Here is a 71,232-nt window from a genome sequence, read left to right as displayed (position 1 = left end):
GGGTGCAGTCGGTTGAGCACCCAACTCTTGGTTTCAGCTCGGTCCTGATCTCAGGCTCATGAGATGGAGCCCCGCCTCCGGCTCTGCGCTCAGCGGGGAGTCTGCTTGGGATTCTCTTTCCTTCTGCTTCTGTCTCCCCCCCCCCCCCCGATGCTCGCTCACTTTCTCTTAAATAAATAAATAAATCTTTTTTAAAAAAAAGTGTTAAAAGCAGAGCCAGGGTTTAAACTCAGATCGGTCTGACTCTAAAGTGAACTCTTAAGGGAGGACATGTTGGGAAGTAATTGCAAAATCCTGACCAGTTGGATGAACTGGAAGAAGAGCAGGAGGGAAGGAAAAGAGAAAAGGGATGCACAACTGAACTGTGGATACATGACAGACATGACGGAGCAACTGGGGGACTATTGGAGAGACAGAGTGGTCAAGGATGGCCCAAGGTTTGGAGGATGGGTGACCAACAGAAAGGAGGCACTGTAATGAAAATGAAGAACATAGGAAGTAAAGCAAGTTAAAGGAGTTCAAACTATGTCGAGTTTGATGTGTTGATGGCATTATCATGTAGAGATACCTTGCAAGCATTTGGAAAACCCACCTTATTCCTTACACCTTGTTCCTCATTTATAATGTCTCATTCTTAAGTGTCTCATTCTTTTCTTTTTTTAGATGTTTTTTTTAATTTTATTGTGATAAAATATGCCTAATATAAAATTTACCTTTTAACCATTTTAAGAGTCTTATTTTTTGGGCGCCGGGGTGGCTCAGTTGGTTAAGCGACTGCCTTTGGCTCAGGTCATGATCCTGGAGTCCCGAGATGGAGTCCCACGTTGGGCTCCCTGCTCAGCGGGGAGTCTGCTTCTCCCTCTGACCCTCCCGCCTCTCATGCTCTCTCTCTCTCTCATTCTCTCTCTCAAATAAATAAATAAAATCTTAAAAAAAAAGAGTCTTATTTTTTAAACTAATAGGACTTCTGGTTACTGCTCCAGCATGGAAGGAGCTTGGAAGTCATCAGTCCATCCACCCAACAAGTAAAAAGCTGAACAAACGGAAAAAATCAACTCTTCTTAGATCTATCAGAACACTGTGGTCGCAGAACACACTGCTGCCCCCCAGAATGGAGAGAGAGACAGGTACATACAAAGAATCGCAACTTTGTGTAGCAGAAACGTCCGTGGGAGTCAGTCCTGGGGGACGAGAACCTAAACTGTAGCTGACAAGTTCCTGGAGGCTCAGTGCGGACAAGTCTGAGAGTGAAAAACTCCAGGGGGCAATCATAGAGATGTATCAGGTTCTCGCTGAGCATATCAGAGAAAAATCCCCTTGTACTTCCTTCCGGCACAGAAAGGGAAAAAGTGACCATTTTGAAATATGCCAGAGCATTCCATTCTTCTTAATGGAGGCCTGCTCCCAAGAGAAACTATTTTACCACAGCCTAACCTGTTGGGGTTTTCTCAGAGCTTAGTCCTTAACTAAAGGAAGGGAAATACCCAACTTTAGCCCCTGTTCCACCTAAGGGGAGAGAAAATGAAGAAGCCTATGTGAAGTTCACAGCCCAGGAACATAGCCTCACTAAAAGACCGAGACCTAATCATCAGACTACAGAATGCTTCCCCTCCCCCCGCACCTGACCACCACACCACTAAAGGCCTATTTCCCAGAGTTCCTTTTACCCAGTACATCATGGCAGGCTTTCAATAACCAAAACACAGACAAACACAAAAACAAAAAACAAACAAACAAAAAACTCTGCAAGGCATATACTAAAAGGCAAAAACCACAGTGTGAAGAGGCAGAGGAAGCATCAGAACCAGATTCAGATATAGCAGGTGTCCTATTATCAGCCTGGGAATTTAAAACAAGTACGAATAATATGCTAACGGCTCCAGTGGAAAAAGTAGACAACATGCAAGAACAGATGGGTAATGTAAACAGAGAGATGGAGAGTCTTAGAAAGAATCAAAAAGAAATGCTAGAGATAAAAACAACAACCACAACACCACGGTAACAGAAATAAAAAATGTCTTTGATGGGTTCATTAATAGACTGGAGACAGCTGAGGAAAGAATCTCTGAGCTAGAGGATATGTCAATGGAAATTTCCAAGACTAAAAATCAAAGAGGAGGAGTGCCTGGGTGGCTCAGTCGTTAAGCGTCTGCCTTCGGCTCAGGTCATGGTCCCAGGGCCCTGGGATCGAGCCCCGCATCGGGCTCCCTGCTCGGCGGGAAGCCTGCTTCTCCCTCTCCCACTCCCCCTGCTTGTGTTCCTTCTCTTGCTATTTCTCTCTCTGTGTCAAATAAATAAATAAAACCTTTAAAAAAAAAATCAAAGGGGAAAAAGATTGAAGAAAAAAAATGGAACAGAATATCCAAGAACTACAGGACAACTACAGAAGAGGTAACATTCGTGTAATGGGACTACCACCAGAAGAAAAAGAGAAAGAGCAGAGGAAATATTCGGAACAATTATGACTGAGAATGTCCTCCAAATTAATGTCAGACACCATACTACACATCCAGAAAGCTCAGAGAACACCAGGCAGGATAAATGCAACAAATAAACAACAACAAAAAGTTACACCTAACCATATCATATTGAAACTGCATAAAATTAAATAAAAAGTCTTGAAAGAAGCCAGAGGGGAGTGAAAAAACACCTACCTACAGAAGAGGAAAGATAAGAATGAATTTGGCTTCTCAGAAACCGTGCAAGCAAGAAGAGAACAGAGTGAAATATTTCAAGTGTTAAGAGAAAAAAAAAAACCCGCCAATGTAGAACTCTGTGCCCTGTGAAATTATCCTCCAAATTTAAGGAGAAATCAATCCTTGTTAGACAAACAAAAACTGAGGGAACTGGTTGCCAGTAGGTCCTGATTTGCAAGAAATGTTAGAAGAAATCCTTCAGAGACAAGGAAAATGATATAGGTCAGAAACTCAGATTTACATAAAAAAAGAGGAAGAGTATTAGAGTAGGTGAAAGCAAAACAAAAACTTTTACTTTTCTTATTCTGAATTAATCCAACAGATCATTGTTGGAGGCAGGAATTTGGAATATTTTGTTATTGTAAGGCACTACCCATGAAGTGGTACAGCGTTATCTGATAATGGACTTGGGTTGGCTGTAAATGTATATTGCAAACTCTAGGGTAACCACTATAAAAAGTTTAAAAAGGAAGTGTAATTGACAGGCTAAGAAAAGACAGAAAACAGAATCCTACAAAAACTTCAAAAGCCAGAAAGAGTAGAAGACAAAAGTAGGAACAAAGAACAAGGGTAATGAATGGAAAGTAGCACCAAAGATGGTAGATATAAAAACAACTATAGCCATAATTGCATTAAATGTCAAAAATCTATCATGCCAATTAAAAGACAGAGATGTCAGGGTGGATCAAAAAACAGGACCCAGCTAAATGTTGTCTACAAGAAACCCATTTTAAATATAATATAGATCATATATATAAATAAATATGTTTACAAGTAAAGGAATAGGGAAAGATATACAATGCCAATACTAGCCAAAACAGAGTGAGTGTAGCTTCTTTCACTCAGCATAATATCTTTGGCAGTCATCAAAGTTGTTTTATATATTAATAGTTTACTCCTTTTTAATCCATTGTATAGATGGACCACAGTTTTCTTTTCTCCATTAACTTATTGAAGGATATTTGGATTATTTCAGGTTTTGGCAATTATGAATAAACTTTCATTTCTCTAGGGTAACTACCCATGAGCGCAACTACTGGGTCATAAGGTAATTTGTGTTTCATTTTATAAGAATTTATCCAATTGTTTCCCAGTGTGGCTGCACCCTTTTTCATTCCTACCAGCAATGTATTGGAACCATGTTCCAGCGTATGACAACATCTCATCAGTACTTGGTATTGTCAGGGGTTTTATTTTAGCCATTCTAACATGTGTACTGCTATCTCATTAATGTTTTATTTTTTTCAAATTTTATTTATTTATTTGAGAGAGAGAGAGAGAGAGGACATGTGCATGAGCAGGGGGTGGGGCAGAGAGAGAGGGAGAAGCAGACTTCCCGCTGAGCAGGGAGCCAGCCCGACGAAGGGGCTCAGGGGGCTCGGGGCTCTGGGCTCAATCCCAGGGCTCTGGGATCATGACCTGAGCTGAAGGCAGGCGCTTAACTGATGGAGCCACCCAGGCGCCCCTCAAAGTTTTTTAATTTTAATGAAGTCCAATATATTTGTATTTTTCTTTTATGGATCATGCTTTTCTTGTCAAGTTTCAGAATTCTTTGCCTAACCCCCAAGTCATGAAGATTCTCCTGTTTTCTTCTGAAAGTTTTTTTTTAAGATTTTATTTATTTATTTATTTGACACAGAGAGAGAGAGAGAGAAAGAGAGAGAGAGAGAGCACAAGCATGGGGAGCGGGAGAAGAAGCAGGCTTCCTGCTGAGCAAGGAACCCAATGCAGGGCTTCATCCCACGACCCCTGAGCCAAGGCAGATGCTTAACTGACTGAGCCACCCAGGCGCCCCAAGGAGTTTTTAATGATAGCATAATACATATTAACGACAGAAAATGTAAATAATGTAGACAGGCAAAAATGAAGCAACATCTCTTTCTTTTTCCCAGCCCAAATCCTGCTCCCTTAAAATAGCCACAAGAAGAGTTTGACTTATTCTTCCAATACGCTTCACTTCTCTATAGATACACATCAGCTCAAAAAAAACCTCATAGGATCATCTTGCAGCCACTTTTATGCAGTGCTCTCTTAACCTAACAATACAGATTTACCTCAGTCTTTTTAGAGGCATTGTCGGTGTAGAACTCCACCACCATGCAGTCCACAGCACAGTTTAAGGAATTTCATCAGCCGCTCAAACGCATGGACAGCAGATTATATTTTGTGAATTGCAGTAATTTATGCACCTTATAGATGCAAAGTATTTTAGGGTCTATTATCCTAAGGGGAATTTGAAAACAAAATTAAGAACGAGGGGCGCCTGGGTGGCTCAGTTGGCTAAGTGTCTGCCTTCGGCTCAGGTCATGATCCCAGGGTCCCGGGATCGAGTCCCACATTGGGCTTCCTGCTCAGCAGGGAGTCTGCTTCTCCCTCTGACCCTCTTCCCTCTCGTGCTTTCTAGCTCTCATTCTCTCTCTCTCTCAAATAAATAAATAAAATCTTTAAAAAAAACAAAAACAAAACAAAAAAAAACAAAATTAGGAACGACTGTGACACAAGCCCCAATGTATGTGGCCCTCTTCCCTGGAGAACATTTAACACCACGCCAGCACTTCAGAGTTCTCTGATTTTAGTCCCAGGGGTGCTGTGTCTTCTGAATTCTCAAAGTAGATGCTTGATTTCTATTGCTGTTGCAAATTCTTTTCTTTCTTCTTTCCTCTTCTGAAAGTTTTATAGTTTGATGTTTTACATTGAGAGTTACATGGATTAAACATCCATTCAGAGTTAATTTTTGTACATGGTATGAGGTTTGTTTTTCTGCTTATGGATCTCCAACTGTTTCAGCACAATTTGTTGGTAAAAAAAAAACCAAAACTGTCCTTTTTTGCACTGGATTGCCTTTGTGCCTTTGTGAGATACCAATTATAGCCATATTTGTGTGTATCTGTTTCTAGATTCTCTATTTTGTTTCACTGACATATGTGTCTCTCCTGTTTTGATTAATATAGCTTTGTAGTAAGTCTTAAAATCAGGCCGTGTGATTCTCCCAGCTTTGTTCTTCTTTTGCACAATTGTTTTAGTTCCTTTGCTTTTCGGTATAAATTTTAGAAACTGCTTGTCTATATCTACCAAAAATCTGCTGAGGTTTTGATAAGAACTGAGTTAAATTTATTGATCAAGTTGGAGAGAATCAAATCTATATACCCTATTGAGTCTTCCAGTCCCTGAACATGGCATGATTTTCTATTTTATTAGGTCCTCTTTGATTTCTTTCATTAGTCTTATACTTTTAAGCATATAGATCCTGTATATGTTTTAGGAGATTTGTATCTAAATCTTTGATTTTCGGGGCGCCTGGGTGGCTCAGTTGGTTGGGCGACTGCCTTCGGCTCAGGTCATGATCCTGGAGTCCCGGAATCGAGTCCCGCATCGGGCTCCCTGCTCAGCGAGGAGTCTGCTTCTCCCTCTGACCCTCTTCCCTCTCATGCTATCTCTCATTCTCTCTCTCTCAAATAAATAAATAAAATCTTTAAAAAAAAATAAATCTTTGATTTTCTTAGCTATTGAAGATGATATTGGTTTTTTGAATTTTGGTTTCCAATTTTTATTGCTGGTATATAGATATAGGATTGATTTTTATGTGTGGATCTTACCTTTTGCAATATTGCTAAACTCACTGCTAGGTGATGTTTCGTGTGTGTCTATGAATTCTTTGGGGTTATCTGTGAACAAAGACAGTTTTATTTCTTTCTTCCAATCCATATGACTTTTATTTCTTTTTTCTAAAATCTTAAATAGATGTGAATTTTGTCAGGTGGTTTTTATGCATCAATTGCTGTAATCATGTTTTTTTTTTTTTCTTTAAATGGTAAATGTTGGAATTACATTGATTGGCTTTCAGATAATGAGTAATCTCTGCACTCCTTGGATAAACCCTATTTGGGCATGGTGTGTTATTCCCTTTTTATATAGTGTTGGATTTGATTTTCTAATAATCTGTTGAGGATTTGTATCTATGTTCATGAGAATTATTTGTAATTTTCTTTTCTTGTGATGTGTTTTTCTGGTTTGGGTATAATGCTATTCTATTAATGGATCAATTCTTTATTTTAAAGAGGATTGAACCTAAGAAATGACAAGGATTCTGCAAACATCCCATAGAACACAATTCCTAGATTCCAAACCAGTGCCATTTGCTGTGCTGTGAATTATATATAATTTCTTGTATGTTTTGCTCCTGGGTCCAAAATACAATGGTAGTCATGTTGGCTACAGTGATAACTGACTACTGTAATCTCAATATCTCATTGCCAATTATTAAAACTGTCTTCTTCCCTGCTGACACATTTTCAGTATTTGATATAACAAATGTTTCCATTCTCCTACAGCTGCACTGTCAACCTGATCTCTTTTTCCTTTCCTTTTTGCAGTCACCCTTGGAACTGCATAAAATCTACCAGCCAGGTAAGCCCAGGCTTCTGTGCAATTCAGAGCTACACACAGTCCCTGACTTATGTATGATTCGACTTACAACTTTTTGGCTTTACGATGGTGCAAAAGCAATATATTCAATAGAAACTCTACTTCGAATTTTGAGTTTTGATCTTTTCCATGGCTATTTAGACACCTTCCGATCTTCTCGGGATGCTGGGCCCTGGCAGCCAGCCGCAGCTCCTGGTCAGCCACGTGATCAGGAAGGGTAAACAACCCCTACAGGTACAACCATACAGCTATTCTGTTTCTCAGTTTTAGTACAGTATTCAATAAATTACATGTGATATTTGACACTGTACAGTGAAATAGACTTATGTTAGATGATTCTGCCCTACTCTAGGCTAATGTAAGTGTTCTGAGCATGTTTAAGGTAGGCTCCACTAAAGCTATGATATTCAGTGGTTTAGATGTCTTAAATACATTTTCAACCTAAAGATATTTTCGACTTATTATGGGTTTATTGAGATAACCCCATCATAAGCGGAAGAAGATCTGTATATTGATTTCCAGAGGGCTTAGGGAATTTCTGCTTCCTTCTCTCCAGAAAGGGACAAATAGTTCAGATAACCCCGGGCCTCTAGGTAGCATGCATTTGGCTGAATAGTTGCCTGTCTGGGGCTCATGATCATATGATCATTCAGGTGAAGGCCAGCCAGGTCATCAGTGTGAAAGCAAATAAGGGGGGGAACTTTCCACCAGGCAGCCCCTCTCCAAGTGATGAAAGGAATAAATGAGAAGTCAGCTATTCATTTGTTTTGTTTAATTTAATTTTTAAAATTTTATTTGTTTATTTGAGAGAATGAGAGAGAAGAGCAAGAGCATGAGCTGTGGGGAGCAAAGGGGAGGCAAAGGGAGAGGGAGAAGCAGACTCCCCACTGAGCAGGGAGCCCAACACAGGGCTCCATCCTAGGACCCCGGGATCAAGACCTGAGCCAAAGGCAGATGCTTAACCGACTGAGCCACCCAGGTACCCACATTTTGTTTAATTTTTAAAAAACACAATTTTAAATGTTTTCCTAAGTATTAAGTTGATATAGTTTTAATGTGGAGCGATGTCTATAAAATAGAGTGGGAAATTAAATAATAAATACATTATTTATGTATTATACCATTCAGGTAGTGCTTTTTGTATGCCAGGCACGGCTCTAAGCCTTTTATATATATGAACTCATTTAATTGTGACAAAACCCCCAACAAGGTAGGTATCATTGTAATCTCAATTTTACTAGGTAACTGTCAAAAGAGGGGTTGTAGAATAATATGAATAGCCTTATTTATGCAATAAAAAAATCCCATCTATGAAAATACAAAAAATATTATGTGGAGGTGAGGTTCCCCACTCTAAGCCCGGAGTGTGTGCTTCACTTTTGTTGTACATACATCTGTTTGCTTAGATTTCTTTTTACAAGTATACATTACTTTTATATTTAAAATTGCATTTTTATTCAAATTGCTCACCAAAAGTAATATGCACTGACTGTCAAATTTTTAGAAAATGAAAACACACACAAATGAGAAAATAGAAATGACTTGTGATCTCACCTCGGAGAGGAAATAAGCATTTTGGTGTTTATCTTTTTAGTTCTTTTTTCTTTGTATAAATAAGTGATTTTACATTTACCAAAAAGTTGCTTCACACTTGAGAGATAACCGAAAATATATATTGGCCTCTGTCCCCCATTCCTGACTCCTAAAGAGCTCCTAAAACCCTTGTAATTTCCCATATGATCAGAACCCCGGGAGCATCTCTTGTTTTAGTGAGGTGACTATTGGTGGGCTTCTGAGTGGGGGCTGGTCAATGGAAAGAACAAACCATGACTTGAAGCTCGGAATTTTCAGGCTCTTCAAGAAGGAATGGCTGAAAATGGAGTTAATGATTGATCATACCTATGTGAGACTAAGTCCATCAATTCCCACAGGTACAGGCTCAGAAAGCTTTCAGGCTGACGACCACGTGGAGGTGAGGGGAGAGGGGTCACTCCATGTCCCTTCTCACATACCTCGCCCTGGGCGTCTCTCCCATCTGGGTGTTCATCCTTTATCATATCCTTTATATAAGAAACTGGCAGATATAAGTCAGTGTTTCCCTGACTTCTGTAAGCAGCTCTGGCAAAGTAATCAAACCCAAGGTGGGGTCATTGGAATCTCTGATCTACAGCTGGCTGGTCAGAAACACGAGTGACAGCCTGAGCACGCGACTAGACTGGTGTCTGAAGTGGGGCTGGGAGGGAGGTGTCTGTGTTGTGGGACCAAGCCCTTCACCTGTGGCATCTGATGCTGTCTCCTGATTAGATGGTGTTGGAATGGGGTTGAATTATGGGAACCCTAGCTGGTGTCACAGAGAATTGCTTGTTCTGGGGAAAAACCTCTACACATTTGGAGACCAGAAGTGAGGTGCTCTGTCTAAAAGTAGAGAAGACACACAGGAGAGACACACATTGGGCGGGAGCTGGGTTTTCCCCATTTCTAGGTGGAAAACGGAGTCTTTCCATACACAGCACTGTAACGCCGTTTGAAAAGCTGCCTTTTTTGGCTAGCCATTTTACGATGAACATCTGTCCAGGTCATTAAGCCTTCTTGCATGGTATGGCCTTGACCATAGTTTTGGTTCCCTGCAGCTATACTTTTCTTTTGCTATTGGAAGTGGGAGAGGGTGATTAATTGAACATTTAAAGTAGTGGGATAACGTGATTGAGAAATCAGCTATATGTGGTTTTCTTGGCTGTGGACTCTTCAGGAAAGAATGTGAAGTATTTTCCCCACATCCTCCCAGGAGGGTGGCCAGACTTTCCAGTCCTGGAGGTCAAAGGGGAATTGGAGCTGGTTTTCCAAGCTGGGGAAGCGAGAGCCTTACCTGTGGGGCCGTTACTTCTAGTACCTGAGAAGAAGGTGCGAGATCACGAGTGTCCACAAGTGGCAGACGTTGAGATCCAGCTGGAACACACAACCCCTGACACCACGCTGCCCGCCCCCCCTCCCCCGCCCGCCGCCCCGGGGGGTGGAATCTGGTATGGGACAGCTATGTGGAGGAGCCAATAGTCACAGACAGAAAGGACCAGCATTCAGCATGTAGTACAAGGAGCAATGTTACTGTGGTCATTTTCCCTGAATAAGGACCAGCTGCCCCAGTTTTACAAGATCAAACCCTTTGTTTGTTTGGGCATTTTTGGGTTTCTGTGGGGGTTTTTTTGTTTTGTTTTGTTTTTTGTTAAATCCAATGGGCCAGGGGATGAGGACCTAATAATGATTTTAAACTTCTCACCAACTGTGGATGGGGCTTGTGATCAGATTTAAATAAACCTGGCAAAATGAAAAATACTGGCATTTATTCTCCATCAAGTTTCATGGAACCATTCATTTCCTCATTTATGCACGACGATATGAGGCACATTCATGTGACTAAATCTGTGTTCATTCTTGATTGCTGGCTGTTCATTCCAAACATCTCTTGGCCTGGAAAGTGGGGCAAGGTCAGCTGGGCCGGTCAGCTCCATGGATTAAGAGACCAAACCGGGCAAAGACGGACAAGAGTATGGGAACTTGGTTCCAGTCCTCACTTTGTCGCTACTGTGCTTTATAATGCTGAGCAAGTCTCTTTACCTCTCTGTGCCTCCGTTTTCTGATCTGGAAAGTTCTGTGGACCCGTAAGTCCTTGCTTCTTGGAGCCCTCAGTCTGTAGGAAGTTGAGACAACTCGCCAGTAAATTAAATGACATATTCATGGAAACCGTAAGCAGCTCAGTATCCTCCCATGTGCTCTGGTCAAACTAGATGGTGGGCCATGTTCCAGAACATACGCTGAGGTTTACACATCCGTGGTTTTGCTCTTGCTGTTCCCCTAGAACAAGTGGCCCTCGCTCCTGCCTGTGGAAATCCCACTAGGCCTTTGAAACTCAACTAAAACGACTCTCCACGAGGCCACCCCCCTTGGAAGCCCCCTTCCTTTTTTCTTCTCTTTTCTTTTCTTTTCTTTCTTTCTCCCACACCTTATGCCTGAAACTACAGTCATCAGGGTACATTTTTCAAGCTCCCTGAGGGCAGGGGCTGGGCCTCGTTCCTCTCTGTGGTCCCCACAGGGCCCAGCCCAGGATGCTACATGTTATGGTGCAGCCAAATGTTTGTGGAACTAAAACTGGGATCTGGGCCTAGGCTTGGCTCAAGTTTCAGGCTATTTCAGGCCCTGGAATGGGTGGGGTGATGAGGGGAATGCTGGGGCTGCAACATAAAAGGCCTGAGCGGGAATGTGGCCTAGGCTTCACAGCCTGGAAGGGCCTCTCTGCCTCCCTCCTCTCCCTGCCATTCAAGCTGATGCAGGGAAACACTGTGTCCTAGGGACGCTTCCATCAGACCCCTGTGGGCCCCTTAGAACCCTAGCCCCGCCCACCCCTTCCCTGGGTCCCTGGCATGGGGGAGGGGTGGGCCAAGGCCCAAGCAGGTCTGCAGGAAATGGTTGGAGGGGCTGTGGGGAGAGGTTAACGCCCAAGCTCCAGGTCTCCGCTTGGGCCCCACTGTTGCTTTTGGTCTAAAACGTTGTGTTGACCCTTTGTCCAGGCTCTGTTTGGAGTGTGGAAGTGGCATGAGCTCATGCAAGAGGCCGAGGAGCCTTTCCTCACTGCTGCAGAATGGGACAAATGCTGAGGGTGGGGATGAGGGAGGTTAACTCTTCCTGGGGAAGAGTCCAGGCTTGCCATGCCTAAGGTGGAGGCTTCAACCCTCCGATGGCCGCCCAGGCAGAACTCCTGCATATCACCGAGCAGAAGGGAGGTTTGCGAGATCCAGACAGACAGGTGTGAGGGGCAGCTCTGGGAATCTAGGTCAGCTATAGGAAGGGCTGGGAGGCTGAAATGGTTAAAGGTTTGTTGAAAAACAGGGAGAGTCCCTCCTCCAGGGGCCCAGTTGGCTGCAAAGCCAGGAGCAGAGGCTCCAAGGGTGATGCAATGGGGCCCGCCCTGCACACCAGAGAGGGTGAGGAAGGCGGGCTCCCACCCAGCAGCAGCCTCCACACTGACAGCTGACCACACTCCTCCAGCTCCAATAAGCCAACCTTGGGGCAGGGCCTTTGGGGCAAAGGGGGCAGGATCCCAGCCACCAGAGACTTAGAGGGTTGAAACTTCTGGCTGTCCCACTGCATCCAGCCCCAGTGTCCTTCCCGTCAAGGCAAATCCCTCTCTGAGCCCCCAACAGCAGATCTAATCAACCTGGCCCAACCTCTTGTCTCTCCCAAATCCAAGACCATTTCCAGCCCTAGGGGCAGGTGGCTAGCAGCAGGTGGGAAGCCAATGCTGGTGAGAGGTGGAGACAGGCAATGCAGTCCCCGATCCCAGCAAACTGGTACCTCCGCCTCACCAGCCCATTCTCCGTTGTCTTGGGACAGGATATCTGCCAGGGAGACAGTATTCCAGAAACTTCTAAGACTCCAGGACAGAGCCAGGGGTGGGTAAGTCGATGCAAACTCTGGAGATGGACGGCCGTCCTCCACCCCACCCTGAGGTCTGGCATGGTAAATGCAGTTTACTTCTCAGAAGGACTTTGCAGGGTGGGGCACATGGAGAGAGGAAGGAAGAAGGCCCCACTCTGAAAAGGTATGTGGGGGAGACAGATTTTGTGACCGAGTCCTGCTGTTGACTCTAAGCCCCATGAGGCCAGGAACAGTGTCTGTCTTGTTGACTGCAGGCGCCCTGACATCCAGCCCATCCCCTGACAAAAAGCCTGTGCTTAATAAATAACTGACTGGCAGAGACCTGGCCACAGGCTGGTGCCCAAGGCCGGTTTCACAATTTCTGGAGTCTGCTTTTTTGGTAAACTCCTTACCACTAACACACAGTGCACGCGTGCGCGCACACACACGCACACTCGCAGGCACAAGAAAGTACACAAAATCGCACAAAGAACCATCAAAACAGATTCCTTGAACATTGTTTACAATGACTGGATGCTTGCCCAGCCTTAACTTTTCCCGGCTGCAGTCTTGGAAAAGGAAAACTGAAGAAAGATACATCAGGCTCTCTGGTCCAACCCAGGAGAAAGCATTTGAGGAAGCCTGGAGGGGCTCCTGGATACACAGTAGCCAGAGCCCAGGCCAGGCTGCGCCAGGGAGGTGGTAGCTCCTCACGAGCGGCAGAGCGGCAGTTCTCAAGGAAGTACAGTCCCAGTGTAAGCAAGGACTCAGCACCAGCACTGACAAGCAAGTAGCTGCTGCTCATCATTCTGGGAAGCGGGGCACCGAGAGAATTCCAAATTCTCCATGATAACACCTTCCCCTCCCGATTTTTAGCTGGAGCCACATTTTGGTAACTTACATTTGCACAATACTTGTAACTTGTTCAAAGCTCTTTGATATTTATTGTTTTATGAGATTGGATCATCACAGGCCCCAGATGGAGAGCTATCCCCCTGTTTTGCATGAAGAAACGGAGGCCCGGAAAGGCCCGGAAAGGCCCAGGATTCCAGCAGCCAAGTTGGTAGCAGAGTCAAGACTTGAGAGGCCAGATCGCCCTCTGTCCAGAGGCCCGGCTTCCCTCCACGCCATGCAGCACCCTGCGGCCCCCCGGGAGTCAGTCATCACGAATTCCAAGCACTGGGCCTCACATCCCCTATGGCTTAAAGGTGCCTTACCCCCAGTTTCTATTTATAGCCAGGACAATTGGCCTCACTCTTTACATTTTTGCTCCTTCTCTCTGGCAGGACCTGGGGGCTCTGACCCAACCTTGTCTATGTTGTTTGAAAGCCTATCCCTCTCTGACTCCTACTCTGGCCCACACTTTATTCAGAGGGCACTAAGTTGGAAACCAGGGCCCAGCACTGGGAGCACGACCTAGCTAACTTTTATGGCAAGATGATGGAATGCTTGGGAAATGCTGACAAGGACAAGCATGTAAGCAATCTCTGTATGTGGTAATGTGTTTTCGAAATATTGTAATCTGATCAAAGCAGAACACAAAGCGACATGCACCTACTAATCACAGGTATGTAAACGCCAGCTTCTGCAAATGGCCAAGAACCAGAATCTAACTTAGAGGGATGTGAAGAGATTTTTATCTTTGCAGGTTTTTCTTTCCTATGGTGTTCCAAACAATAATAAATTATAAATATGATTGTCAGAAGCAGAGGAGGCAGAGAAGGAGAAGGCCCCTGGGGGACTGTCCATCTTCTCAAAAGGGCTAGAGTTACAAAGGGAGGGGGAAGACTGGACATGGGGAGTGAAGGAGCTGGGTGGGAGGTGGGAGCCAGGCATGCTTGCGGAGCCAGTCCCCCTGCGCCCCACCCCCCGGCCCCGAGATGCAGAGGTGCAGCTGGGAGCCTCGCCTCTGGGGGTCCCTCAGGGCCAGGAGGGCAGATTAGCAATCTGGAGTCCTGCTTCAGGGGCCCCCTTCATGTCAATGTTCATGGTGTCTCCCAGAGTTGTGCAACATGGAGGCCCTGGGACAGAAAGAAGGTGGGCGGTGATCCGCCGAATGTAGAGCCACTGAGCCTTGCTCCCCTGCTTCTGCGGTCATCCAAGATCTCTTGCAATTTTTCTGCACCTTTCATTTCAGAGGGCTAAAGGGAGGCCTGGCCTACAGAAGGTGAAAAGCCTCCAGGGGAAGGCCAGCCTTGCTCTGTGGGGTGCCAGCCTGGCAGGGAGCCAGCAAGTATGAAAGGCACCAACCTAGGCTCCCCTGGGACTTGGGAACAGTGCTCTCCACAGATATATCGAACTCGACACATCTGAAGCTGACTCCTTTTTTTTTTTTTAAGATTTTATTTATTTATTTGACAGAGACACAGCCAGAGAGGGAACACAAGCAGGGGGAGTGGGAGAGGGAGAAGCAGCCTCCCCCGTGGAGGAGGAAGCCCGATGCGGGAGCCCGATGCGGGACTCTATCTCAGGACCCTGGGATCCGGACCTGGGCCGAAGGCAGACGCTTAACGACTGAGCCACCCAGGCGCCCTGAAGCTGACTCCTTATCTCAGCAGCCCCTCTGCGCAGACTTGCTTCTCCTCCCATGTTCCCCATCCCGGTGGACGTCACCACCACCAACCCTTGGCTTGCCAGAATCTGCAGGATCTGACTCCACCTTCAGCTCTCATTCTGCTCCATTTGGCACCCTAGGCCCCACCTGCACTGAAATATTTATAGTGACTATAATAAACCAAGTTATTTCATTGCCCTGCCTTTTCTCATGCAATCCCTTCCCTACCTTGTCCAGCTGCTTGTATGTCAAGAGTCAGCTCAAGGAGCATCCATCTTTACAAAGCCTATCCTGCTCATTCCCACGCCCCAGACCCTCCCATCTGTCCCCCAGGAGAGATCATGATGTACTTCTTTTGTCTCTGTAGCCCCACTATCTAGTGCTGCTCCTGGCACATCTTCAGCATTTGATGTATATTTTATGAATTAAAAAAAAATGAATGAATGTGGAGGGTACGTTTTGGGGTAGACAGAAGGGTCAATTGGATTAACAAGACCAAGCCCAGGCATGATAGCCCAGGGCCAGCGCATTTCTGGTGAGGGCATCTCCCAATTCACCTCTACCCTCAGGCTACTCCTTTCTAGAGCAGGGTCACTTCTGACCCCAAGGCTCGTTGGCACCTTCCCTCCACCACACACAACAGAGGCACCTGTCCTTGGGGCTCTGCTCTTCTCAAACGTGGGCCCCTGGTCATTGTTCTCCTCTGTGTGTGGATTGTGCTGTTCATGGGAGTGAGCCCCGACTCATCCACCTGACTTACCTCAGAGGTGCCAAGTCAGATGGGTAATAGGTGGGTGGGATGAGAACAGGTCATTTCTTGTCATCCATGAGAAGCAACCCCCTTAGCTGGGCCAAGTGGGACCATCTAGGAGGGAGAGGGGCAGCGTGCAACAGTTCTCACCCATATTAGGTCCACACACTCTCTGGCTGGGTGAGTTCTTGGGGCTCTAGCCCGCAAAGGTGGGGGCAATAGTATCCCCCCCCATGTCCTCTGTGGCGGGCTGACTTCCGGAAAGGCCCTGGGCCCTGGCCCGATGTGAACCACACAGCCCTGCTGCCTTTTCCAGGGCAGGGAGGTTGTACTGTCCCTGCTGCCTTCCAGTCTAAGCACCCAGTTCCCTAGCTCGGCCTCCCCAGCCTCCCCCTGGGCCAGGCACTCAGGTAAGTGGAGTCAGACCTGCCAGTCTCCTTCCTGGCTCAAACTGCAAAGGTACTACTCTGTCGAGGCCTGGCTCCATTTTCAGCATCCTTAGTAGCAGCAGCGGCCGGTTCTGTGCGTGAGGTGTTAGGGAAAACCTGTTAACTTTGATCCAGGAGAAGTCAGAGAAAAGGGATCTTCCACCTCCAGGAGTCTCAGTCTGATTTCTTTCTTTCTTTCTTTTTTTTTTTTTTTTAAAGATTTATTTATTTATTTATTTATTTGAGAGAGAGAATGAGAGAGAGAGAGAGCATGAGAGGGGGGAGGGTCAGAGGGAGAAGCAGACTCCCCGCTGAGCAGGGAGCCCGATGCGGGACTCGATCCCGGGACTCCAGGATCATGACCTGAGCCGAAGGCAGTCGCCCAACCGACTGAGCCACCCAGGCGCCCCTCTCAGTCTGATTTCTAACACGCATGGCGGAACTTGGGCTCGGAGAGACAAAGCTCTCAGACAATGGGAGTTTTAAAAGGTCAGATACGAAAGACAGACACATCTACTTCTTTTGTGTTTTTTTGTTTTTTGGGGTTTGTTGTTTTTTTTTTTTTGGTTTTTGTTGTTGTTTTTAATAAGCTATCCTAAGTCACATGTTTTCCTATTCTAGGGATGTGGAGTTTTCACCTCTGTTCCAACTGGCTCTGCCTCTGTTCTCTGAGCAGGCACCTCTGATCCCTGGACTCTGACAACAGTTTGGGCAAACCCACAGGATACGAGCTACTCTAGGCTGTAGGTCCAAAGACTCCTGGGTGGGCAAGTATGGCTCGTGGCCCCAGCTGAGAGATAAAGAGGAAGGTACCAGTCTGGCACCCTTGTGGGTGAATCTGGTACTCTGGTCCTCCTGCTCTCTGTCCCTTGGGGGGCAGGAATACAGGGAATACAGCTGAGAAGGAAGTTGGGGGCTTGAAAGAGGGGGCAGAGGAGAGAATTCTAACAGTTAAGATGAGGATCTGCAGGAGTATGCTTCCTTTCGGGCACTTTCGAAGCCTGATTTAAACAGACGGCCCCCTGGGGCGGGGTGGTTGGAACAAGGGCTTCTCTGACTAAGACTCTAGGGCCCCAGAGGCATGTGTTTCACACTCTCCCCAGTCTTGAACACAAGGCGGTGAAAAAGATGTCATTTCAAACCACAGCTTCTTTCTTGAAAGAGCTGAGCCTGTCAAAGACCTGGTGGGCTTCTGGATATGAGGCGGTGGGCTTGGTGAGGCAGGGGGAATTTGAGAAAAGGGCACTGGGAAGACCTGAATTACTCATCACAGTAGAGAGGAATCTGGCTTCCCAGAGTCGTTCAAGGAGGAGAGGGGGAGATGGAAGAACAGGAAGGGAGTAACGGATGGGGTAACTGGGTGACTGGGCATTAGGGAGGACACATGACATTATAATGAGCCCTGGGTGTTATATACAACTGATGAATCACTGAACTCCACCTCTGACACGAATAACATACTATATGTTAATTAATTCAACTTAAAGAAAATTAAATAGGAAGGCAGTAACAGGAGGAAGCCACAATAGACAGCAGTGGGCTAGAAGAGCTTTGTGGGGTGGTGTGGCCAGTGAGAAACCCCAGGTGACAAGACAGCCAAAATAACTTTTCAGAACATTTCAGAAATGTGATTTTAAATTGTTTGCTGTGTGATGTAATCTCTCCCCTGTGGCCCACAAACCTTCATTAAAAGTTCTGCTACGTGTTACAGCATTATTTTTGCAATTGTTTTGGAATAGGGGTGGGGGCTGTGTTCCATATTTGAATTGACAGCAGGAACTGAAGAAACAGCCAACACCGCTAGAATAGTGAATAAAACTTCAGATGTGGCAGAAAACTAGAGCCAGAGGTAACCATGAAAATCTAAGTCCTCCCCCCCCCACCCAGTAATTCACAGAAATCCTGGGGAGGGCACTGGACTTTCCACAGGACATGGGCATTCAGCCAGTGTCATTTAAATCTCAAAGGACATGCTACCTCAGCTGACATTAGGTTCCAAACAGGCTTTACCTCTGCAACTGGACTAAGCCTTGCAAAACATAAAATGTATCACACACACCTTTACTATCCAGGGCCTTAGCAGAGAGCACATATTGGGGCCAGTAAAAGAATGCCCTGGGTGCCACCGGGAGTTGGCAGAGTCTATGCTGGGGGTGGGGGGAGCAAGAAAACCATTCGGGGCAGGACTTCTCTCTCCCACCCCCAAGTCCCCCTCCTTCTCTCCACTCCCTACCCATTAGCCCTATCCCAATGGCCAGATAATATTAGCTCTGCGGCCTGAAGGTCTTGTAAACAAGCAAGACCCAGTGGAGACGGTGGTGGAGGAGGTCACAAAAGGTCGTGCGCAAACCAAACTGCTCTGAGTCTGTTCTGCTCACCCCATAAGTGTGAGCAGAAGGGGAAGAGGCTCCTGGTCCAAAGGGTCTGGGTCCCCGACTATTTCCTGGTACTGGCCGTAGAATGCGTCGCGTGGGGCTCTGGCCTTTGCTTCCAAACATCCCCCTTACGCCTTTCTGAGGCCTTGCGGGGAACCCCACAGCCCAAAGAAACCCTCCCTCCTCCCGCCAAGTTCCGAGGAGTCCTTGCGGAAACCACGCGCCGCTCACAGGGCTGATGCCGCCACCTGGCGGCGGAAAGTGTCTAGCTCACTCTGGGACCCGGAGAAGCAGGAAGAAGAAGGCGTGGCTTCTGGTCCAGCGTAGTGACGTCACGACAAGGCGCCATTTCTCCCCGCCTCTTCCCCTTACCCCGCCCCGCTCGGAGCTGCCAGTACTTGACGTGGCGTCACCGCCCTCTACCCTTACTTTGCGTGCGTGTTTGCGTGCGGCGGAGGTGGCGGCGCGGGCCGGTCGGGGCTCGGCGTTGCTGCTTTTGGTGCTCCTGTCGCCGCCGTCGCTGTCCGGCTGGTCTAGACTGCCGAGGGGACGAGACGCTGGCCACAGCACCTTAGCACCGGGCGCAGCTCCGCGCGGGCCCGGCGGGAGGGTGGGCGAACGCGTGTCGAAGGGTGCCGCGCGGGCGGGAGGGCGGGCGGGCGCCGGTGAGGGAAAGAGGCGGGGGCGGCGGGTCAGCCGCGGGCCGGGCCGGCCGGGGGATGTCGATGCCTGACGCGATGCCGCTGCCCGGGGTCGGGGAGGAGCTGAAGCAGGCCAAGGAGATTGAGGACGCTGAGAAGTACTCCTTCATGGCCACCGTCACCAAGGCGCCCAAGAAGGTGCGGGGGCTCTGGGTGGCGGCGGGGGCCTGGGATGGGGCCTCGCGGAAGGGGCGCGAGCGAGCCCAGGGCCCGGGCTCCAGCTAGTTCGGGACTTCAGGGGCCAGGATTGAGGTGGTCCGGGACGACTGAAGTGGTGGGAGGGGTGGCGGGTGAGTGACCCCAGGCCTATCCCGAGCTGGAAAGGCCGCCCCTGACCTCACTTTCCTTTGTGCCTCGGCCCTAGTCCTCCGGGATCTTTCTGAAATCCGAAAGGGCCGGGCCTTTAATTTGCGGCGGACTTTTCCTGGATGAAGGGCTTTTCGAAGACGGGAGGGGGGTTGGTGAGCCAGCTCAGTCGACCCTTGTGACCAGCCCCCGGGGATGGCGCTGTACAGAAAATCTCCCCTCAGGTGAGTGGGTAAATCCGGCAGAGCTGCTTTGGGCAAATCCTTGGGAGCAGTGGCTGGTTTATCCAACAACTGCGTGCTAGCTTGGAGGCCAGAGGAAAAAATACGTGGAGCTAGCTCTTTTATGCAGGTGAAAGCGAGGGCAGTGTGAGATCGAAAAGGAAAGTATGATTTTCACCTTATGTGGTCATCCAGTTGCTTCGACATATGTAAGATATTAACGTCTGGAGGTTGGTGACAGACACTGTCATGGATACAGGTTGATCGTAGTCATGTGAGTAGATCACTTAGGCATCCCTTGAGAAAGGAGCTTGGGTGGGTTGGAGGGGTGGGTGGTAAGGAAGGATTGCTCATTCTTTACCGCACTTAACTGAGGCAGAACAAGTTTAGTCTATTGTGCTGCAGGTTGAGCTCAAAGGACATCCTTCTAATTCTCTTCTTGTCGTGAAAGATTAAATAGCAACCTTCGGAGATTTTAGTCTAACTAGCTCTCTGAACGATGGACTTGGGATCCCAAGTGCTTTGTGAGCATTTGCTGCCAACCACATCTTGACTTTCCACATACCTGGCACCCAGGTAACAGTAGACGGGAGAACCTTTGCAGAGAGGTGACTTTTCTGAAACTGATGAGAAGCTGGGTAAATATTTCCCTCCTGTAAAGACAGAGTTTCAAGGCTGTCTCTGCCTGCAGTGTTTGATGGGATGCAGTGCTTGTATAAGCTGAATACATGGTTTGCAGGAATAGTCACAGTCCTTGAGGCTCCTACACCTGAATTAGTTAAGCTGTCATAGTGGGAGGGATGACTTTGTTTTTAAAGGAGATTAACCTACCACTCCGGAAATCAAATGCAGGATTGAAAAGACGGGTTGCCATGGTGTGCTGTAGCTCTCTTTTCCCACAAAATTAAGGAACTTACCAACAGAATGCCTTAAAAAGGTAGTAGAAGATCCTTTGATTCTGTGGAGTCTGATTAACCTTATTTTTAGTGCTTTCAGTTCAGTTGACTGCTTTGTTGGGGCAGTTACTGTAATCTGCAGTATTTGGAGACACAGTCACAGTCTTTCTAAGAACGCTTAAGGGTAGTACCTACGATGAGTTAGGGGAAAAGCCCTGGTACCCTCATTCCCTGAACTCTTCCTCTTCCCATTAGCCTATCCTCTTTTGACTAGTTGCTTCAGGGATTAAGCATCTTTATTCTTACGTGCCTTAATTTTAGTAAGCTCGTATTCTTGCCAAGTGCCACTTATTAGTAATGCAAAGTTTGTATTGTAGATTGTAAACTCCATAAAGGCAGGGACTCTTATTCACCAGTGTATGTATTGTGCCTAGCTCTATACGTAGCATACAGTAGATATTCAAATATTAATTGCCCACCTGGCTAACTCATAATTGAGATGTCTGTGGGGCCACCTACCAGGAATAAATATTCCTTTTCCTCTTTTCTTCCCAGGAGGAATATTGTTAATGTGTATTATTGTCAAGCCAAGTGCTAATGATTTTAAAGAGTCATTCCATTAGCTGAAATGAGGAGTCTCTGCCAGGAATGTGGGAAGACCCTATTATAAGTTTCCATTTGTTGGTAAATGTCCCTCGTGTTTCTTATTAATCTTGCTCTTTCTGAGGTTTGTTGTTTAGCATTTACACAGCACTTCGTATTAGAGCGATTTATGATGACTAATTACCCTTCCCCTAGTGATGATTAAAGGCATTTATTTAGTTAATGAGTTGACTGAGGACTAGTCAAGGTCACATAGCAAGTTCTAGGTGATCCGTTTTTTTCAGAACAACTGAATTGGACATTGTGTCTTAAGTCACTTTTGTACCTCTGCCATGTGTGGATAATGTGAGAAAGCATGAGAAAAGAGAAAAAACGTAGCTTGGTGTGTACTGAATGATGTAAGAAAAAGGCCTCTTCAAAAGGTGCCGGCCTTACCCTGTGAGGATTCCAGTGTGGCTCTAGACCAAGTAATCCTTAGATCATTTCAAAGCCCCTCAGGAAGTGAGGTGCCAGTCAATCTGTAGATTACGTCCTTAGATCAGATTCCAGTGTAACTGGTGAAATCTTACTCATTTTGGGGGAAGAGTAGATGTCCATCAATTAAAAGCATAGATTGGGATTCTTCAACTATAATCGTAACTTAGTTTTGTATGCCCCCAGGGTCTGCCACAGTACTGTGAAGTTAATAGGACTTGTCAGTTTGATTCAAGGTTTGATCTGGGTGTCAAGAAGTCAACTAAGTGGGTACCACCTTAAGCAAGTGAGGTTCTGTGCCTCAGTTTCCTCATCTACCAAAAAGTACTTTTTATTTGGAACAGGTAGAGATAGGTGCATGTTAGCTAAGATTGCATCAGTGGTTTTAAGGAAGTCTATTAGTATACTTACACTCCCTCTTTTTAGTGAGCATTTGAGATGGCTTATAACACAAGACACATACAATATAAATAGAAAGTCAAAACTAGGGGTGCCTGGGTGGCTCAGTCAGTTAGGTGTCTGCCTTCGGCTCAGGTCATGATCCCAGGGTCCTGAGATCGAGTGCCGCATTGGGCTCCCTGCTCATTGGGGAGCCTGCTTCTCCCTCTCCCCTCTGCTCGTGCGCTTGCTCACTCTCTCAAATAAATAAATCTTAAAAAAAAAAAGAAAAAGTCAAAACTATAGAAGGAAGGGAAAAAATACTAACCGTAAGGGCTAAGATAGTTGATGAGGCTGATCGTCACATGCAACTCCACACTTCCTAGGAGTCAGATGATAAAGGGAATCCCATTAGCAGACGTGGGAAATAATACATACACCATTTTCTTGGGAAGACAGCTGTGGCTGACACAGATTTTTAAAGGAGATGTTCATGGGACAGTACTAACAAGCTATAGTATAAATCAACATCATAAGGCTTGTTTACAACTGTTACTGTTTATTTCAGATTGTATTGCCAGGAAAATTTGGGTGAGAAAAGGGGTCCCTTAGTTGTAAGGGTAGTGTACATTCTGCCACAACTAAAGAGGGTCCTTGTTTAATGTTGGCTATTTTGTTTAATGTTGGCTATTATCAGTCGACCCAAATACACCGGCTAGTTCCTGGTAATCACTGGTTATTTATCCCTCTTTCTGCTACTTTGTATTGTGGGAATGAGAGCTGTCTTTGGGCCTTTGGAAATTGACATTGTATCAAGTTGATTTTTTTTTTTCTAAGAGTAAACCCAAATCTCCAGCTTGATGAAACTTCTGAGATAGACACGCTTCTCTGGAAGGCCTATCAGAGCATTTGCTATTCTCTGCACTTCTGAACATTTATGGGGGGGGGCTGTCTGTACGTCTGAGTATTGGGGGGTACTCTCCAGAGTGATACATTAGGCATTGAACCTAAGATCTATGCAGACAGACTTTTACCACCAGTATAGTAGAGGAAAAGAGAAGACACACAACAACTACTTTTGCTTGTAGGATATTCTTTATTTGAATAAGGCATATATAGCAGCCTCAGTTTGTCAAAAGGGTCGGCTAGGACTTAGGAAGCACACTAAGTAAAGCCCTAGTGAGTACTACTTAGCTCTTAACCTGTTGGGTGAAATATATGATGCTCCTCTTCTCATCAGGGCTGTATTATGGCTAATTCTTGGTGCGGTTTTATAGAATTTGCACGGATACTTCTTAGATTCACCGAGAAGAGGTTTGACAGGTGGATATTTCCTATTTTCTCTACATCATCAGTATCTCTTGATCTCTTCAGGGCAGCTACTGTTTTAGTGACAGTCTTCAAACAGAAGTCAGGGTGTAAGAAGATCTTGTTTGGATTTCTCCACAGATACTGATTATCTCTTTTTCTAATTTGAGTTGTTAGACACTAGTTTCCAAATTACTTTGTTCTAAGTTCCTTTAGACTTTTATCTTGTAACAGAGAGAAATCTGTTCATTGTCTAGATCCCTTGCTGGCAAGATTACAGTTGTGTTATCTTTTATTTTATCAGGGGGTTATCATTTGGATCCAGGGTGTGTTACCCAATGTATTCTTGTAAAGTTATTTATGAAGGATATTTTGATACATAGAATCATGTAGATTTCTAGTTGCCTGTGACTCTTCATAAATTTACTCTGCCGCCTCAAGTAGTTAAGATTCTTACCACAAATTGTCTTTCCTACCCTTGTCAACGGTGTCAGCATCTTGCATATGATAAGCAGTTAAAACTTCACATAGAAGTATGGTCACCTTTTCTCTTACGATTCCATATTTCCCTTTGACTCATTCAGGTAGTTCTCTTGCTCTCCCACTCTTGGCTTGGCTGTTACATAAGATCTCTTTAACTTCCCCTTTTTGTTCCTAAAACTGAGGAGTACAATGTACATCAAGCACTTGATTTTTGGAGTCAGGTTTACCTCCAGTCCCCACCATCCAAAAACCATGTGACTTTGGGCAAGTGACTTAACCTGTGGAGCCTCCATTTTCTTGTCTGTAAAATGAGGAATAATGATAGTTCTACAGGATTGTTCAGGGCATTAGCATTTAGTAAATATTCTTAGTGCTTTTGTTCCTTTATAACTGGAGTGACCATATTTCTCATTTGCCTGGTGCAGTTCTGGTTTAGACCTGTTATCCCATCATGCTGTTCAATGACTGTCTCTGTAAACTCTGAAAAGTACCCTGGTTTATATGGAATTTTGAAATAGTCTTAAAGAGCCAAAACAAAGATGCCTCTATTGGAATGTCTTTTCAACAGGAAAAAAATTTGCCTTGAGAAAAATGTTATTTTACATACGGCTTAAACCTATTGAACACTAAAACTTTGGATTTCTTTTTTTTTTTTTTAAGGATTTTATTTATTTGATAGAGACACAGCGAGAAAGGGAACACAAGCAGTGGGAGTGGGAGAGGGAGAACCAGGCTTCCGGCTGAGCAGGGAGCCCTATGCGGGGCTCGATCCCAGGACCCTGAGATCATGACCTGAGCCGAAGGCAGCCGCTTAACGACTGAGGCACCCAGGCGCCCCTAAAATTTTGCATTTCTAAGAGGTACGCAGACAACGGGAGAACTTAGAGCTTGTGATAGAACTGGGATGTGCTCTACCTGACCCCCCCTCCTCCCCCACCCCCCACAGCACACAGTGCCCCGTAGAAGGTGGGCACCTTTCAGACAGTGGGCTAGCTGAGTCCAGGAGTTTATTTCCTCAAACTGCAATCATCTGGGAGTCTTCCCAAACTGGAATCCTTGAATTACATGAAACAATTCCAAAGACCCTTTTGAGGTGTGACTTTATCTTTTTGTATAATCACCTTCAGATCACATCCCCGTGTACTCCCAACTCCCTCCCTCAGGTACTGTTTCTCTTTGCTCTGAACAGCCTGCTCCTAATTACATTTAACAGATTTTCTCCTGCAGAAGTGTGTGGCCTTTGCCCCAAAGCAATTACAGAGCTAGGGTGGAACACCCATGCTTTTGTTAACACTCAGACTGGTTTCATTTTTTCCCTATCTCTGTTCAGTTTCTCTAAAGGATTCAGTCCGCTGCCTTAATCTCAGAATGAGTGTAATAATTGGTGCTACTCAGCAATATACAATGGGGCTTAATCATTTACTACCAAACAGGCCACAAAGTGAAAAAGTATAATGAACCACCGGTAAAAGGTAGTATTTGGAATCCTGTGGCCGACACAAGGAAAAGACTTTGAAGAAACACAAATGGAGGACTAGCCCAGCATGCTCCTGCTGCCTTGCCACAGAAGTCCCAGTGCCTCAGCTGACATTCCTCTGTACTTAACCGGTAGAGCTTAATGGACTGAAAATGTTCTTCTTCACCAGCCCAAACCAGTTCACTGCTAAAATGGACACCTCGTACTCAGTTGTGTGCTCCAATGAGGTGTAAGCAGGAGGGTCTTGGGATTGCTCACTGTTCCATGCTGTTCCTCTTGGACCTGCCTCAGGCTTAGTTCTTCACAATCTGAATAACTGCCCAGCTAGAACAAGCCCTCTTGTGTATTTTTCTCGAAGAGTATGTATGTGTTCAGTGCCACCAGTGGAATCCCATTGAGCATGCTGTGTGCTCCAGGTGCCAAGGAAAACACTAACGTGCTGATCCGCTGATCCACAGTGGTGCACAGCTCTGTGAGCTAGATGGTGAACTGGTGAGTGACCGAGTGAGGGGTTAAAGGCCCGAGGGGATGAGTGTAACCATGTTTCATTTCCGTCTCCTGAATGAAGCTGTCCATTTCACTGTGTTTTGAGTAATGTCAGGATTTTGGAAGTTCTGTTTTTAATAGTAAATGTTTCTAGCTCTTATGGTACTTATTAAAGTGAACCTTTGGGGCACAGGTTTCCATGGGCATAATGGGAATTACTTTATTCCTTTCCCCCAGGACTGGCTTGATCTCAAGTCAGAGTTTTTGGGCTATGACTTGTCTTCATTATGATCTTAGGATCCTGAAATCAAAAAAGGGACCTATCAGAAAAGTAAGTAGGACAGTGGTTCTTCTCTGCCCTTTTTGACCACCTCCTTTCTCAAAGGTCTTATGAAGGATTTGTTTGGGCTCTCGGGATGGTTAGCTTCATTTTGGAGATGTAGAAAAGACCTCTTCGCCTTGAATTTTTAAAGTGCACACCCTCATCTCTGTTTCTACCTTTAGGAGACAGGTCAGTAAGTAGATAAGTCTGTGTGGAAGGTAGAGAACTGGAATGGGTTTCTCTTTTGCCAGTTTGAGGGATGCTCCGGAGATTGTCGCTGGATTAGAAACTCTAGAACGATGGTTCTTAATCTTTTGAGTCAACAGATCCCTTTAAGAATCTTTTGAAAATTACAGTTCTTTGGGAAAATTCAGGAACACAAAAACTTGCATATATGTTTCAAAGGACTTGTGGTACTTCCTGAAACTCATCCATGGATCCTGGGTTAAAAACCCTGATTTAGAAGAGGAGGTCTCTAAGCCATAGTATCTCTTTTCTTTACAGATCCAGAAACTGCTGAGACTGTTTTCTGCTTGCAGTTTGTCCTTGAAACACATCTGAGGTTGTTGGTGTTCTTTGTCATCTCCCTCTTTGGGATATTCCTCAGCTTCCCAAGAGACTCATTATCAATGCCTTGAGGGTTCAACCCAGGAACTTAGGCATACTGAAACCAGCATTTCAGCAACTTCTGGGGGTTCTTGTACTATCTCATACCCTCTGCCCTTCATATGAATTGTGGTGCCTCCAAAGCTTCAGAGCTGATTCTCAGGAGTGCTTAGGGAACTCACGTGCTATTCTCTCAAAACCAAACAAAATAACTTGTTCCTCTGTATCAAAAATAGGACTATTTTCAGGACTGACTTGATACCTGAATCTTAATTTTCATTTGATTTCTGTAAACCAGGCATATTGAGGGCAAGGACCATATGTCACACTTACGTATAGTATGCAGTGCTTCACATATAAGTACTGTCGGTATTTGTTTATTGAGTAAAATACTGTGAGATGATTATCACTAGGAGAAAGTGAGTTGGACTCACTGGGTTGTTTTGGCTCCCTGTCCCTTTCAGTTGGCAAAACGTTGTTTTTCTAACTCAGATCCCTCTCATTTGGGTGATAATGGAAATACCAAGAACTACAGGTGAAAAATTGATAAGAATTTCCAACAGCTGAGTTGATCCCTCTATTAATGCCAGAAATAGGAGGTAAGGGAGGAGACTGTTGAGATACAAGGCCTCCAGCTTCTTCGCCCAGTAGCGGAGAACCACAGGGCAATAGGCTAGAAGCTTAGGGGATATCCTTACATGTAATGGGAAGGTAATTTGATGTCCCACCGAGTTTTAAACCCTTAGCATTAGGGACACTGCCCTGAGTTGAAAGTGGTATTCTGGTTTACACCTGCTCTTGATTTAAGGAACAGAGGCTTACTCTTAGGGTGTTTGAGATTTGAGGGCCAGCAGTGAGTTGAAGAGTTTCATTTTGGAATTTGTGTTGGAAAGGAATAAACAACAGCGCTGCCCGGCAATGCTGGGCAAACTTCTGATTCTTATTCCGCAGCCCTAGCTGTCCCTTCTGAACCAATGGCTGAGCTCCATGTTCTAAAGCTTTATATGCCCTTGTCTTTGAAATACACCTCCTTTAGAGTTACAGTCTTCTGGGAACTGGGCCAATGCTTGTCCTAACCAGGAATCAGGCTCTAGTTGGCATTGAGGATTTTGTGTCTTTTGTTTCCCTAAGTATGTGATGTAAGCAGGACTCGGGGGAAAGGGAGATCTTCAGAATTTTGTAGTTTTGGAAGTAGAAATAGGCACTTCGTAAAGATGGCAGATGTGTTCGATTGTTCTGGTAACTAATTCAGTTTCCTGTGGGTTGCCAGGTAGTATCCTACTTCTAATTCAGTACTTGAGTTTTTAGTGCCCAGCTTCAGAGCACCAGACTTCTTAGCACGCAGGACATGAAGATTCCCAATGTTCAGTTCTTACGGAGAGTAGCCCAGCTGGCTTGTCATGCTGGGCTAGATGAATTGTGAATGTTAATTATACTGATCAATACAGTGGCCTTGGTAACAGACTTGTAGCTGCTGTAGAATCTGTTTACTTCAGGTTTATAACAGAAAAGAGACCAAGCTGGTTGGGAACATGATGTTCTAAATGTAATAAGCTGTATTGTAAGTCCACGGAAAATGCATGCTGGACGCACTGACCCTATTGCACCCTTCCCCGGGATTTCCCAGAGGAAAGCATTACTCTGGGGGTGGTTTCTGTTCTTATTTGCCAGTTGAAAATGAATTAAAGTTGGCAGAGGCATGGCTTTTGTGAGATGGGGTAAAGGATATTTACAAATCCTAAAGGTTGGACGGAGAGCACCCATGTTGGGAGGCATCTCCTTCCTCTACCTAGTGTGTAATTAGGAGTGGAGAGTGATGAGATTAGTTGCAACCCTTGCATTCAGAAGAAGGAACCCCTCCTATTTGAGGAATAGAGGGTTCAGAATTCTGCACATTCTTTTCTGACTCCACAGGGAGGGGATTAGCAGAACACTGGGCATGGTTGGAATGAGAGCATCTTGCCAATTCTTACTGATTTTGGACCAAGCCATTGTAAAAATACAGTCTCTCTGCCTATAACAAGCTCTTTGTCATGTTCTCCTAAACCCCGTAGATCTATCTGATGGATTGGCTGTACCTGACAGATGGAGTTGGTATTAAAGAGGCAGATTTTCTGCTTTCTTTGCCTTATTTGTTTTATCCCTGAACAAGATATGTCTAGTCTGTTTGTTCCCTGTGTGCCTTCAGTTGCTTTATCAAGAGCCTGGTAAACTCAGTGTGCTTGTGCTTGCTTTTTCGGATCCTGCTGAGACTGTCTCTGATGAGTACTTCTCATGGCGTGGAAGGAATGGAAGGAATCAGTCACCTAGGGAGTGCTCCAAAACACTCATTTCAGGGCCCTAACCTAGATCTACTTAACCAGAAGGGGAAGGGTTGAGGGTTAAGAGCAAGTGGAGAGTAGGATAGTATGAAACAGCTTAAACCTGAAAGATCCCATGGTTAGAACCAGTCTTTTAGATTATCTAGCAAGCCTGGCCAGCGTTGTTAGGAAATCTGATACTGGGATGGTAACGTAGCCCCCACCTACCTCGAATGACTTTGGCCATGAGAAAAAATCTTGTGCCCCATGTGAGAGGTCCTGAAAGTAAGTAGCCTGTGGTTACTCTTCCTTTCCAGAGTACTCAGAGTAAGCGTGACCAGAAATTATGCAGCTCTATCAGCTCAGGGTTGAGCACCTACTGCTGTATCTGAGGACCTGTACTGGGCACTTAGGATTCATCAGTGAACAAGACAAAGATCCACATCCTCTGGAGTTTACATTCTCGTGAGGTTACTATTCAGGTCGCATAAGTCTAGTGTAGTGGTTCTTAACCGTTTGGGGTTTGGAGCCCTATCAGAGCTGTGTTCATCTTCCAGAAAAATAAATACACATTATTATATAAATACATATGTGTATATATATGACATATAAGGGGAGTTGGCAGCCTGAAGCCCATCCATGAACCCAGGCTAAAAACCTAGAATGCTTGCCTAGAATTGAGAACCTGGTGTTTGGGATCAGGCCAGGCCATGAGTTGCATGTTAGGGACTATTATCTGCTAGCCACACTGGTTTGTAGTTTCTTTTTCTGTATAGCCAAGGCCATTTGCAAAGAACTTGAGGGTGTCTCTAAAAAAAAGCAAGTGCTAGGCCTCCACTACATCAATGGCATTTCTTGAGTCTGTGCTCTCTTTGAATGATTTTGACTCTGTTCCCATTCCCACCTCTTGATTTCTGGTTGGCTGAGCTTCTTGGACTCAGTAGATTAAAAATCGGGTCAGAAGATGAGAATTTCCTTAACACGATAATTTATACTATCAATTCCTGGACTAAGAGTGTTAGTAAAATTATAAAGATCATGAGAGGACATTTTAGCGAAATTCTGGCTTCAGAACACAACCTCACAGAAGGAGCTGATTGATGAGGGACTGAGGAGATAGCCAAGGAGTAAAGACTGGAGAGAGATGAGAGGAAACAAAGGAGGGCAGAACTCAGGCAGTTGAGGAGCTGGCAAGACAGGTAGCCTTAAGCCAAAAGGAGTGGATTTGAGACCCAGACCAAAAAAAAAAAAAAAAAAAAGATTCCTTTTTAGTCCTGAAGGGTCTGTCACTATTCCTTTATTATCAGACAGAACTCAGGATAAAAAGGGGAGGGCAGATAAGGCTTTGCTTTATATATACCAGTATTAATACATCTCTATCCTTGGAAAAGTTGGTGTTTGACTTGAATGAGTGGCTAAACCCTGCCTCAGAGTACCACGTATAACGTATACTGCAGAAGTATGAATGAAATTTCATTTGGGACACTGGGAGAAAGATAGAATGATGTGGCCAGATTTAGACGTTTGGAGCACAGTGAGGACACAGAGTCCTGTGCCAATTCTACCTTTACCTCCCTGGAATCTGATCTTTAAGGTAACTGCAGATCAAGACCTCCTGAAGGGTGGTCTTTCCAGGGAATTCTTGTTTCTCTGCCTGAGATCTAATGGAAACTTTCCAGACCCACACTGAGGGATTGCTGAGAAAGTGCCGTATTCAAGGCCTTCTAGGCCAAACTGCTGTACCCTTAGAGCCTGTTAAAGAACAGAGCCCACAGTTCTCCCCAAAGGAGTCTGGAGGCTCTAGATGATTCCAGTTGTAACTGCTCTAGTTTGTCCAGCATATGGAAAAGCTGTTCTATGAAACTTTCCAACCTGTTAGTATATGGACGTCTCATTGTTTGCTCAATGATGCATTAAAACCAAAGCTCCCTAATCTAGGGGAATAGAATCATACCACTGATTTATTTTCTATTTTTAAAGAAGCCCCTTGAATGATCAAAGGGATTTCAGGCCTCACTTCCTGGGACTGTTTATTTTAAGGTTCTATTCAGTGTGTAAGCTGTGTAGTTAAAACCTGCTACTCGGTTTTTGGAAAGATTCTCCAAAATATATAACATATAAAATATATATATATAAAATATAACAAAGATTCTCCAAAACATATAGCCAGAATGTTTTTTTTTATTCATTAAATGAGTAGTTTAAATAAATACCTACTGTGGATATGAAATCAAAATTCAGTAATCATATTGCTTAAATCCAGAGTACCTCAATAAAATTAATACCCTTATAAGAACTTTTTTTTAGTCATAGTAAAGTCAGAGAATTTGTTTTGTATTTGAAAAATCTGACTTTGCAAGATCTTTCAGACATGTTATAAGATGCAGGGTGACTTGGAGTGGATACTGTTTGAGTACCACACCACAGATGAGAAAGGGACCTGGTGGAGTTCTCCGTTTAAGGGCATGAACTCTGATTGTGCTGTGTGTGAGAGAAAAATCCCCACATTCCCATTGTGCACTACATAAATTATTTCTTATGAAAATAGCAGGTTTCCCAGATGATGGGGAAAAAAAAATTATTGGTTTTAACCATACCTAATTTGAAAACCTCATTGTGTAAGTAATCACAGGTGGAATTTTTACATTGCTCTTGATGCCTACAAGACATCCTCGGGTCATTTCTCTCATCCTAGTGGTCAGGATTAGATTGTCCATGCATTCTCCTCCTCCCCATCCCGCCCCCAGAAGACAGTGGATGTATATGCTAGAACAGAGCTTTTTGCTTCCACAGTGTTTGGGCTCTTACTCTTTTCTCACCCTTTCCACCCTGAGGAACCTCAAGGCAATTCATTGGCAACTTTAATATATTACATTTCTTTGCATCATTGCACTTCTCCCAAAATCAATGTAGATTTTGGAACAGAAAGAATTCTTTTCCTTCTCTAGAGTTCACAAGTGTTCATCTGGAAGCTCAGAAAGCTTCAGTGCAATAGTAGACTATTCTGTAGCTGACCTCTTGAAAATAAAGGGGAAAGCTGCTGTTTTCCCCAAACTATTCCAAAAGAAGGATAGTAGTACAGGACCTGTAGGGATTTTTTTTCTCCCTTGCTTTTTTCCTTTTTTTTTTTTTTTTAATCTCAATATTGTTAGCAAATTTGCCTTCAGCAAGTCACTTAATCCCCACCCCTGTTCTGTTTTTTTCATCTGTGAAGAGTAAATCCCATACTCAAAAGATTCTAAAATTTTTTGAAAATACAAATCCTCTATAAGGAAATCGTATCTGCAGGCCACTGATGTTGAAGCAGAGTGCTTAAACTAGAATGTCATAGAAATCTAGGCATTCAGGGGACGCCTGGGTGGCTCAGTCGGTTAAGCGTCTGCCTTTGGCTCAGGTTATGATCTCAGGGTCCTGGGAGTAGATTTGGGCTCCTTGCTCAGCGGGGATCCTGCTTCTCCCTCTACCTGCTGCTCCCCCTGCTTGTGTGTCTTCGCTCTCTCTCTCTCTCAACAACAAAAAAAATCTTAAAAAAAAATAGGCGTTCAGGACCTTTGTTTTTACGATACTGGTTAAGTGTGGATTTGGAATTTATAATCAGCTTTAAGTAGAAGTCCTGACGTAATGCTCGAAGGTGGTTTTACTTGTTCTTTGTATGCCAGAATTTCAACAAAAATGGTTTGAAAAATATTGAGATCAGTGATGTTCTGGCATTGTTATTTATTGATAAAATTTGCTGAGTAACTCTTCTATACCAAACTTGATTTTGACTTTTAGTTTGCAATACAGCCTAAAGCAAGAGATCTTTATCCTTGTGCGTCTGTCCACTTTACTCATTAGAAAATGACTGTTTAGGAAGTCATGGGTGAGGAAAACTCCACTTTGGTATTTTGGTCTGGGAAATAGAGGGGATTGTACTGTATTCATTATGGAGCAATAGGTAGTTTGTTTTTGGGGGGTTTTGTGTTTGGTTTTTTGGTTTTGGTTTTGTTTTGTTTTGTTTTTTTGAGAGAGAGCGCATGAGTGAGCACATGGGGTTGGAGTGGGGGGATGGGAGGGGGAGATGAAGCGAATCTTAAGCAGGCTCCGCTCCACACCCAGTGCAGAGCCAATGCAGGGCTTGCCCTCAAGACCCTGAAATCATGAGAGCCAAAATCAAGAGTCGGATGCTTAACCGACTGAGCTACCCAGGTGCCCAGGTAGTTCTTCTTTTTAAATAGCCCCAAAGACATTACAGCCAACAATTCCTTTCAGCTAGCTTCTTTCTTACAGGCTATCTAAGGTCATGATTTCATACTGAGACTTTTATCTAAAATTGAACATATACACCTCGAGTTTAGAAAGCCAGGAAGAGATGGCAAATATTACCTCTCTAAAGTGAAAAATATAGTTATGTTTTTGATGTGACCGAGTGTCAGATTCTTGTCCTTGTGTTATATCTCTAGTCTCCTTCTAGAAGTTTAATATTTTGTGTTTTGTTAAGAGCTGTGGGAACTAAAAAAAAAAAAAAAAGCTGTGGAAACTAAAGCCACCTGCAGCTGATCTTTAAAGTGATTTTACCTGTTTTTTTGAAATTGAAACTCTTCTACCTCTCTACAGAGTGGATTCTGAAAGATCCCATTGACCCATACTACATAGTTACTGTTTAGTATTAGGTCTTTAAAGTCAGATTTTTTATTTAATGTTTTGATGGCTTTTTCCTCCCTTGAGCCAGTACTTTATGGGAAGCAGTGGAAGGTAACTAAAAAACTGATGTGGTTTTTGTCTTATTAACCTTTGTTGGGCATTAGCCTGGGGTTTAGAAAGCACACCTACATAAACTGAGCTGCCACTCTTTTGGAGCTGCTTGTAGTTCTTCTGCCATAAACTATTTGGCAGGGATTTGCATGTCTTGCGCCTCTCAATGGATATAGCCTTCCCAAAAGCTGCTCTGACTTAAAGGTGAGATTCATTCACTCCAGCAAATGTGTGTAGAGGGTTTCAATTTGTAAGATGTAATTGGCTTTCAACTTCATTTAAGCTAAACTTCTAGATCAAGGAAGGAAGAATTGTTTTTGTACATCTCCAATCTTGTTCCTTCTTGGCAGGCTAAGATATTATACAGATGGCATTTACTCAGTCTGTGTGGCCACCTTCCAAAATGTCAGAAACTCCATCTTCCTTCTAGACCTGTCCATTGATCGATTGCTTGCTTTCACTGTTAACTTTTCTTCTCATAAAAATTCGTTTGACGAATACAGATTTACCTATTTGTAAGCATTTGACAAATTTTCATCGTAAAGAACATCCCAGCATACCTTGCAGTGAGATTTGCCAGTTTAATTTCTTGTGAGCTTTATTTATTTAAAGTCAAGATTGGCTTTAGGCTAATGACTTTTTATTACAAACATATAAGGTGAACAGTAGTAACCTGGCTCAGTCCTTCCCAGCATTTAAGAATTACTGATTCTTATACTCTGAGCCATACAAAGTGATTCCTAAGTGGAAAAAAAAAGTGCAGAATATTTTAGCATTCTACCTTTTGGGTAAGAAAAGGAAAAAAGTATAAATATATACTTGCTTTTTTTCTACCTCCAGAAATGAACAGAAACCAGAAACCAATGAAAATGGTGACGGGGGGTGGGTTAGAAATGGCAGTGACACTTCTCTGAATATACCTTTAAACTTTTGAGACGTGTGTTTCATATGTAAAAAAAAAAAAAGAAAAAGGAAACCTTAAGATTGCTGTTAACAGAAACAAATGAATCGAACTACATATCAAATTGATTATATAATCACCCAGAAAACCATACTTGAACTATACATCATTTGTGAGATATTTTCTAAAGACAAAAAGAACTTCAGTGAAATATTGGCATTTCACTATGTAGAATATTGTTAGTAATATTACCCTTACAATTTTGAAATTGTTTTAGATGTATTATAGAATAAAACAAGTAAGTGTATCATTGGTAATAGAGACCAAGATTGTCAACATATAAGGGGAAAGAAATACAAATAGGAAAATTAAAAGTTTTTAAAAAGGTAATGTTAAATTTGAAACAGATATATCAATACGAACTCATTGAATAAACAAAAAGATTTCTCTGTACCCTGAAAGAACTTCTTAGCACTGACACCTCTAATAACAATTAACCCACTTTATACTCAGATACTATTTTCTAAATAACATTCCCCACTGAAAGAAATCAGTGCTCTTTGAGAAATGGCTAATTTCAGGTCTGAAGCAGAGAAAGAACAAGGTGAGCCTGGTGTATCTTCTTATGCCAGAAAGGAAGGAAGCACTTAGAAGAGTCAGCTTGAAGGAGACTCCCACTGGCTCAGTTTGGGACAACTGGAGCATTCAGCGTACTCATTGTATAATATAGTGTAACAGATTGAATAAATAAAAATACGAATGACAAGTAAAGAAACAAGTGAAAGAGGGAGAAGAAAAGCTTTTCTTTACAAAATAATGCCAGCTAATACATGTGGAAAGAATGATAGGGAAAAAGCCATGATTCTGAAACACTCCCCCCAATATAATTGGTTCAGGCAAGGATTATGAGCAGATGGTAAAGTCACTAGGGAACAGGATAATCACAGGCTGAAAAATATCACCCCACAGTTTAACCTTTACTTGCAAAGGAGAAAATACACCTTTCAGAGACTGATGGTCTCACTTTAACCCAGGGTTCAGCTTGGTGTCACTAATCATGGAACAACCTGACGTTATGTGCTGCCTGATATGATGCAAAGTAAAGTATACAACATTATCTATGAAATATTCTTTTTTAATTTTTATTTATTTTTTTAAAGATTTTATTTATTTGACAGAGCACAAGTAAGCAGAGTGGCAGGCAGAGGGAGAGGGAGAAGCAAATTCCCCACTGAGCAGGGAGCCCGATGTGGGGCTCGATCCCAGACCCTGGGATCATGACCTGAGCTGAAGGCAGCCGCTTAACCAACTGAGCCACCGAGGCACCCCTGTCTATGAAATATTCTTGCCAAAATTTTAATCTCTTTCAAGTCAAACCTCAAAACTGAACTTCCAGTTTACAGGAAAGAACTAATCTAAAAAATTCAGAATATAGGAGATTCCATAAGGCAACTGGCCTGGACTCCTCCAGGAAAAAATATCACAGGGGAAAAAAAATAAAAGCAAGAGAACTGTTCTAAATTACCAGACACTGAAGGAACCTAACAACCAAATGAATTTAGTGAACCTTGATTCTCTATCCTGGGTTGGAAGAGTTGGGGAGGCATTTGGGTCTATAACTATGAAAGATTCTTTTTTTAAATTGCTCAAGTATGAGTAACACAGTGTTATATTAGTTTTAGGTGTACAATATAATGATACAGCAATTATGTACATTACTCAGTGCTCATCAAGATAAGTCTTATATTTCCCCCACTGCCCCCAACCACTTCTCTGTCAACCACCAATTTGTTCTCTGTACTTAAAGAGTGTGGTTTTTTTTTTTTTTTTGTTTGCTTTTTTAAATTCCACATATGAGTGAAATTTATATGGTATTTGTCTTTCTCTGACTGACTTATTTCCCTTAGCATAATACCCTCTGGTTGCTGCAGATGGCAAGATTTCATACTTTGTTATGGCCACATAATACTCCATTGTGCACATACCACATCTTCATGAAAGGTATTCCTGAGATAATTGGAGAAGTTTGAATACAAGCTGGATGAGATAGGGTTATTAATATTCGTAAAAGTATGAGAATGTTATCGTGGTTCTGTAAGAAAATATCCTTATTCTTAGAAGATACATTCTTAAGAATTTATTGGTGAGTTTTCATGTTTGCAGTTTTTTTTTTTGGCAGGACCACTTGAAAGTTTGCATATGTACATGTGTGTATATATACAGAGGAAGAAACCTAATGTGGAAAATGGGAGGATTCGATGTAGATGGAGGGTATACAGGTGTTCATTAAACTATTCTTTTAAAGTGTTTACATGTAGAAAATGATAATAAAGTTGGGAAAATGGGACAGTGGGGGTGGAGAGTGAGTTGGAAGGGAACTTTGGTGTATCGCTGAAGTCATGGGTATGTTCCAAGAATCTAGATTTCTTTAGTCACCTGTACAAAAATAAATATAAATATATGTTTATATATATAAGTATAAATATATGAATATATATATATATATATATATATATATAAAACCTAGAGTTGATGATAATTGAATGTCAGGAGAAAAAGAAGAATGACCAGCATCTTTTCATATAATACTGGTAGCAGATTGAGGATGAGGAAAGTATGGACAGGCCAGGCAGTTGGACAGGCAGATAGCTAAATGGGCATTGAAATATAGGGGAGAATGTGTTGTAAATTATGGTTTTCAAAAGATTAGGAAGCCCCTCCCTGTCCTACTTGTTGCCAGTTTTTAACCTCTTAATTTTAAGAGGTTGGCAGTTGGAGGCCCAGATCATTCACTTTCATTAGACCATTTTAAGAGCTAATAGAAAGCCACTGAGGTATGTTGTCTCATATGAAGGGTGGAGGATGGGGGAGTGGCTGATAAGGGTAAAACCACTCTTTGGCAGAGGTTTTCAAGCTTTGTATTACTTCCTCACCAGTTAAGTGACTTGGCAGTGTAAGCCCTGGTGTTGCCTCACCCCTTCCTCCCACCGACATTGATGAAAGGTTAAGTCCCATTTTTGAAAGGAGTGTTTCTTCTGGAAGTGGATTCTAGCAGTGTGTGTGTGCACACGCACATATTATATCCTGTTACCCTTGAGACAGAGATGGGTGGAGTGGAGGAGGGAGATGTGTGCTGTGATTAGTCAATTTGCTGTCTCCCTCCCCCCCCCCCCCCCCCAGCTCAAGCCCCATCTGGGGAAACTGAGAACTTAAGAAACTTGAGACAGGGAAGGAGGACAGGGAGCAGCCAAAACCTGCTGAGTCTCAGAAGACTGGTTTCTGCACTAGGGAATGGAAGAAGTGACTGAAGGAGGCTGTGGATTTGACTCTGTGGCCGGAGATTGATTCCCTTGAGATAAATTATTTTCTGGTGGTATACTTGAGAGCAATGTGTTGGGAAGAGGATACCCTTCTTCTTTGGGAAATTTCTTTTACCTAATGGAAGGTCTGAAAGATGTGCAGACTTAGATAGTTCTTGTACCAAAAAATTGTTGTTTATTGATAACTATTTCTTTGGATTCATCTGAAATGGAATCAGACTGATCACTGGTAAGTATCAAGGAAAGGTCTTGCACCTCTTTAGTTTAGGCTGACAGCCATACCCTCTTCCTTCCCTCTGAAAAGAGAGCAGATGAGAGTAGATTCTGTAGAAGAAGAAGGAATCTATTAGCCAGAAGTTGTGTGAAAGACCGATTAGAAAAGATGTAGGAATCCTGGAAGGTGTTATAACACGTTGCTTAGTAATTGACCTTGTTAAAATTTTTAGCTTTTGATAGTCTTTTTGCTCAGTTGCTAAGTGTTAGCTAAGAAATATGCTGACCATCGTTTCAAAACAGAATTCTGCACACACAGTATGCTAGAGGAGACAGTGTGACAGATTATATAACTTTGGGAATGCCTCAGGAAATCAGTAGTGTACCAGAAGGAGAGATACTGGCCTCTCACATACTCCTCAGCAGTTAAGACAGACCAGTCCCTCTACTCACTTCTAAGCTATGCTTTCTTAATGGTTTGTTTTCCTAATAATTGCTATTTACCTTTGAGTCTAGTCCTTCACCCTTAGGAGGAAACCTTTCTGAGGAAATTAAAAGCTGCTAGATAGGCATGTGAAATCACAGGTTTTGTGAGATGTCTAGCCTCACCTCTGATTTTTGGAGGCCTAAGCTGAACAATATCCAGATAAGCCTGTTAAGACTGCAATATCTAGGATCTTCCTTAAGAAGGAGTAAAATTCTGTAACAGCCATTTGTGTTATCATTACCCTCTTGGTCAAACCAAATCTACAGATTGTAAGGGCCCATATTTGCTTTCATAGATCTTTCCTGGGATAGCGCTGGGTGCTTAGTTGGTGCCTCCCAAATGTGTCAACTAAAAGAATATAATCCATGAATATTATCCTGATCACCATCCTTTGGCTATAGTGTCATAGTGCAATTCTGATGGCTTTCAGTTCTCTGGGATTCAGGAGCTAGACAGCAAAATTGGGTGGGACCTGGGAAGGAAGTGTAGCTAAGCTATTTAACATCTGGGGAGATAGAACATGTGTTTGTGGAAGTAAACTTCAGCTTCTAATGGTAAAAAATATCAGTTGGGATAAATTGAACGAGTAGTATACGACAGTTTTTCTTCCCTGGAGGGTTATAACTGTTTTGGGTTGCCTGTGATCCCTTTTTCTTGATAAATTATATACAGCAGTTCTTTCAGATCACTTTGTCACCAGACTTAACCACGAGGAGGTGGGTGTACCGTATCCCAAATTGTTTCTTTGGAAAGCTTCTTTTCATCATTTTCAGTGTCACATGGAAGAATGTTTGTACCCACTGAGTCCTTTGAAGAGGTGCTTTAAAATAGCACATTGAATTGGCCTGATACTTAATTGAGTTTTTAAGGCACAGCAAATAGACTTCTGTATTTGGATGTGCTATTTGGAGAATGGGTCAATCTGACCTTCTAACCTTTCTCAGATGTAATATTAGTTCAAGAATGAAACACTGGCATGCTTGTTGTGGGCAAGGCTGTTTATGGAGTGGTGAGTATTCAAAATAGTTCTTTAACATAGGACTTTTTGATTTTCAGATACTTTTTTTTCTTAAGATTTTATTCATTTATTTGACAGAGACACAGCGAGAGAGGAAACACAAGCAGGGGGAGCGGCAGGCAGAGGGAGAAGCAGGCTTCCCGCCGAGCAGGGAGTCCGATGCGGGGCTCGATCCCAGGACCCTGGGATCATGACCTGAGCCGAAGGCAGACGCTTAACGACTGAGCCACCCAGGCGCCCCTGATTTTCAGATACTTTCTGAAGTTCCAACTACCTTATCTCTTTTTCCTTCCCCCTCTACATCATATTTAGAACTAGCCTTCCTTACAGATACGGCTTTGAAGAAACACTGAAGTACACCAGTTGAGACTTATGATTGGGAGAAATGATGACAATAGGAAGTAATGTAGACAGAACAGCTTTGCAGCCGTCCTTGGATTTCATTTTTACCTAAATGATCATATTGTGTAAATGTGGTGAATTCATCCCAATTCAGAGGGCTGTTACTGAGATCTGGTTTCACTAGAGGGGAAAACCTATGATATTCAAAAACTGCTTTTGACAACAGTGTCTTGGTTTACAATGTGAAGGTGAATGGCATTCCAGGAGGTACTTCAAAAGGAAGACAGAGCTGCAGGCTGTAAGGCAGCCATGCAGCAAGCAGGCCTGGTGGAGACTGGCAGAGCAGCAGTTGTGATCTCGGTTCTCTTCAGCACGCAGTTCGGTGGTGGGAGAGAAGACAGGTTATCGTGCATCTTCGTATAGCCGGACCACCTTAGTTGTAAGAAGTGAAAATATCAAAGAGCTGTGAGAATAGACAGCCACCCATCCGTGTCATGGCTTGAGTTAACAGTCTGCCCACTTCAAATATGGACCGTATTCGTTATTTGAGACATGAGGCACTGCACTGATCAGTAAGCTGCTTGCAACACAGTCTAATATTTTTAGATGGGAAAGATTTTGCTAAGCTTTAGGCTACTGTTGAGCTGCATTAATACAAGGTAGGATTATGACTATTAAATTAGTTCTTAGGTTGCTGAAGAAACACATTTCTATCTTGCCACAGCCAGCTCTCTCTATTTAAGAAACGGCGAATGTTACTGCATTTCCCTCCCCCACCCCCGCCACCACCAGGTAGGTGGTGTCTGGGAATATGCCCGGAGCCTTTTGAAAAAAGATGAACAGGGGAGGGAATCGTAACAGCTAAGAGAGAAGACTAGCTTCCGACTAGACTGCCCATGCCAGGAACAAGGAGGCTGATGGAGGAAGGGCTGCCTCTGGGGAGTGTTAAAAGGCATGACAGTCTCTTGACTGTATTTTTTCTGCCACCGAAAGAACTGCATATTGGGTTGAAAGTCATTACGTTGGTCCTGGATTAATCTCTTCACTAAAACTCGCTTTGCTGACTGCAGAAGTCATGTGAACATGCGGTGGGAAATCCTATCTAGAAGGGCAGACGCTGACCTGTGGCCACTTCAACAAGTGGGTTTTGTGTTTTGTTTTAGATTTATTTATCTGAGAGCGAGAAAGAGCACATGGGGGGAGGGGCAGAGACAGAGGGAGAGAAATTTAAGCAGACTCCATGCTGAGCACAGAGCCAGGGCTCGATCTCATGACCCCGAGATCCCGACCTGAGCTGAAACCAAGAGTGGGTCGCTTAACCAAACGTGCCACCCAGGTGCCCCTCAAGAGTAGGGTTGGTTGGTTGGTTGGTTTTTCTGAAAGGCACTGTGCTTTTAGCATTTTAAACTACTTAAGTTTTAGCACCTAAACTAAACAAGCTGCTTAGGATGTATAAAGGTATTTGTTAATCAGGTTCTGGTGCCATGTATGTTGTTTAGGGTGAGTCCCTTTTACTTATTTCTTCTGTGTTGCACATTTAAGCCTGATTCTCACACTGCTAGCTGATGCTACCCTAGCTGGAGGGCACATGTGTCAGAGGAGGGGGATGTTTTGCAGCTGTAACAGATGGGCAGTTTACTGTTCCTGGCTTCAAAGTGGGTATAACCACGTTGCTAGCATTATGGGGAGACTTTTAATCTGTAATAGCTTTTATATTTCCAGAGATCCCTGCTAAAGACTTAGCTTAATGGATTCTCCGTGGGAACCTTTTCAGATTTAGTCAGATTGTGAGGAGAATCTCAATTCATAGTCTCAAACCGTTTTGTTTTTCAGGAGGCTAAAGCTTATTTTATATCTTAAAGGGTTTATCAGAGCTTAAATAAAGAGTTCAGGAGGAAGGTTTAAACCATTTAATAGAAGAAAATGTTTTCATACACTTTAGAAGCATCCATTAATTTGACTGTAAATTGTATTAATTGTAAGGTATTTGCCATTTGTTAAAGCCAATTTTCCAAGTATCCTTCAAACAACTACTTAGTTCTGGTGTATTTCATTTAAAGAAGTTTTTAATACAGAATTTACCAAGTCATTTATTTTCTCCTTCAAATTAGTCCTAATTAGTTGGATTTTACTGTGGAGTGCAGAGATTTTTTTTTGTTTTTAATTTTGCTTTCTTTACTGTATGCAAGTATTTTACTGGATGTAGAAAGTTCTGCGCATACTACATTGCCTTTGTGAAGTATAGGTATGATTGGACTCTGAATTGGCACCCCAGTGCCCATTACCATTTCAAGGCAGCTCCATAATTTTTCAAACAACAAGACCATTGCTGATTTTAGGATAAGAATGTGCTACAAGAGGATCTTCTGGGAAAAAACAAAACAAAACAAAAAAACAAAAAACAAGCAGAAGCACTATGAGATTGTGCTATTTTTTGGTAGAGTTGGGAGGAAGGGTAAAGAGCTTAATGTGTGTCAAGGTTGTAAGAGGAAAGAAAACTTTATGGAATGTGAGAAGAAAGATTTGTGAAATTTGGACAGAATGCTAAAAGAAGTTGTGTTTAAGCTCTCCCCGTCCCCCCAACAAAAAAATTCTACAATTGGAAAGAGGCAGTAATTGGCATTTGGGGAGGAGTCAGCAAGTCGCCTCCGCCCACCCTTGTTCTGGTGGGAGAGTTGCTGGCTTAGTAGGAGCTATATAATAACATTAGGTTTTAGGGAAGGAAATGTATGGCCTTAAAAAATGGAACATTTCATAGAATGCTTGTTGTAAGTTTTCAACTGTTTGTCTTCCTCTTACAGCAAATCCAGTTTGCTGATGACATGCAGGAGTTCACCAAATTCCCCACCAAGACAGGCCGACGATCTTTGTCTCGCTCCATCTCCCAATCCTCCACTGACAGCTACAGTTCAGGTAGGTATGAACTTCGTGTCCACTCTGATCTCTCTTCCCAGGTCCAGAGCCTTAAGCTAGTTCTCTACCCACTGCTCTGTTTATCTAGAATCTAAAAGTACCTCATATCAGAACTCCCCATCTTTCTGCTGAAAGCTGATAATTAGCACTTGGGCAATGGGAATATCCCCACCCAGGCTTGTAGCTGGGGAGGCTTTTGTCATCTGGAGACTTCTCTTCCCCCGGCTGTCTCTCTGTGTGGTCTGCGGCCAGTGCCTGCTTGGTAGTACTGGGCCTGTTCCCATTCCCACGTTTCTCCGCCCACATCACAAAGGGAGAAAATCAATTCTATTTTGGCTGACGGAACGGGCCTTGAAAAAGAGGTGTACTTTGGAAGCATAATTTCCAACTTTGTTGTTTAAGATATACCCCACCACCTGTCTTTTTCTTTCTTGGCTCCAAGACTGCTTGAATGGTGACAAGAAGAATGAATATTTGGGCTCCTTTTATTTGCTAGGTCACCCTTTATGTTGAAGTGTCCTCCCCTGTTCACCTCTGGAGTAGGAAAGGTTCAACTATGGTAATGTGGCTCCAGCTGTTTCTTTTTAGTCCTGCTCTCCTGTTTTAACCTATATAAGTAGGCTTTTTTTTTTTTTAATTGTGTTCTTCTCGATTTCAGAGGGAGTACTGGAAAGTTAATGTGGAAAAGGATGTAGAATTTAGGATTTGAGTACTAGTGGAAGAGACACTGAAAGATCAACAGGGGCATCTGATCTAACCCTGCCCCCTCATTGTTCAACTGAGGAAACATTTAAGAGTTTAAGAGGCTTGCCCAAGGTCATAGATTGCTGTTAGTTTCAGCAAAGAGATTTGCTGTCTCCATGAATGACTTTACCAGAATACTGTTTGTACAGTGTTATTAACATTAAGGTTCTGGCTTGAGGTGAATGGATTGTAAAAAAAAAAAACACAACAAGTAAATGCATTTTAAAAAAACGTGTCCTCTGCTCTGTGCCATTGATAACCCAGCGTGGGTGAGATAGGCAGATAAGAGCAAATTGTGGTCTACAGGGTAAGTACTGAAATAGATGAGTATTCAGAGTCACCGTGGCATGTGTGCAAGAAAGGTTCCAAATATAATGGCTGTCACAAATGAAAGGAGTGAAAGATGCCAAGGAGTGGGAGTGATAAGCAGACCGATTCCAGCTAAGAGAGAATTAATTGTGAAAAACTGGGCTATAAGAGGAAGAAGGAAGGAGTGAGTGAAGAAAGCTTTGGCGAAGTTCTCAAAGATCTCGATGTCCATGTATTAACAGGAGCCTATCAGAGCATTTTTAAAAGCTTTATGATCTAGGGGCGCCTGGGTGGCTCAGTCGTTAGGCGTCTGCCTTCGGCTCAGGTCATGGTCCCAGGGTCCTGGGATCGAGCCCCGCCATCGGGCTCCCTGCTCGGCGGGAAGCCTGCTTCTGCCTCTCCCACTCCCCCTGCTCGTGTTCCCTCTCTCGCTGTGTGTCTCTCTGTCAAATAAATAAATAACAATCTTAAAAAAAAAAAAAGCTTTATGATCTAGTTAAATTGTCCCGGTGGGACAGATACCTTTGGGAATATTTGTGTTAGCTAGCAGTGTGTAGAAGACAGCGAGAGAGACCTGATGCACTGGCAGAGACAGAAGAAATACTGGTCGATTCAGAGAGAAAAGAAGTGAATTGAGAGTAGGGGAGTGATTATTGTATGTCCCCCTGCATATCGTCTGAAAGGACATTTTTATATGAAGCTGCTTTTTTTTTCCTTAAAGTTGAACATACTGAGTGATCTCAGGGCTGACAGTAAAACCAGAGCTACCTACTCACCTTTTGAGTCGTTTCTTTCCATTTCTGTATTCCTTGAGCACAACCTAGTGTAAAATCCCTTGTAAGATTCTCTTATCACTCTCATCCATTTTAGTGGTTCTCAGAGTGTGGTCTTCTGAACGGTGGCAGCAGCAACACCTGGGGACTTGTTAGAAATGCTAATTCTTGGGCCCCACCTGAGACCTACTGGGTGGGACTCTCTGGCGGTGGGGCCTAGCCATTTGTATTTTAACAAACCTTCCGCGTGATTCTGATGAATGCTGTAGATGCTTGAGTTTGAGAACCAGTGTTCTGCAGCGATGGTGTTCCTTACATGCCCTAAAGTATTCTTGCGTTTTTGCCATGTCTGGTTCCAGTCCACATTGGGACCAAGCGCCTCTGTTAGCTGGGATCCCGAGAGGTGGTGCAAGAGTGGGATCCACAGCTTCTATTACAGGGCCTAATGGCAGAGGATCATCAGGGTGGATGAAGGGGCCAAAACGCTGAAAGAGCCATAACAGTTTCATTCACCTGTTGGACTCTGAAGGAGTAGAGCTGAGAGTGATGTAAAAGGTGACTCCCAATTCCGAGTTTGCTTAACTTAAATGAGAGTCCTTTGGGCAGTGCGCTTTGTGGAGTTGGGACCATTGCGGTTTTTCTATCCTTGTTTCTTTCTCTCCTGGCTCTAGCTGCATCCTACACCGATAGCTCTGATGATGAGGTTTCCCCCCGAGAGAAACAGCAAACCAACTCCAAGGGCAGCAGCAATTTCTGTGTGAAGAACATCAAGCAGGCAGAATTTGGACGCCGGGAGATTGAGATTGCAGAGCAAGGTAAAGAAAGGGCGTGGGTAGGGGACCAGAAGCAACCCACTTGCTGGTCATGAGGATCCACAGGCAGCTTTACACTTGAAGGCTAACTTGAAAGTCGCCTCGAAAAATTCAGCACTCTGGACTCTTGTATAAGCAGATCTCTCTGTGTGCAGCTTGAGCCTCAGGGTTCTGTTCTCCTTGCTTCCTGTTCTCAGCACGTAGTAATGACACAGAGTAGTTTCTGTTTTCCTCCCCCATGACACCATATTTGGAGATCTCCTTGTGGAGTCAGCAAGTCCCGGATCACTACATGGTGGTTAGGTCTGCGGGATTCTACCAGAGCTGCCAATCTCAGAGACCCACATTTCCCAGAAGCAGCAGATGTGGGAGGGTTTTCAGCTAAGGATGTGGTGACCAGGGTCTCTTTGGTCTTTGGTCCTTAGCACCCTCTGCTGGAGCAAGAGTGAAAGTGACTGACAGTCCGTTAGATCTTGGTTTCCCCCACCCACCCCACTCCTGATAAGGTCTTTTTACTCTTATTACTTTCACACTGAAGGCGTGCTCTCTACTTGGGGGGGAAGTACGGAAACCAAACAGACTGACAGAATGGGGTTAGGCACTATAGAAAAAGCAGCAAGTGCTCTTCTGCTGAGGGTGAAGTCTTCCTTCCTGGTTTGATGATTATATAGAGGAGTCCATTAGCCAATGCCATAACCACTTCCCTCTCCTCCCTAGTGAATAATAAGACTCCCCCTCCATTTTGACCACATGTGAGAATTTACTTCATTCTCCATTCAGTCCTCTGCATAGAAGGCTGAAATGGTGGAGGAAGAGAGACATTTCCAAGTCATTGGATGACAACTCCCCAACTGCCTTTCTGCTGTTGAAGCCGCCAGTCATCATGGAAATTTGCTTAGAGTGTTTCTACCTTATCTTGTGGTATCTCAACAGATCCAGACCACCCCTAGATGTTGCTGGGGCAGAAATTGATAATACTGCTAGTGCAGACCTAGCTCAAATCCTCTGTTCTTTCACAGACATGTCTGCTCTGATTTCACTCAGGAAACGTGCTCAGGGGGAGAAGCCCTTGGCTGGTGCTAAAATAGTGGGCTGTACACACATCACAGCCCAGACAGCGGTGAGTTTGTTGGGAGACACAAGAGGGACTTCAGATGAGGGGAGAAAAGAAATTTGTTTTTTCTTGCTTTTCCTTCCCTATCTATCCAATCTCCAAATGCTAATGACTATTAGGTGGGACCTCCTATTACACAGGAATGGGGTTTTCTACTCTTGTGTGGATAGCTATAACCTGTGTTTAACAGACCTGATTCGGGGAGGTCTAGATCTGCAAAAATATGACTGTTAATGAAAATGTTAAGACTTTTAGGGACACATCTTCTGGGTAAAGTTAGATACCAGTAGGCTACCTCGCAGGACCATATCCTCTTGTAACTTCCCAGTGTAGCACTAGTTGCTGCAGAGTTGCTGGGTATTGTCCTCTTGTGTGCCGCTCCTACCTGGCCCTCCTCTGTCTCACCCTGTCTTCCTGAATGTCTATCTAGGTGTTGATTGAGACACTCTGTGCCCTGGGGGCTCAGTGCCGCTGGTCGGCTTGCAACATCTACTCCACTCAGAATGAAGTGGCTGCAGCCCTGGCTGAGGCTGGTAAGTTTAGCTTTTTTCACCAACTTTGCCTTGAAATAATTATCTAAATAGAATATTTTGGATCTAAATTGTCTTTACAGTTACACGTATGTCTAGGGGCTGTAAAACATGGAGGGTAGTAAGAATAGCCACAGGAAGAAAATGGGTAATAAAATGAAGGTCCATATCCCTGATGAAATATCATATGGTCATTAAGAATGACCTTTGAAAAGAATTATAAATACATGGGGAGATGCTTAATTCTAATGGTAAGTGAACAAGGAGGAGTATTAAACTGTATGAGGTATATGAGTTCAGCTGGTCTCTTCTCACCAAAAGCTCATCACTTTTGAGGGAGCACAAGAAGTGCCTTCTAGATTGGTAGCTCATTAGATATTGCATTGAAAATACATGGACTACTTATAAGTTTAGTTTAGGTTGAAACGGTTTTTATTGTAAAAATATTCGGAGGAAAATCACCGTGAAGTTTCTTGAAGGACTTACCATGTCCCTGGGATCCTCAGAGAGCAACTTTATAATACTTTTGTTTTCCTTGTTCTTGTGTTTATTGCAGAAAATTTAGGAGTTTCCAGAATAATAATAATAATCCTACTTCACAGGGATAATATTTTACACATTTTTCCTTTTTTCTATTCACTTTTTTACAGAGATAAATAAATCTCAATATACAATTGATAACCTAAAACATAACATTTTCAGAAGGAGTTTTCCATATCACTGAAAACTTCTTGAAAGCATCATTTGTAATAATCATATGGCCACGTGATTTTACTTCACCGTGGTTTTACTCACATTGAACATTTCGGTTGTTTCAGGATTCTTGCTAATACAAATAATGTTCTAGTGAACAACTTTATTTTGGTTTCCATTTCGTTTTATCTCCTGAGGTAGAGTTCCAAGTATAAAATTGGCCAAAGAGAATAACATTTTAAAATTCCAAAATATTTTTAAAAATAAAAATCTCTCAAATTTGTTACCGATTTCTGAACTACAGGTGCCATTTTGACTTTTTGCCCTTTCGAAGTTGTTTCCGTTCCATCATAGTTTCTGTAGCCTTTTTCTCTTCACATGGATCTCAGGAAGTGGTATTGGGATAGCAAACTCCCAGAAGGAGGAATCAGCTGGTCTGTTCTCATCCTACAGGAGTTGCAGTGTTTGCCTGGAAGGGCGAGTCGGAAGATGACTTCTGGTGGTGTATTGACCGCTGTGTGAACATGGATGGTTGGCAAGCTAACATGGTAATGATGTATATTCATCCTACACTTTGACCATAGATTTGTTTCCCTTTTTTCCCCTCAAAGCATGGTTCCCTAAATATGTTTTGGATGTATGTTCTGATATACTTACTTTGTTGCCAAAGTGTTTGGCTGATACCTGTTCAGAATGGGTCTGAGTACTGAATGGAAAGGTGGGGGAAGGGTAAGACTAAAGTGAACACATGTGGCTCAAACACAGCAGAGTGAAATAGAAAGGAATAATGTGCTTCCTCTTTGGAGTAGAATTCTGGTTTCTCTCCTTCCTGCCCCAGCTCTCCTTTTGCATCCCACGGAGCTATATATTTCAAGACTCTAGACTAAAAACGAGTCTGTGATTAGCCTAATACTCTTCACTATAGCCAAGAACAAACTTAGGAATCCTTTTAACCATTCTACACCAACAGATTTGACTGTGTTTCCACTGTCTAAACCTGCTCTAAGGAGCTCTGAGGAGTGCTCTTCCAAAACATACAGGGCTCTCTTACTAGTACAGAAAGTGGGTTCAAAGTTCCCCCCAGCTCTAGCAGCCTGAATGCCCATAGAAGTCTTCTGGCTGTTCTATAGATCCTGGATGATGGGGGAGACTTAACCCACTGGGTTTATAAGAAGTATCCAAACGTGTTTAAGAAGATCCGAGGCATTGTGGAAGAGAGCGTGACTGGTGTTCACAGGTAACAGATTCTGGAGTAGCTGCCCCTTGTGTCCTTGCCTCAGCAAACTCTCCTGGTCTCCGTTAGGCTCGAGGGCTGTGTTTCAGACTTGTAACTAAATGGGAGTACCTTCATTAGATAAAACCTTCTCTGTTTTTACTTCTGAAGAATCCAGGAGATCCTAAAAGGAAGTTATCTCAGGTTCTAGTTCACACATTTTTCTTTCCCACTTATTCCACTGTGAGTCTCAACCAGTGTTGGGAGGTGTAGGAATGAATATATCTGGAAAAACTGTATTCAATATTGTATTATAATTTTATATTTGAAATATGAAAAAAAAATCCTGTTGTAAAACTATACATCATACACACTACAAAAAGTAAAACTGGGCAAAATATTCTTGGCTTGTCGAAAACCCTGAAAGATCTCTCTCTGAAAGAGTGTTTCTCAGTTGGGGGCACACTGCACATGCTCACGCATGCACACATAGGGAACCGAAGCAGAGTTATTGATAATCTTTGTTTGTCAGAAGTAGGCATGTTTGATTTTTTTAATTGAGAAAATGCTGGTCTAAGGAAATACATCCCCTTTTATGGAAGAGAAGTCCATTTCTTCTGTTGAAAGGGTTTTTTTTTTTTTTTTTTTTTCCCCTCTCCAAGAAAAGGGCGGGGGCCCAGGGGGAGAGAAAATGAAAAGAGGTGAGGAGGGATGACAAGGAAATGACCTTGTTTACTAATATCCTTGGGCAGTAAATACAGCTGGGGTGGGCAGCATGGAGCTCGCAGAGAATTAGGCAGATTTCACCAGGTAGTATGTTTTACCAGCTAACTTTGGTTTTGTTTGTTTTTGTGGCTTCTTCTCCCTTTAGGCTGTATCAGCTCTCCAAAGCTGGGAAGCTCTGTGTTCCAGCCATGAATGTCAATGACTCTGTTACCAAACAGAAGTTTGACAACTTGTACTGCTGCCGAGAGTCTATTTTGGATGGGTAGGTTGAAATGTATAGATACTTAAACTTCTAAGGGGACAGGTTTGGGTTGGGTTGCAGTGTTAGTCTGATATCACGCCAGTCTTGTCCCGTGGTCTTCCTTTGCCGCTAAAGGTTCGTTAGAGGGGTTCATGTCATACTGAGCCCAGCCAGCTCCAGCTGGAGTTCTCGGGGGGCATTGCCTCACACTTTGCTTTTGTGCAGAGGGACTGTGTTTGGGCTAATAATGTTTAAGTTGAGCCCTTATCTGTTTTCCACAGCCTGAAGAGGACCACAGATGTGATGTTTGGTGGGAAACAAGTGGTGGTGTGTGGCTATGGTGAGGTAAATAGCTGGGCCTCAGTGTGTCTTTTCGTAGACTTACTAGAAATGTTGAGTGAAGGAGATCTGTGCTGTCAGTGTGGTCACTGATGTGGGGTTAAAATATGCTTTGAGATAATGGATCTCAATAACAAAAGTGCTTTATTCAGATTTATGAATAGAGAAATACAACATCAATTGAGTTCTCAGATCTCACCACACTATTTTGTGGAATGGCATGTTGGCATCATCCGCCCTTTCCCCCACCGTAACAGTTAACCTTTTATGAGACTTACTTCAAGTGAATATGTAGCATGTTAGCCACATAAGTGACTTGGTATTAGAGCAAAGGGTGGGATCCGAAGTGGTATGTAGTTATCTCAAACCTAGACTAGGTGAAGGAGATTGTGTTGTCATCAGTGACCCATGGTGGTTCCTGAACTACTGGGCTATCCTTGAGTTAGATGCATCTCAAATGGGAGTTAATGAGGTTTTTCTGGAATAAGCTATGAGAAGTTACAATTGCTCTTCCTTGGTCTTGTTTTCCTAATGGTAACACTTATTTGATCTCCGCATTCCTTTTACCATCCCAAGCCCCAGCCCTTGCTATGAAATATGAATGTCTGCTAAATCACCTCTCTGACTGAGGGTTACAGCATAATCTCGATCTGTTTAAGCTCTGCTTGGTTTGGAGCATCCCTGCAAGGGCTCACTAGAGGATTGGTGATTTCAGGGTGGTTAATTCCCATCTCCCGAAGAGCCTACCTGCCCTAGTACCCGTGCCTTAATGGACCTGACACCCCTACTTCTTTCTTCTGCTCTGCAGGTGGGGAAGGGCTGCTGTGCTGCTCTCAAGGCCCTTGGAGCCATTGTCTACATCACAGAAATCGACCCCATCTGTGCTCTGCAGGCCTGGTAAGATTGTGTTTCTGAGAGTTTACGATTGATTATATTAACCATTCCTTGCAGGAATCTCTCAAAGGAAGAGAAAGCTATGAGGATGGCTCTGTTCCCTCCACTGTAACCCCGGGGCATGCCTAGAGCTTCTTGGCATTCCCCTTCCTGAATGGAATCTCGGGTAGTCCGAGAGGCCAGTGTGTAGTGTAGCACAGCTTGTCACTTACCCCTGTAAGGTAGCACTGGACCTGACTTCAGAAGGGAATTTAGCAAGTCTCATTTTGTGACCAGCTTCTGTCCCACAGTCTCCTTGCTTTGCTCATCTTGTTCCTTCCTTTTCTTCCAGCATGGATGGGTTCAGGGTGGTAAAGCTAAATGAAGTCATCCGGCAAGTTGATGTCGTAATAACTTGCACGGGTAAGTATCAGTGCTTTGGTGTACGTGGAGGACTGGTAACTCTCAGGCCAAACCTTGAAAGTGGTCTGACTTTCAGATAAAGTAGGTGAGACCTTGTGCTTGGTGGAAAAGTCCCAGAACCAGAATAAGCTATCAGAACCTTAACATGTTTTCCAGAGCCAAGAGCCTTTTCACCTGATGGTTGTTTATACTGTTGAATCTTAAAACCAGATCACTGAGCCTAAAGAGCTGTTACGCAGTGTACTCGTTTCTCACAAAGGATGCATGCCCTTTAATGCAGCAGACCTCCTCTTTCCCATGTTCTCACTGGAAGCCAGTCGATACCTTTGTTCCCCAGCATCTTTCCTCGGCTATTCTTGTTTACCTTTAGGAAATAAGAATGTAGTGACACGGGAGCATTTGGACCGCATGAAAAACAGCTGTATCGTATGCAATATGGGCCACTCCAACACGGAAATTGATGTGGTAAGTTTTCCCTCGTTGATTTGCTGCAGGGCCTTTTCCCCCTCCCGTGATAGCCACCGTCAACTGTGCTGTCTTCCTTTCAGACCAGCCTGCGCACTCCAGAGCTGACATGGGAGCGCGTGCGTTCTCAGGTGGACCATGTCATCTGGCCAGATGGCAAACGTGTCGTCCTCCTGGCAGAGGTACACACACGGGAGGGCAGTGTCGTTAGATCCATGGTGGAGGGGGGAGGCGGGGAAAAAGCATTAGGCCCACGTTTCCCTGAACTCCATCTTTGGATAGACATATAGTTCTTAAACTTTCTGGTCCCTAAAGTAGAACCACTCAAAAAAAAAAAAAAAAAAAATCTACCTTTTTCCAAGTAACACACTATTTCTTTACCGCAGCAGCTGCTTTAGCTTGTCATACTCACATGGGCTTACAGGAAATAAGATACAATCTAGAGTCCTGATCTGGAACTGTAATTCTTTTTCTACCAACTGAGTCCTGTCCTGCATTTGCTTTGCTTGTATGACACTGGAATCAGACGGAGGGGGGAGCACAGCTCATCCCAGGGCTCTCTTACCTTTTCAGGGTCGTCTGCTCAACCTGAGCTGCTCCACAGTTCCCACCTTTGTTCTGTCCATCACAGCTACAACACAGGTATGTGACCAAATGCCTGCTTCTCCTGCCCTGATATTAGTGGAACCGGGCCTTGGTCAGAGTTCAGTGAGACTCTGCCCTGCTATGTTCTTTTCAACTGGTTTCAGGTCACGGGTGATCAAGATGGGCCTTCTTGAGTGTAGAAAAGAGTCGTCAGTCAAGCAGAGTCAGTGTTGTGTCCCTTTGAGTTGGCTGTGTTAGTTGAGAATGTAGGGTTCCAGCTTAGTTGTATTTAGTCTGCTCTTTTATTAGGAACTAAACGATAGCAGCAGCAAATTCTCTTACGATGTGTGGTGGTGTTTATTGCAGGCCAAGCCCTGGGAGTTGTCCCTATGATAGATCACTGTAGTACCTATCCCAAGACCCTGTTAGATCTAGTTTTATTTTTATGTCCCTGTCTAAGAAGGGTTTTTGTGTCTTCTGATCCTCTTTTCCCAACCTAGGCTTTGGCACTGATAGAACTCTATAATGCACCTGAGGGACGATACAAACAAGACGTATACCTGCTTCCTAAGAAAATGGGTGAGCGAGAAACAGTAGGAACCTGTATTGATCCCCAGTCTTTTGCATGATTTGGTAAAATGATTATCATTGAAATGAAAGTATTGGATTTAGAGTCAAGAGTTCTAATCTGCATCCTAGCATTTCGTGGTTTCTGGACCTCAGGACAAATTCTAATGAGCCTCAGTATCTTTATCAATAATGTGAGAGTAATATTTACATACATTGCATAATTGTAGTAAGAATTAGAGCTAATGAGTAAACGTGCTTAGCACAGTGGATTAGGGTAGATACTCTTATTCTTAGTAGCCATATGGAGTTTAGTAAACTTCCCACCACCAGTGACTACAGCCTGGGACCGAGACGAGAGAAACAGAAACAGATCTAGGTTTTATCATCCGTCCTCTGTCTATAAATATGCAAACTCCTGATATTCTGGGGGACAGCTGTGTTTTGTTCCTGTGGCGTAATACATCATCTCTGGTTCTTTCCCTTTTTGAATAGTGGCACCCACCTCCCATCTATAATTGGTCAGCCCCTGACCCCTTGATTAAAGCTGAAAGACTTCTCACTCTCATCTCCTCCAACAGCTTACCTCAGATTATTGTTGTTTTTTTCTTTAATTCATACTCATAAAAGTAAAGCCCAGGAAGTATCTATGAAAGAGTAATAAATTTGTACCAGCTGCCTTAGAAATCCATGAACCTAAGATTTGAGGTCTTTATGGATGTTATTCTAAATAAATCTTTTTTTCTAATTTGTTTTTATTGTTATGTTAATCACCATACATTACATCATTAGTTTTTGATGTACTGTTCCATGATTCATTGTTTGTGCATAAAACCCAGTGCTCCACGCAGAACTGTGCCCTCTTTAATACCCATCACCAGCCTAACCCATCCCCCCTAAATAAATCTTAATGACACAAAGCTCTTTTGAGCTATTGGTGTCTACTTTGTTTCACAGTTTGTAATTCATTTAAGGAAGTTGCTGCAGGAAGGTGAGAGTCATACATAGCATGTTGGCCACTGGGGTAAAGCCATAAGCTTGGCTGGAGAATGATGGGGAGGTACAAGTCCACCTCATTTTGTCACCCTGGCAGATGGCTTTCTACATGCATTCTGGTTGTACAGAGAGAAGTACCCTGCCAGAGGGGCAACTTTGAGGGTTCTTTAAGCAATTATTTCGAGTTATAGATGCTTTCACAGTTATTCCATTCCTTGTCCTTTTTCTCGAAAAGCTTCGGAGGAAAATAGGGGGAGGTTGTGCCCTGAGAGGCAGATTGAAATGGAGTCTGCTCCCCTGCCACTGTGTTCTTCCTAGATGAGTACGTGGCCAGCTTGCACCTGCCATCATTTGATGCCCACCTGACAGAGCTGACAGATGACCAAGCAAAATATCTGGGACTCAACAAAAATGGGCCATTCAAACCCAATTATTACAGGTAACTTGGAGGGAAAACAAGTGAGAAGCTCTTTTACCCAATATTAAACAAGTATGCTAGCCAGCTTTCTTAAATAAAGTGGTGTGCCTGATTTTGAAGAGTACAAGAAATCTGCTCCAGACTAACAAGATAGGCAGAGAAATTGTATATCTAGTAATAGATGTAAAGGAGTAAGGGTTTTCTAGAATTTTGAAGCTTGGGCCTCACCCCCAGAGATTCTGATACAATTGGTCTAGCATGGGCCCAGACTTACTTTGTAAAAGCTCCCTAGATTAATGTATAGTCAGGGTTGAAAACCACTGGTTTATATTATTAGGAAGCAGGAAATGAAACCAGAGATGTCATTGCCAGAAACCCTGTGGAAGCACAGGGAAGAATGATCCATGGGGAATGGCTGTAGGGAACCCCAACTGGGGCCGGGGAGGGACCCTGGGGAGTGTCCTCTGTTTCTGATTTTTCTCTGTGGGATCTCTCATGTGGAAGACCCAAGTGCTAACCAGCCAGTCTCTTTCTTTACAGATACTAATGGACCATATTACCAAGGACCAGTCCACATGAACCACACAACTCTAAAAAGAAATCTTTTTTAAGATAACTTTTATTTTCTTCTTACTCCTTTTCTGTTGATTTTTTTTTCTATAATTTCTTTTTTTCTTTTTTTTTTTCATCTCATTGTCCAAGTTCTGCAGACCACACGGGAACTTGCTTCATGGCTCTTTAGATGAAACTGAGGTTCAAGGTTCCTCACCCTAGTCACTAAAGAAGGATTTTACTCTCCCAGCCCAGAAAGGTGATTCTTTCTTTCCCATTTCTGGGGACTTTAGTCTTAATTGGGTACCTTATTAACAGGAAATGCTAAGGTACCTTCTTTGTTGAACAATCTGCAATGTCTAAATTGCCTTAAAAGAGCCCATTTCTTAGCTGCTGAAATCAGTGCTCTTCACTTTGTCAGAGGAGCAGGGATGGTACCCACTAGCCAGGTAGGTTAGATGTTAGGTGGCGCATGCTCATTTCTCCAGGTGTTCCAAGCCCTGTTTCTTGTGTGAAGGTGGTGTGTCTGGTTCAGAGATGTGTACTGTTAAGATCCAGTTGGTCCACTTGGATTTAGTACAGCCCTTCCTCCACTCCCACCAGACCTTCTCATTTTTCAAGTTTTTAACCAGACTGCACTCTACTAAGTTTAATTTTGTCCCCTAGCATTGATTTCCGTTGTACAAAAAAGGAAAAAAAAAAAGTAAGAAAAATGTTTAGTGTTAACACTGAGGAACTGCTTGGGTGATTAGTTGTTACCGGTTTCTCTTTTGAACCTTTGGAGCTGAGAGTGCAGAATTGAGTCTGGAGAAATGCTGGCCTCAAACTCATCATAAGTCCCTCTGTCTCTAGCCCATAATGTATAGCATCAGTGAACTGGGGCCATAATGGCAAGTTCTGTCAGCTCTGCCCCATATAGCTTGTGCTGAAGGCGAATTTCTTGAGCCATTATTCAGTCTAAAACACTGAGCTCTATCTTTAGGATTTATCCTTTAAGAGAATTTCTGGTCAGCTGTGCTTCTGCAACCTAAAATATTTAAAGGGAGGTAGATGTGGATGAGAGGAGAAGAATAAATTGGGCAGGGTGAGGGAAATGTAGTTCCGTATAACTGGTCTGGGACTTTCGGCCCCATGTATAACGTTAGTTTTACAGAAGTGGTACCTCTTTTAATTGACATGTGTCACAAAAAGTTTATGAACCAAGATCTTAAAGGGCAGTTTGTGCACAGAGAAGGTAATCAGTGCGTCCTGGCTCATGCTCGGAAAGAATCCCTAGAAAGGCCCTCAAAGATTGGAGAGGTGTATTCCCATGCCATGCACCCTGCTTACCAGCATTTCTGCATGGTCCGATGAGCTTTATGCTCATGAGCTTTAAGTATGTAATTATGCAGGATTCTAAATCCTCAACTTGTTCTAGCTGGCGATCCTTCAAAGTTGGGTCAGGCATTAGTGCTAGGTACTAGCAATGTTCATTTCTCTGTTGCCATCGATCGGAGAGACAAGACGTTAAAAACAGTAATATAAGAAAGGAAAGCTTTCACTCTGCAGCCTTCTAGCAGAGTCTTGCCAAAACATTTTTCCTTTTCCTCTCCTGGTTCTCCCCCACCCAGCCCCTTCCTGCTCCTTTTCAGTGTGACCATGCTTTCTTCTCTGTAGATGCTAACAGTTCAGGCCCTTTTCCCCAGGGCACTGAACCAGCCAATCAGAACACCCCATCCTTGAGGGGCGGTAACCTGGCCAACAGTGGTATCCGTCGTGTCAGCTCTGCTGGAGGCGAGGCGCCCAGGTCCCGCTGCCCTCTGGCCTGCCCCCTGCTCCCAATCTATTACTGTGTCCATAGGAATAATAGGTAAGGGCTCCATCTCTGTCAAGCCATGTAACAAAGGACACTGTGGGAAAATGTCTGGCATCAGAGGGAGCGTGTGGAGAGCAACTCGGGAAGAACAAGTTTATTTTGTATTGAATGATTTTTAATGAATGCAATATTAATCCTTGCAGATGAGCAATAATCATTAAAGTCAATTAAAACGATAAGACCTTATTGGGATTCTGTGTCATTCTTGCCTGGACAGCAGAACGTCATTAGAACTTGTCTTCTAGGGCGGGATAAGTCACAGGTCAGTGAGCAGTCCCTCACAGAGATTTGCTGAGGACCTGATATGGAGAGGAGCAGGCTGGATGCAGAGTTCTGCAGAACTGTCTTAAGGTGTGTTTGCTCTGTGCCAAAGCACTTGCACTCAAAACTCCTTCAAGAAGCCAAACTGTGAGGTGCCTGGTTGGCTCAGTTGGTGGAATGTGCAATTCTTGTCCTTGGGGTTGTGAGTTTGAGCCCTTTGTTGGGTGTGGAGATTACTTAAAATCTAAAAAAAAAAAAAAATCTGCTTAAACCTCGGGGCCCCTCACTTACATAGTCCCCCTTCAATACCCTATACCTAATTCTTTTCCTTAAAGAATGTCTCCGGGGCGCCTGGGCAGCTCAGTCAGTTAAGCGACTGACTCTTGGTTTCAGCTCAGGTCATGGTCTCAAGAATCATGAGATCGAGCCCCACGTTGGGGGGCTTATTAACGGCGTCTTATTATGGAGTCTTCTTGAGACTCTCTTCCTCTGTCCCTTCCCCCTGCTCGCTTGCTTTCTCTCAAATAAATCTTTAAAAAAAAAAAAAAAGAATGTCTCCCCAAATTAGGAAAGCTTCAGCCCCTCCCACACCTGTATCCAACTCTGGAGTTGTCTCTGTGTCTTTTGATGTAACAGTGTATCTATTAATAATATTAAAAAGTAATACCTTTTCTTTTTTGTTAAATTGGTCCCAAACAATGTTGATGATTTCTATGCAGACTGGTCAAATGAGTGTTTTTCATGCTGGGAGGCTTTATCCATGCACATAAATCCAAATTTAAGATAAACTTCATATTGCCTAAAAAGAGATTTAAACTTTCAACTGTTTTGTAAGTCTCTTTTATAACTTTTGAGATTATAAAAAATTGCCTATCGTGGGAAAATATCTTAAAATATTTGAATATAAAGAATTTAAATGAACTGTTGACCTTATAGTTTCATAAAATTGATTCTTTGAAATGTTTTTTTTTTTTATTGCCTATTACGTGCCAAGGTCTGTTTTAGATATTGAGACATACATCAGTGAGAATCCAATTTCTCCCTTTGTGGAGTTTACATAAAATTCCAACAAGTCTCAGATTCCTCTTCCCCTTTTTCCTTCACCCACAATTCTGCAATTCAGTAGGGCAGAGCAAGCTAGGCATCCGCATGGATTTGTAGCCTGATATGTGGATGTGGGAGCTGGGGGCGAGGCCCAGTGCAGGGAGTCATGCTAAGTGGGATGAGGAGGGCAATGGGATTGGGTAAGAACAGGGGACTTGATCAAATAAGCAAAAATATTAAGGATAATGGAAGTCAGCTTTCTCATTTTCAGAGAAGGTGTTCCAAACTGGAAAGAGGAAAAGACTAGAATGAACTCTGGTGTTGTGTTTGAACAGGAGGTATTGCTGTGAATTCATGAATTTCAACATAAATACAGGAATGTGTGTGCGCGAGTGTGCGTGCACAAACATTCTCTAGCGCTAAGAGAGCCTTGCAGCGGTCTCCTTCCCCCGATGCAGTGCACACATCAAGCATCCAGATTCAGGCATTACATTCTCCACTCAAAGGAGCCAGGACCATTTGGAGAAAGGCTGATTTCCATGGATGGGCAGGAAAAGCACAAGATGAACCAGAAAGAAAGGAAGTAGTCAAAAAGTGATGGGGGCATGTCAAAAGGACACACAAGCCAGCTTTGAAGGGATTTAGACTGGGCAAATCTGAGACAATCTGACATCAAAATAATGGCTTACAAACCATTAAATAAAATAGGAAACTATGAGTCTACACTGATATGAATGAATGAATGAATGGAGAAATAAGAAATTGGATAGGTACATAGTTTCAAAGTACCTCCCCATTAAATAAAGTACAATGGGAGAAAGTAGTTTTAAAGTGGGGAAGCTGGCAGACCACCTTAACTGAACAAGATGAAAATAACGGGGAGGATTCTAAATCCTCCACCCCTGGGATGCATTGAGAAGGGCACAGCATCCCTTCTGTAATATTTCTGCCAAAGACGCAAAACCCAAATGTAATCACGAGGAAACAGACAAATCCAAATTGTTTTACCAAATTACTTGCCTATAGTCAGTCTTCAAAAGTGCCAAGGTCACCAAAGTCAAAGAATGACCAAAGAACTGCAGAGACTAATAAAACAACTAAATAAACTGAACTGGACCGGGCGCCTGGGTGGCTCAGATGGTTAAGCGTCTGCCTTCGGCTCAGGTCATGATCCCAGGGTCCTGGGATTGAATCCCACATTGGGCTCCCTGCTCAGTGGGGAGCCTGCTTCTCCCTCTGCCTCTCTCTCTCTCTCTCTCTCTCTCTCTCTGTCTCATGAATAAATAAATAAAATCTTTAAAAAAAAGAAAAAATAAACTGAACTGGATCATTTTATTGTAAACATTACTGGGACAACCGGTGAAACTGAACGGAGGCCAAGGACTAGGTGGTGGGAACAGCGGTGTTAATTTCCTGATGTGAATGGCTGAACTGTTGTTCTATAGAGTGTCCTTGCTTGGAGGAAATCAGCACTCAAATATTAGGGGGTGATGTGTCATCAGGTCAATGATTCACTCTTGGACGGGCCAGGAAAAGATTATTTGTAATGTACTTGCTATTTTGTAAGTTTTATTGCGAAGTCAAAGAATTTTAATGAGAGTTCAAAGACCAAAAAAGAAAAAAATCAGACTTTAGTTTCATCAATTGAGAAAAATTTTTTAAATCTATTGGCTCTATTTAGGAACATCTTAGACCAGATGATAAAGGTTAAGCCTCCTGGGTTAGCAAAGGAAAAGAAATCAACAGAAAAACTATTTTACCTGCCTACACAAAACCGTATTTCATGGACAAATCCCAATGAAAGTAATACACAGACCCGGATGGATCAACAGAAAGGTGGACATTCCTGTGTGGGCGCACTGTGGTGTAACCACTCAAGAGTGCTCCCTGAACAAAGTCTTAGCTGCCAAGTAACTTCCGAATGTGGGAAATTTCAGAGAAATTTGCGAATTTTGAGAGAACTTAGAGCAAGAATTGACATCAGTACTTACCTGCTAACTGGGTGCAAAACTCTGGGTTAGAGCAGGAGTCAGTAAGCGATAGCCTTCCCATGAGCCCAATCTGGCCCATTGCCTGTGTTAGTACAGCTCACAAGCTAAAGAATGATTTTCACATTTTTAAATGTTTTTTTTAAATCGTGACTAAGGGGCACCTGGGTGGCCCAGTCGGTTAAGTGTCTGCCTTCGGCTCAGATCGTGGTCCCAGGGTCCTGGAATCGAGCCCCAGCATCGGGCTCCCTGTTCAGCAGGGAGCCTGCTTCTCCCTCTGCCTGCCGCTCCCCCTGCTTGTGCTCTTTCTCTCTGACAAAATCTTTAAATTGTGACTGATACTTTGTGACACATGAAAATTACATAAAATTCAAACTTCAGTGTCCATGAATGAAATTTTATACACAGCCACACTTATTTATATAATGTCTATGACTCCTTTCATGCCACGATGAGTTAAGTTGGTGCAACCAAATAGCTCACAAAGTGCAAAATATTTACTGGCCTTTTATGGAACAAGTTTGCTGACCACAGGCATAAAGGTTGTGTTAGGCGTAAAGGGAAAGATGTGTTGAAAGGCATTTCATTTGCATTCTATTAGGTAAGAAGAGGGAGTCTGAGAGCAGAAGCTGAGAGAATGAAAGCACTGGAAAGTAAACGATGTTGAACAGAGTATTCTAGTTCAGGTAGCAGATGCTCAATCCATCTGCATCCTGGCCAGGAGTCCCTCTGGTACTAGGAAATCTCAGCAAACCGATAAAGCAACTTAAAATTTACTTGGGGAAGATAATTTGTGATTCCAGTCTAGAGTGTGTGACTGAGAAATCAATTTAGACTTAGTAATCAGTTTTAAATTGCAACCATTTCTCTATATATGGTATTGGAAACTATCCGGAACTTTTAATAGTATTATTTTGTTTGTGTTTGGTTTGCCAGATAATTAAAGTACTCCAAAAAGGAAATCGAATATATTAAATACATAAATGCAATAGGAAATGTTTAAAGGTGTTTAAGTTTATAAATTGGATATTCAAATTTCCCTTAATTAAAAGTAATTAACATTTGCTAGATTTATAAATATAAGATCTAGAAGCCAAACTTTAAAAAGCTTGTTTTTGTCACTTTAGTAAATTGAATATTAATTTTTTTGACTGAAGTGATGTCTTCTCTGCCCATACAGCAGCACTTGAAGATATTTTAAAATGTCCTCTAAAAAGAATTTTTCTTCTGAACTGTGGGCCAGGGGATACAAGTCTCTGATGGTGGGGCTTTTCCCCCTCATCCCGTCGTCCTGTGGCGTGGTTCTCCACTGCAACCACCAGAGGGCGAGTTTTCTCACATTGTCTGGTTATCACACACGGTCTCTGGCTGGCAAATGATAATGACATGTAGCTCCACAATCCCGTCTCTGAAACCCCTGTGTTTTGAAGTTGAGAGTATTACAGATTTTTAGGAAATACACAAATACACAGTATATCATGTAATACCTATTGGGGGTGTGGGGCAGCATTCCATAAGCAAATGTGTTGATATTTCTTCAATTAAATTTTAATATTCAGGGCGCCTGGGTGGCTCAGATGGTTGAGCATCTGCCTTCGGCTCAGGTGACGATCCCGGGGTCTTGGGATCGAGTCCCGCATCGGGCTCCCTGCTCCTTGGGAGCCTGCTTCTTCCTCTGCTTCTCTCTCTCTCTCTTTCTCCCTCTTGTCTCTCATGAATAAATAAAATCTTAAAAATATATATATTTAAAAAAATAAATTTTAATATTCACAGACTAAGGGATAAAGACTATCAATAGCCTCCCATCAGTTCAGATCAGGTTTTGCTGCCAAATTGATTTGTGCCAAACTTCAGGGAAAAACTTTTTTTAAAAGATTTATTTATTTGTCAGAGAGAGCGAGAACACGTGAACAGGGGGAATGGCAGGCAGAGGGAGAAGCAGGCTCCCCGCTGAGCAGGGAGCCCGATGCAGGGCTCGATCCCAAGACCTGGGATCATGACCTGAGCTGAAGGCAGACGCTTAACCGACTGAGCACCCAGGCGTCCCAGGGAAAAACTTTTTGATTTTTAGAATTTTTTAAAAATTTTGGAGTTGTAAATAATGGTCTGTGGCTCTGGAATATTAAGAGTAACACAGTGTTGTAACTGGCTCTATTCTAAAAGCTTTCCGCAATTAGCAAACTCGATCTTCACAATAACCCCATAAGACAGGTACTACTCATCTCCCCATTGTACAGATGGGGAAGTTGAGACGGGGGGGTGAAGTAACTTGCCCAACGGTACACAACTCCTAAATTGGTGGAGCTGGGATTAACCCAGACATTCTGGCTCCCGGGTCCACGCTTAACAAACACTAGGCAATATGGCTTGTAGGAAAGAGCCTCAAACCAGGTTTCTAGTATGAGTCACATATGGGGCTGGTTAAAAATATAAATTCCCAATCCTGTCCCAGACGCACTGAAACAAACTCAGAGCCAAGAGGAAATCAAATACCTCGAGTCCTAGTGCACTTGATAGGTAGACCGAGGATTTAACCTCCAGTCTTTATGGCTCCCCGTGGCCTTTCTTCTGAGTTCCCTTGAAGCTCCCAAAAGGGTATTTTGAAGCAGTTTCTCTATGGTTCTCATTTCTTAGCAAAGATCCTTTCAGCAGAAGAAACGGCATGGGCATGAAGCCCCACACTGCAGATGCTGTGACTTGGCAGATGCTTCCTGAATAGCAAGCCCTGACCACCTAGGGAACCTGCTGCCTCCGGGTGCACAGAACTCTTGCTTCCCAGAGCCAGAGCCAAGCTGGGTCAAAGTCACCCACTCTCCGGGCCTCACAGATCCCCTGATGACCCGTTGGGCCCTTGTGCTCTGCATTGGATTGTTCAATCACAAAAGTTCACACACACATATTCATTACCAACCCCACTATTTTCGTGCACAAACACCAAACGAAAGGTGCATTCTCTTCAATGATTCTCTTGCCTTTGTATTTCTATCTGGGCAAAGTACTTCTGAAGGGCCACTTAGAGGTGTCTTCCCATCAGAGAAAGCATAATGAGGAGCTTGAACTGGATAAATATGAGCATGATGCTTTCCTCAAGGTCAACACGGCCTTTTCTGAGGGGCACTAGCTCTTACCGCTTGCTTTCAGGCAAATCTGTCGACAGAGGGGAAAGCTGTGTGTGAATTTTCTTTCAAGCAAAGATGGCTTTACCTCAAATTTAATGGTAAGGTAGAGGAAGAAGGGAAGTGTCTTTTTCTGTCACACGTACAATGGGGAACAACCCATCAACGGTGGCTTTTTCCTATCTATGCTGTGGGCTCACTAATGTGTGTGCTTTGGTTGTTGGATAGAGTGTTCTGTGTGTCTGTTAGCTCTGGTTGGTTTATTATGTTAAGTCCTCTGTTTCCTTGCTTGTCTTCTGTCTGATTGTTCTATCCATTATCATGAGTGGGATATTGAAGTCTCCAACTATTACTGTAAAACTATCCATTTCTCCCTTCAATTCTATCAGATTTGCTTCATGCATTTTGACGGTCTTCATTAGATGCATAAATGTTTATAATTATTATAGTTTTATGCTGTATCGAGCTTTTTCTTACTACATAATGTCCTCCTTTGGGGCGCCTGGATGGCTCAGTCAATTGGGCATCCGACTCTTGGTTTCGGCTCTGGTTGTGCTCTCGGCGTCATGATCTCAGGGTCGTGAAATCGAGCCCTGCCTTGGGTTCCTGGCTCAGCACAGAGTCTGCTTGAGATTCTCTCTCCCCCTCCTTCCGGCCCTCTCCCCGCTCGGATGCACTCTATCTCTCTCAAATAAATAAAAATCTTTTTAAAAAAATACATAATGTCCTTCTTTGTCTCTTCTAAACTTTTTTGATTTAAAATTGATTCTGTCTGGTGTGCCTGGGTGGCATAGTGAGTTAAGCGACTGACTCTTGGTTTCAGTTCAGGTTGTGATCTCAGAGTCATGATCTCAGGGTGGTGAGATGGAGCCCTGTGTTGGGCTCCACATTCAGCATGGAGTCTGCTTAAGATTCTCTCATTGTAAACATTACTGGGACAACCGGTACTGGGACAATCCTTTCCCTCTGCCCCTACCCTTATGCTTGCACTTGCGTGCACTCTCTATAAATAAATAAATAAATAAATAAATAAATAAATAAATAAATAAAATCAATCGTCTGATATGAGTATGGCCACCCCTGCTCTCTTCTGCTGGCTATTTGCATGAAACATCTTTTTCCATCCTCCCCTTTCAACTTGATAGTGTCTTTGGATCTCAGGTGAGTCTCATAGACAGCATATAGTTAGGTCATATGTTTGTCCATTCTGCCAATCTCTGTCTTTTGATTGCTGAGTTAAATCTATTTACACTTAGTTACTTATAAAGAGGGACTTACTTCTGGCATTGCACTATGTGTATTCCATATGCCCTATAGCTTTTTTTGGTCCCTCATTTCCTGCATTACTGTCTTTTGTGTTTAGTTGATTTTTTATAGTGAATTGTTTAAATTCCTTTTTCATTTCCTTTTGTGTATATTATACAGCTATTTTCTTTGTGGTTACCATGGGATTACATTTAAGTCTAAATTTATAATGCTCTCATTTGAATTTATACTTTCAGTAACATACAAAAACTCTGCTCCTTTACGGCTCTGTCCTTACCCCTTTTGGTTACTGATATTACAGAATATCATCTTTATACATTGTGTGCCCCAAAACAAACAATTCTTTTAAATTCACTATTCTAAATTATGTAGAAAACAAAGTGTGGAGTCGCAAACCAAAGATACCCTAATACTAGTTTTCACACTAACAATTTTTTTCTTTAAATGTATCAGTCTCATATAGAAAACAAAAGGTACAGTTACAAGCCATTGGGGGATGGGGAGTTGCTTCTGTGCTAACAGCTGAAACTGATCAAAGCGAAGGTAATATACTCTCTGGGTCTTCCCCTGGAAGTTGCAGAGCCTTCAGCAAACCTCAGAGTTCCAAAACAGTTACATCAGACAGATTCTGCCCCTGCAATTGTCCCCTAGGTGGGGAGACAGATTTCCTGGTGCTTCCTACTCTGCCATCTTCCTAGGATCCTCTCCCTGCAACCCCTAACACCTACATATCATTTGACTATGTCCCACCATCTCCCGTCTCCGCAGGTCAAGCTGTCAGATAAGACCACCCGGGCAACCGCTTGACTGTAACCTCGTGCAAGACCTTGACAGTGACGCTCTCCTTGTCCAAACTTCAGTCAGCCTCCTCTGAGCCCTTTTCTTGATGAGGCCTTGACCTTGGCCCCCTGTCCTTGCCAGGCCTGCATCGCCCAAGTGTAACAAGAATTCTGCTAAGTCAGTTTAGCAAGAATCTCCTCACCCTTGATATCTGATCATATTCTTCATTCTCTACCCTTGATATCCGATCACCCTGGACTGCCTTCAGCAAGAATCCTGTTATGTCAGTTTAGCAAGAATCGCCCTACCCTTGGTGTCTCCTCTTAGTAATATCTTTTTTTTTTTTCATCCACTAACCCCCTCATTCCACTTGTTGGCTGTAAGTCCCCAGCTGTCTTTGCTGGATTTAGAGTTGAGCCCAATCTTTCTCACCTCGTGATAGCCCAGACACCTACTGCAAGAGTCCTGACTGAAGTCTTCCTTACCACGTTAACAAGTGCCAGAATATTTGTGCTTTAACATCCCTGAGCTAGAGGCACTCAGCAAAGCCATCCCCAGACTGCTGACCCATAGAAACGATGAGATAATAACTGTTTGTTGTTTTGATCCTTAAATGTGAGGGTAACTTGCTATGCAGAACTAGAAGCTAATGTATAGTGCTCACACTCTCCTTTTGGAGCTGGGGCTCTCTTACTTCCATTGCCCGCAGTGTTGGCTGCTTAGCAGTTGCTGTTTCCAGAAGTCTTTCTCCAGGGACTGCCTTTGGTAAAGAGAACTACCTTGCCTAAAAGATATAGCCCTTCCCCAGGCAGTCTGCCAGCAAGGATTTGTCCATGCAGGAATATAAAGGCCTGGCTCCTTGGCCTCCAAGGTGGGACAACTCAGCTCTACAGGGCCCTGAAGGGTCCACTGAGATCTCTGCTGCAGCTGCGTCACAGTTCAGCTTCTCCCTCCCCCATTCCTGGTGCTCTCACCTCCGTAAGGGGGTTTGTGCCAGGGTCAGTCTCCAACACACCTCCTAAATGCAAATCTCTGCCTCAGAGCCTGCTTTCCCGGGAACCTGGCCTCAGCCACTATGTGACCTTGAGCAAATACTTTACCTTTCTTTATCCTGGTTTCTTTGTCAGCAAAATGGGAGAAACACCAGTGTCCATCCCAGAGCATTGTTGTGAGGATTAAATGAGTTTAGGTCCTTGGCATGGTGCCTGCCATATGGTCAGCACATATACATAGTTGCTGTTATGATTATTTCTATTCTCTATCAAAAGAACATTCCAAGCTCCCTGTTTCCCTCACCTCAACAAACCAGCTAGTGCCAAGGTCTTGAGGTAGCCACAAACTTGGCATGCTAGAGAGATAGAGCGGGGGTGGGGGGTGGGGGTGGGGGTGCATGAGGCCAAAGGAGGAGAACAGCAGGAGATGAGGTCAGAGAAGCAGGCAGGGCCCTGCTGGGCCCACGTGGGCCTTGGATGTTAGGGTAAAGAGGTCGGATTTAAATCTAAGGGAGGTGGGGAGCCATGGCAGATTGGGAGCAAATAAGTTACACGAGTTGCTTTGGGGTTCTAAAAGCCCAGCCTGGGGGCGCCTGGGTGCCTCAGTCAGTTAAGCGTTTGGCTCAGGTCGTGATCCCGGGGTCCTGGGATCGAGCCCCGCATCACTGGGCTCCCTGCTCAGCGGGGAGCCTGCTTCTCCCTCTGCCTCTGCCCCTCCCCCCACTTGTGTTCTCTATCAAATAAATAAATAAAATATTTAAAAAAGAATAATAAAAGCCCAGCCTGGCTTGCTGGGAGAGTCAGGCAAACAGCAGGGAGTGAAGTGAGGGAGACTACAGGTGTGATGTTCATGAAATAGGAGCGTGAGGGCAGGTTTTGGTGGGAGAGTCACCCGGGCGCCCCAAAATTCTTTTTTTAAAAAATGCTTTATAGTTTTCAAAATGATTTCACATGAATGAGCTCATTTGATCCACAGCCTCATAAGACAGATGGGATTATCATCATTTTACAGATGAGGAAAGAAGGAAGTCATAACCATTCTCCTGTCACTAAAAATTCTTCTTAATATTAAACACAAATATTCATGGCGTCTGTATATTCAATTTTATCCATGCCCCCATTTTTAGTCATTTTCTTATTGGCTACTTCTCAAATTAGGTTGGTCCCAACTTTACACAGCTGAAAAATACCACTGGCTGGAACATCATCATATATATATATCTTTGTCTAAATCTTTGTTTCCTTAGGATCTATTACTAGAAGTGGAATTACTGAACTAAAACCTTAAACCTTCCCTATTCTGAATAGAGCTGAAACAGTATAGGATGTTTAAAGGTCTATTCCCACCCACTCCCCAGCTTGTGGTAGGTCCGTCTTAGTACTTGGCCAAACTGGTCACTAAATTAGATAGCAGTTATGTGTTGGGTTTTGTGGGACCTGCTGGTTTTATCCAGCATTAGTGGTGCATTGTCCTTGGTGCATTAGTCCTTTTCCTGCAAATTCCTTGGTTTTTCCTATCACCTTGGCCCAGCCCAGCTTGGACGAAATGCTAATTTACAAAGTATATTACTGGATATGAGAAGAAGGGGGCAAAAGACAGGAAGATCAGTAGGAGTACGTAGCAACACAGTGGCTTTAGATTTATTTATTAGTTTACAACAAAGACTTTTAAAGTACCTCTACTAGTTGGGTGGTGGAAATTTCGCAAAAGTTGCAACATGGGGACTTTCTGAGAATTGAGCTGGAGTAGCCAAGATGGAGCTCTGGAGAGACAAAGATGGAGAAAATGCCTTTAAGGACTTCACAGCATAGTAATAGGTAATTATCAAACGTTACCCCTAAGGAGTTTAATGGGCATCTCAAATTTGACATGTCCAAAACAGAAATCTTGATCTTCTTCCTAAACCTGTTTTTCTTTCTCCCAGACTTCCCTATTTTAATAAGCAACACAACCACTCACCTAGTTACTCAAGCCAAAAATCTAGGACTCATCCTTTACTCCACTCTGTCTTGTTGATAGGATTCCAGCCTTTCACTAAATCCTTTAGGATCTACCCACACAATATGGAAACATCCTAACTCCATCCTGGTGCAAGCACCGTCATTGTCATCTATAAAGTCTCCGAACCTGCCTACCCTCATCCACTGTCAACTCCCTAATCCTTTCTCCAAAAAGCAGCCAGATTGGTCTTGTATACATTAGATCATGACAGCTCCACCCTCTGGTGGTTTTTCCATCTCACTTAGAATACAATTCAAAATTCTTTTCATGCTCTGCATTTATGTGCCTCTGCATTATCTGGCCCTCACCTCCTCCTATTCTTCCCCTGGCTCACTCACCTGCCACACCGACCTCAGGTCCCTCTGCTTAAGTTGCTCCAGGGCGCTTTGCTTGGTTCTCAGTTCTTCAGAACTCATTTAAAATCGTACTCTCAGGCCTGCCTCCCCTGGCATCCGACCTAACATAGCCATGCGTCCCATCACCACTGCCACTTCCTAATGCCTTACGCTACTTTTTGTTTCTTCTCAGCACTTCTTTCTCTAATGTCGTATTTGCGTGCTCATCGTTCATTGTGTCTCTGTCCTACTCGGTACTATGTCAGGTACCATTAGCGCGGGAACGTGATGTGTTCCCCATTCTATCGCACTGCCTGGAAGCACAGAGACGTTTATTGTTTGTTGAATGAACGATGAATGTATGCTTGTCACAACACTGATTGTTCTATTGATTTATTCATTTGTTTAGCATATCTCCCCCAGGTGAGTGTAAACTCCGTGAAGACTGGGATCGTGCCCATTTTGTTCACTGTTCTATCCCCTAAGCTTTGAACAGAGCTGTAACAGTGTCACGTGCAAAGTTATATTAAAGCGAGGTGGGCGCAACTAAACTGACCTAAGGAGCTATGGAAGTACTCACAGATAAAACTGCACCTAAACAAGTACTGAATAGGGGCGAAAACCAAAAGGACAGAGAAAGGTAAGAGTCCCGGCAGAGGCAATCTCGCGAGGTGTTGGGCAGCCAAGATGGCTTCCAGCACTTGCCGCCACACCTAATATGGCGAACAGGGAGCGTTCCTGGAGGAAATCACGCGGGAGTTGCATCACGGCTACCGGCCGTGAATTGAGCCGGGGGTGTGGAGCAGCCAAGATGGAGCCGGCAGCCGGCGGTCCCGGCCCACTGATCATGAACAACAAACAGCCCCAGCCGCCACCACCTCCACCACCGGCAACCGCGCAGCCTCCACCCGGAGCCCCGCGGGCCGGCGGGGGCCTCCTGCCCGGGGGCAAAGCCCGGGAGTTCAACCGCAACCAGCGCAAAGACTCGGAGGTCAGGAGCTTCGGGGGGCGAGTATAGCACCGGGCGGGTGGCGGCGGGGGACCCGGGCTCGGGGCCTCTTTCGGGTTCCAGCTGTGCTTCCCGGAGGGTTGGAAAGGGCCCGGTGGGAGAGTTGTCATTTTACAGCGAAAGGAGCAGGAAGCAAGGCTGGCAGCCCCGGTGCCAGGGGCGTGAGGCCAGGGTCCCATCCCGAGCTCGCTGTTTGCCAGAACCTCCCGGGGCCGGCGGCTCCTCGTTTGCTTCCCTGGGGCGGGGGCTGAGGGTGCGGCCTCCAGGCCCCAGCCCCTGGGGAAGCCGCCCCCGGCCCCAGTTCGGGGGTGAGGAGTCAGTGGTCTGCGTGCGCTCCAGGGGGCGGGCGGCTGCACCCCGACCCCTAATCATCTCTGTGGGCTTGTCCTGTGGGCTCCGCAGCGTGCGGTGGGCGGTGTGTGTGGGCAGGGAAGGGAGCTGGGAGGCGGACGGAGCTAATTATCACTAATAGTACTACGCGCCCGGAGATTTTGAGAGTAGGAGGGAGTAACATTCCCTATTCAGTCTGACCTTAGCGATTTACAGGTGCGGGCTGTCGTTTGACAGTGCCTAGTCCGCCCGATGCCGAACTGTTAACGATCACAAATACACACTGTAAACAAGCATTAGGGCTCAACATTCCCTTTCTTGCTAGTGGGCTCTTCCTCTGGTTCCGGAGACACCATAGTCTGAAGCTGACTAGTCACCTCACCCCGAGTTAAAGAATTCCTCCCACTCCCTCCCAATGTAGATTTCATGAATGAAGACACACACGTCGCAGCATTTTAGGGCTTCTTAATCAGTACGTTCCCAGAGTATTTACTGTGAGGTCTCCTTCACCAGAGATAACTCAGAGGCTGATCAGCAGTGAGGCGCTTATTAATGAGAAGGAATTCCTCCTTGTCCAGACGCAGTATACCAGGTCATAGCAAAGACTGATATGTGAAATCAGTTCCTTTCTCAAGCTTTTGTATTTTGTTCGCAAGTGCAAAGCTCTGGTAAAACGTGTCAAAATTTGGCAAGTCCAAAATAGAGATACTCTGAGCTTGAGGTGAATTTGAAAAAGCAATGAAACTGACTTTTT

The 71,232-nt window shown here is 43.8% G+C and overlaps 2 protein-coding genes across 5 annotated transcripts in view; both read left to right on the top strand.

Annotated features, from left to right (window-relative positions):
* Positions 1-19,076: 19,076 nt before the first annotated feature.
* AHCYL1 (adenosylhomocysteinase like 1) lies at positions 19,077-57,541 on the top strand. Of its 4 annotated transcripts, none has more exons than XM_025872372.2 (17): positions 19,078-19,477; positions 43,016-43,127; positions 45,625-45,768; positions 46,785-46,885; positions 47,310-47,412; positions 48,556-48,650; positions 49,233-49,339; positions 50,187-50,303; positions 50,564-50,627; positions 51,430-51,518; positions 51,847-51,917; positions 52,288-52,382; positions 52,466-52,564; positions 52,956-53,024; positions 53,468-53,546; positions 54,849-54,969; positions 55,489-57,541. In XM_025872372.2, the coding sequence occupies exons 1-17, from the start codon at positions 19,358-19,360 to the stop codon at positions 55,493-55,495; spliced, it is 1,593 nt and encodes a 530-aa protein (XP_025728157.1). In that variant the 5' UTR covers positions 19,078-19,357; the 3' UTR covers positions 55,496-57,541. The 4 variants fall into 4 exon arrangements, with proteins under 4 accessions (XP_025728158.1, XP_025728157.1, XP_073752286.1 ...); XM_073896185.1 differs by lacking the exon at positions 19,078-19,477 and adding an exon at positions 19,724-19,869; XM_073896184.1 differs by lacking the exon at positions 19,078-19,477 and adding an exon at positions 19,970-20,140.
* Positions 57,542-69,876: 12,335 nt separating this feature from the next.
* The window catches only part of STRIP1 (striatin interacting protein 1), an 18,513-nt gene continuing 17,157 nt past the window's right edge, over positions 69,877-71,232 (top strand). Inside the window, exon 1 of the mRNA XM_025872374.2 lies at positions 69,877-70,130. Within this exon, the coding sequence (XP_025728159.2) occupies positions 69,951-70,130 (180 nt within the window). The 5' untranslated portion in view covers positions 69,877-69,950. The remainder of the gene's footprint in view (positions 70,131-71,232) is intronic.

The sequence above is a fragment of the Callorhinus ursinus genome, unplaced genomic scaffold (genome assembly GCF_003265705.2).
Source record: "Callorhinus ursinus isolate GAN/ISIS: 27379988/994484 unplaced genomic scaffold, GSC_fseal_2.0 scaffold9, whole genome shotgun sequence".
NCBI lineage: Eukaryota > Metazoa > Chordata > Mammalia > Carnivora > Otariidae > Callorhinus > Callorhinus ursinus.
Note: the sequence above shows the minus strand (reverse complement) of the source record. Positions and strands in the feature narration are given on the sequence as shown.

Bases quoted from the DNA above. Each gene is read 5' to 3' on its own strand.
- AHCYL1 (XM_025872372.2), top strand. From the start codon at position 19,358: ATGTCGATGCCTGACGCGATGCCGCTGCCCGGGGTCGGGGAGGAGCTG. The intron at 47,413-48,555 runs GTAAGTTTAGCT...CTCATCCTACAG, and splicing joins TGCAGCCCTGGCTGAGGCTG to GAGTTGCAGTGTTTGCCTGG. The intron at 53,547-54,848 runs GTGAGCGAGAAA...TGTTCTTCCTAG, and splicing joins CCTGCTTCCTAAGAAAATGG to ATGAGTACGTGGCCAGCTTG.